Source organism: Aquarana catesbeiana, linkage group LG05 (genome assembly GCF_042186555.1).
Source record: "Aquarana catesbeiana isolate 2022-GZ linkage group LG05, ASM4218655v1, whole genome shotgun sequence".
In the NCBI taxonomy this organism is placed as follows: Eukaryota; Metazoa; Chordata; class Amphibia; order Anura; family Ranidae; genus Aquarana; species Aquarana catesbeiana.
Genome location: NC_133328.1, coordinates 449,156,488 through 449,228,576, shown reverse-complemented (window position 1 = coordinate 449,228,576; position 72,089 = coordinate 449,156,488). Strand labels below are relative to the sequence as shown.

The following is a 72,089-nucleotide window of genomic DNA, read 5'->3' as shown; positions in this document are numbered from 1 at the left end:
TATGGGGAAATGGGATTATAAGTGCGTAAAGATAATAAGGAGTGGCAGCCCCTTGTGGCAATAAAACAGCATGCAGGCAAAATGTATACATCATAAAAACATAAATTTACAAAAAATAGAAAAAAGATTAAAAAAGATTAAAAAAATAAAAATAAAAAATAAAATAAAAATAAAAATAAAGAAGGAAATATAAAAAAAAAAAAAATTTTGGAAGAAAATGCAGAAAAAATATGTGTATAAAAAAGGGGGAAGGAAAGGGGAGAGGTGAAGGGGAGAAAGAGGGGTGGAAGCGAAGGGAAGAAAAAGGGGAGGGAAACAATAACATTGACCTCCCTATGATGAAAATCCCAAGGACGTGACCGCACACCAACATGCAACAGATAAATATCTACGCATATCATACCATTGCATGCATGGTAAGAACAGAGCACATACAGAGTAATTGTTTTCTCTCTGCACTTATGGTAAATCTACATCCTTCTTCCTAAAGGTAAAAAAAAAACATGTACAAAGTTTGCTAATATAGTAAGGGAGCAATGCACTTAAAATTTGCTGGGAAATGTTCAGATGTCATGATTTTCATATCTTTACTATGGTGATAATTCATTCTTGCTGCTGTCACCTTTTCAGCTAGAAGATGTTTGCACAAAACACATCATTTACTTTGCAGTGTGGGAAAGTAACAACAATCAGCATCTGTGACTCACCATCTTGTACTGTAGAATGTGCTTGCTCATAGAACAGATAGATCTGTTGATTGCATGAGAAGTAGACTGATCACTGCACCCTCTCCCATAACTAGTGCTGCTTTGCTTGTGTGTTCTCCCTTCACACAAACTGCCGAGATACAGGGGGCGGAGCTAATGTAATTCACTGATGGTTCCCTCTGCCAATCGGAGTGTGTGGATCCTTCCTCACACCCCCTCCACCGGAACAAGAGTCAGCCTCTATGTTTTGCTACACTACACTGTGTGGAACTCAGCTCCTGCCCTGCGATTTACATAACAATACCTCCAGCCGCATGCGATTTACACAACACTACCTCCAGCTGCCCACGATTTACATAACAATACTGCCTGCAATTTACATATTAATTGTGTACACACATAGAGCAAACAGCATTCATGACTCACTGGGCTGGGCCTATCTCAAGGTAGAGGCCTGTAGCTACAGCTCCAATAGCCCCTATGTTAATCAGGCCCTGGTTCCTGTACATGTATGAATGGGGAGCAATAAACTACCCGTGTGTCAAAAGACAGCTAATGTCTGGTGGACCTGACGTCCACCAGGACCCGCCGATTATTCCCCCCCATGCTAAATGCCGAGTATATATAAATATATATATATATACTAGACTGACTGTATATGTATATATATATATATATATATATATATATATATATATATATATATATATATATATATATATATATATATATATATATATATATATATATATATATATATATATATATATAATCTATCAAATACACTGCAACTAACTAACCTGCCTGCCCAATCTAGCTCAATCTATCTCCATCCACAGTCACACACTATACATGGCCGCTATGTAAGCAGCCTTATATAGTGTGGGGTGTGGACCTAGTCCCTCTGAGCCATGATTGGCCAAAGGCAATAATTGGCCAATTATGGTTCTCTCAGAAGAGCAAGCTGTAATTGGCCAAAGCATGCAGGTCAGGTGCATGCTTTTGGTCAATCATCATACAGCAATGTACTACCATCTCGCAGTGCATTATGGGGCGTTCTGCGGCGCTAAAATTTCCAGCGAACACCCCATATGTTAGGTTAATTTTAGAACAAATGAACACCCGATGTTCAAGTCGAACTTAAGTTCGACTCGAACTGCTGGCTCATCCCTAGGACAGTGGCAGTGTTCAGTAATTGCTGGTTGACCTTCAGCTACTATTACTCTTGCTCCTGTGTGTACTGCATTCCTCTGACCTCCCATTACTGACCCGGTTTGCCTCTGGACCAATGTGTTACCCGACTCCTGGTTTGAGCCTGGCTTGCTTAAAGGACTCTGCCTCTCCTGATTAACTGTGCATTGCACTGGCTTGTTCCTCTGATTACTCTTTAGCCTGCTCCACCTGATGTATGATTTGGCTCTGTTCCTGACCACACTCCCGTCTACCCCCTGGCTAGTCTCTCCATGTATGACCTTGGCTTCCATCCTGACTACACTTCCTCAGTTTGGTTCTGCCACTCTGACCTCTCTCCTGCCATGAGCACCATCTCACTTGTGGTCGCTGCCTTGGTCCTGCTACATCTCCAAGGGCAACAGTGGTCCTGATCGTTACCCAGTAGACACCTCTGCAAGCAACCTCCAGCAGATCTACCTAAATGCCACCCATGCTACTTTAAGCCTTGCACTCCCTGTTCTCACCACCAGGGGTGCTCTGTGCTCAGCTGCAAGGGAAGCCCTCTCATCATATTGGCCTTCAAACCTTAGGGAATTGGCTAGACTCCAGCATCTGTTCATACTGATCCTTTTTTGTAGAGCACTTATAGCTTATGCTGACAGTCCTACACTATTGTGCTGACAGATTAGTTGATATTGTCCATATTAGTCTTTTATTAATAGTGAATATGCTGAGAATTCTTTGGTTGAAAAGTTGGTTTGTGGGACAACAATGTGAAAAACAGGGTGAATGTCTCTTGGGTTAAAAGTACTCATTTGCCACAGCTAAAGAAGCTTAAGATCCCCTATTTCAGGCCAAATAGTATTCCTTTCATTACTCCCAGGCTTTAAACTTTGTGACAAGTCTCAAGCCAAGCTAGCAGTGTGCAGATTCCATAGCCTTGCTGTCTGCTGTCAATCACAAGGAGGAGCATACCAAATGGGGAACTAGTCCCTTAGCTTCCCTATCTGGCTGTGCTCACTGTCAGCTTCACTGCTTGGTAGCAGCCTGTTAGTTGTGAAGCTGACAGCATCCTTGACAACTAGTAATAGCTGGGGAGGGGGTAGCAGAGGCAAACATTCCTTGCTGCTACACAATATACAGAGACAGGCACTCTACCTGCTATTCTTAAAGTGATTGTAAAGTCTTGTTTTTTTTTTCTCTAAAAATAACAAACATGTTATACTTACCTGCTCAGTGCAGTGGATTTGCACAGAGCAGCTTGGATCCTCCTCTTCTCGGGTCCCTTTTCTGTGCTTCTGGCCCCTCCCTCCTGTCAAGTTCCTCCACATCAAGCAGCTTGCTATGGGTGCACCTGAGCTGAGCACCCTGGCCTGGCCCCCGCCTCCTCTCTCTCTCCTGATTGGCTGACTGACTTTAACAGCAGCGGGAGCCAACAGTGACGCTGCTGTGTCATAGCCAACCAGGAGTAGCGTCTTCGACGGCCGAGGCACTTGTGGACATCGCTGGAGAGAGAGGGGGCTCAGGTAAGTATTAGGGGGTGCTGGAGGGTGGTTGCTGCAAGCAGAAGGTTTTTTATCTCAACGCATAGAATGCATTAAGATTAAAAACCTTCTGTCTTTATCACGATTTTCATTGTTCATGAATTGAAGGTAATGCAATATGAATTTAGTGCAGCCATAGTGCCAATTTGTAAACGTTTGTAAAAGTTGCACTATTGTAAATTGGCACCATTAAGAATTACCTGAATCTGCTGCATATTTTGTTATAGCTGTCAATACTGGCAGGAAAGATTTTTTTAATCTGGCCGGGCCATTTTAAAGGGCATACTTCCAGAGAAGTATTATACGTGCTTTATTGAAATCCCCTTGTCCTTTATTTTTCTGTCCAACTCCATAAGAAGGAGATTTCTCTTCACTCTCGATGTCGGTCATGCTGTGCAGGTTTACAATGGTCCTGTAAAGAACTAGCTTCTTACTTCACCATTTATTACTTGCTCAGACAGATAATTGTTCAAGTTTATGGTCTTAAAGTGGAAGTAAACTCCTTTGGCTGATTTCTACCTACAGTATAGGTAAGCTTATAATAAGGCTTACCTATGGGTACAGTAAATATCTCCTAAATGTGCACCGTTTAGGAGATATTTACTTGTGAATTCGCTGATGAAGTCACCGCCACATGCGCTCTGAAGGAACAGCATACGCGTGTCGATCCTTCTGTGCTGTGAACAGTGTGGGAGTGACATCATCAAACCCGAAGATAGACTGGGTGAAGATGGAGGCCCTGTTAGTGGTGACAGCATGCTGCTGGAGGGCTTTGTTTTAAAGTGGAAGTAAACCATTTGGATTAAAATGCATATCTCCTAAAAATGCACAGTTTAGGAGAAATTCACACTGCATGCAGCCGGTGATGCCACCGGCACATGCCCACTGAAGGGACAGTATACTCATGCCATCCCTTCAGAGCTCTGTGCTGTGGTCTGTGGTACCCAGTGACGTCATTGTGGCGCGGCCAATCAGTCGGCCGTCGGGCGTGAACCCGGAAGGAAGACCAGGTGAAGATTGAAACACCTGTATGTGGTGACAACGCGGCCCTGGAGGGCTTCGTTCTAAGGTAAGTATATTGTGCAATGCATACTAGCACATTATGCCTTTACCTTGCAGGGTTGAAAAATAATGTGGGTTTAGGACTGCTTTAAGGTACATTTCACATAATGTGCTAGTATGTGTCGTCGTATACTAGCACATTATAACATTGCCTTGCAGGAGGATTTTTTTTTAAACCAAGTTTACTACCACTTTAAGGATCAAGTTGCACCTGTTAAAGCTCGTTTTACTAGATCTGTATGTGCCTTTTGGGCTTTAAAGCATCAGGCAACCGTTTTCCAGATTTCTTAGGCTGCCACATGGTCTTCTGTTTGCATGGTTTGTTAATTTTGCCAGGTGGATGTTCAGGCCTCATCTGATGCCAGCTTTGGGTGTAAGGTCCTTGTTATTGGGCACGTTAGTGTTGTGTAGGTTTTCCTGCACCAACATTGTGATGGGAGGGCCCATGGAACTCAGAATCCCTTGGAAAGTAGGGGATGCCCTTGTTTCATATCTGATATCTGTATCCAGACTACAAGGAAGTGGTATACTGACGGAAGCACTCAAGTGGAGTGAGGGACGTTCCGTGACAAACATGAACTGCTTTTGGGTGTCTGAATGGCCTATGCACCCTGTGCCCCTTAATAAATGAGAGAGAAAACAGACATTTTGTACTTACCACCAACCCTTAGGTCCCACCCTCTGTATTTTGTGATCTTACTCCTTTTATTACCTCTCTACATACTGTACATACAGGCATGCTGGGAGTCCAAGGGCTATTTCAGACTGGTCACTGTTTTTTTTTTTTTTCTTTTTTCTTTTTTGCCATTGTCCAAATTTTCCTGTAGGTGACATTATACCCAGAATTGTCTATGAATCTTGTGTCTTTTAATGAACCCCATAGAAATTGATTTTATGTTTTATTTTGATTGTTAGCAGTGGTATATGTAAAACGTATCGTGCTTTACACATTTAGGCACATACATATCAGGAGCATACATATTTTAAGGTAGAAACTGTCTTTGGCTACCTTATGATTTAAAATGTAAATCAAGCTTATTGAAATGTAAATCAAGTCTATTTTTCATGTTTGTTTCTTTTTCATGAAGCAACATTAATGGATATGCTGGTAGAAGGCATGTACTATTTTTTCGTGTTGCTGCATTTCACTACTGAATCCTTTCAGTGTTATTGGTTTGTCGGTTTTAATGTAACTGGGAATTGGAAATGACACAAGAGAACCACATGTACTCTAATCTGCTTTGCAGATCTATGATCAAGATTAGGGGTTTTAGGAAATGTCATTCTAACAAGCTAGTGGGCATCCCTGGAGCGACCATACTGTATGGATCAAAGCCCCAGTGAATTTCCTGAATAGGTTAAATGTGTTATGTCAGTTTGGACCCAAGCATAATATGTCTGATATTTTTTTCATTTGCTATAATGCCTTAAAATTCCACTTCTTCAGCAACTGTACTTAGTAGATTGTGAAATACAAACCGTCTTATGATGAAGACAGCTATAAACCTGAGTTAGTAATTGAGTGTGTATGTGTGCGCATGTAAGTGTATGTATTAGTGCATGTTGGTGCCCTCTAAAACACTTTCTTTTAAGAAATGTCTTTATATATGTGTGTTTTCTACTGACATTTTCTGATTTTCTGTACTGCACATTTAGATCAGATTAGTACAAAAGATCAAAGTCATGTATAACAAATTCCTGTTCCAACACTGCAGTACAGAAAATAATGGTTGACAGACCTCTTAGGATAACTAAATATACAGTATATGTATGTAAAGATATTAATGTTATTTTTTTTCACGAGTTCTATAATGGTTTAATTTATGCCAGAAGCGTAACTAGAACCTTCAGAGCTCCGGAGCAAGAAATCATGAAGGGCCCCCCTTACCCACAAGTCCTAAGGCCCTTTCCATTAGTCCAGAGGCCCTTCCCTCTGAACCCAGGGCCCTTTCCACTGATCCCGTGGCCCTTTACTCTTGTCCCTTTTTTTTTTTTTTACGCTCATGCTATTCATTTTTTTTTTTTTTTTTTAATATTGTTCTTTATTAAAGATTTGTACAATACAATATGAGCAGCAAAAACATTATCCAATAATGCCATTCACTCGGCACATTTTTTTTTTATGATCCAGCAGTGGGATCTTTTCCTGCCATCTTGCGACCCCCCCCCCACAGTGGCAGAATGCCAGTATGACTTTTTCAACCCTGGTAGTTCCAGAGCTCACCTCCACCAATCGCTCACAGGGCTCACCTCCATCAATTGCACACACAGGCTCACCTCCACTGAAACCATTGCAGGAATGAACCCATCAGAGGAATACGGACCTTCCAGTGTCTTAGCCCGATGCCCAGCAAGGAGCTTTGTTCTCTGTGACCCCAAACATAAAATAGAAAATGCAGCCAAGTGATGACAAAGGATGGGATGTGGTGCAAGAATTAGGGGGAGGGGGTCTAAACTGGGGTGCCAGTCAGAGAAGGGGTATGGGCAAGGATGGCAGGAGGGATGAGATGAGAAAGATGGATAGGAATGGGTGCAGCAGATCAAGGGGCAATAATATGGGCAGACCTGGAAGCACTAATGCAGCTGGTATCAGTAAGGGGCCCCAAAATGCCAGCATAGGGATCTGAGTTGGCTAACCATGGAGAGCACAGAGCTTGTGTCTGAGAGAGAAGGAGTAGGGAGAGATGCTGGCTGATGTCTGTGGGCGCTGTGTCTGCACTGGGGGTAGATCAGGTATAGCAAGGGGGCTCTGCATGGAGGGTGCTCTGCAAATGCTGAATGTACTGCAGACCCTGTGCTCAGCAATCCTACTGAGCAATCACTGGGGGACCCCCCATTGATCCAGGGACTGTTTACTCCCAAAGCAGGTGCCTTTCCTGCTGTCTTGGGCCCCCCATGGTGGCAGAACGACATAGACCTTTGCGACCCTGGTAGTTCCACCACTGTTTTATAGAAAAAAGTGCAACTGTATGTGTGTAATAACTTCTGAATTCCAATATAGATCCAAATATAGAGCTTTTGTCAAATATCAGATGTCTAAACAGACCCTTGAAGTCTCACTTTTGAGACAGCGAAAGGGACTGAGGTCACATATTTTTAATACCTTTCTCTGCGGCCTCAACTACACTCTATACAAAGGCTCCTGTTCATTCACAAACTGAAGCATAGTAAACATTGTTTACTATGCTTAATTTTTAAATAAACACAGTGAGTGATTGGAACCAATGCGATTCCCTGCCTGGATTTTTCTGACGGTAGCACTGTGGGGGGGGGGGGGGCACAAAGTCGATCCTGGACAGCAGGGGGGAGATGATCATGAATAGAAGGGTGATCACAGCTGGGGGAAGCAGTTACTGGAACCAATCCCCCTGTGTGTCTGTCCTTACAGCATCTAAAAGCTGCCAGGTGTGAGAAGAGGAGAAGCTGGCTTTCAGCTGCTGCAGGAAGAGCTGTACAGGGGGATCGATTTCTGTAATTGCCACCCCCCAACACCAATCACGCCCTCCTGTCCACTATTCGATTCCCCCTACTGCTCTGCTGCCCAGGTCCTTCTGCTGAAATAAGGCCTGGGCCTAACCACCAACCACCCACATAAGGGGTAATTTCACAAAGGACAAGCAAGCAACATAATGGAGCATTTCTCCATTGACCGCCAATCTAAGGGGACACTTAACCTCCCTGACAGTTTTCCCGAGTGTGGCTCAGGGTTAAATTTCAGCACCATTAGCGGTAACCCCGAGCCACGCTCGGGATTGCATTACAGGAGAGGTATACTTACCTTGTCCCCAGGACCCTGCAATGTCCCCCTGCGGGCTGTGTCCTCCTCCCGAAGCCTCTCTGTGCCGTGGTCCGTTCCCTGCAAGCGTCGCAACGCACAGGGGCGGAGCCTGGTGGCAAATTCAAAAAATGTAAAAACCATAACACATAGAGTACTGTAATCTTACAGATTACAGTACTGTATGAAATTATTTCACATTCCCTTTGTCCCCAATGCTTTGTCCAATGCATTGCATGCCGTTTTATATTATATATACTGTTCTTTCTGCCTGGAAACTTGAGATTGTCCATAGCAACCAAAAAGTGTCCCTTTACGTCAAAAGTGGCTTTAGACCAGCTAGAAAACAGCAATAGTAAATTAGAACACTTGCAGAATTGAGCGATAGTGAATCGTGGGGAAATGTATTTTATTATTATTATATTATTATTTTTTTAATTATTTATATTTATTTATCATATTATAATTTATGATTTTGTGTTTCAAACTTCATCATACCCAGGATATCTACTAGACTCTTGGTGGACAGATTTAAGTGCGTTACTGCTAAGAATTACAGGCCTGCAATATAAAACGCCAAATTTCTATGCAAAATAATTGTACCTCTTTGAGATGCAAAAATCTGAAATAATCATACTGCCAGGCAGGTTAGTCACTTGCCAACAATGTAAAGGGACACTTCAACATGGACTACCACAATATGCAGTTTCAGAAGATCTGTAGAAGACCAGACAGCAAGAGCTAACAGCTCAGGGAGAGCCTTCTGTCATCTGATGATGATATACATCCATGTTATTCTGTAGCATGTATAATATACACTTCACACTGCTTCACTCTATACACTGTGCAGTACTGCGTTGTACTTTTATGCTCCACCACACTCCATATTCACAAACACAAATACCATAGGCTGCTTACTTGCATTATGGAACAAATTGAATGTTGGGATATTTCTCAAAGCTCAAATTCCCTTCTGCCGTGAAAGTTTGAACCTGATTGGTGATACGTCAATGACAGAGAGAGCACAACACACAATTCTTCTACAAACCTGTAGTTGAATATATGAAGGGGCTGTTTGCAATGTGGCTAGAGTCAAATACAAAGAAATTTGATAACAGAATAAGAATGCTCTATAGAATTAACAATTCAGAAATTGTAAAGTGATGTATTTTTTCAATAAAATAACAAACATGTCATACTTATGTGCTTTGTGTAATCATTTTACATAAAGCATCCCCCTTTGGGGACCTCTCCCTTTGGGATTGCTTTTACAAATGTGAATCCCACCATTCCCCCCCCACCTCATCCCCCTCCCTTTTTTTTTAATTAATTTATTTTATTTATTGGTTGTGTGGTCTGTATGTATGTATTTTATTTGTTTATTTTTTTTTCTTTTTGTAATGATAAATGCTAATAAAAATTGATAATACATTGACACAGACAGCGTTGCTTGGCCCCGATACCTGGTCACAGAACTAGATTGACAGCAGTGGGAGCCAATGGCTCCCACTGCTATACATCTGCCCTGTGAGGAGAGAAAGAGTGGAGAGAGCTGCTGGTCTCATGGACAGTGCTGGATCAAAATATTTCTCAGGGGGGCGTGGCTAACCACCGAGGAAGATGGACGCCTAGCACGACAGCTCCTCAGTGAGGACAAACGATTGCCCGCCACACAACGCTAATCAGGTCCGAAATCTCTCCAGGAATTCCCAGCATACCGGTCGACCATGTCCCGCAAGAGATTGGGAGATCACACGCCGAAAAAAGCTGACAAAACTGATGTTCCCGCCGGAGATAGAGGTCAGTGGGGCACAAGATGCGGCGGCCCAGCCGGAACGAGGGGGGCTTACACAGATCTCCCTGACGAGACTCAGGGAGAGTTAGACAGCACAGCGGCTCCCCTGTCTCCTGCCCAGGATACTGACACTGACCCCCTCACCAACAGCCCAGCCAAAGTGAGGATGCGGATGGATGCTCCGCGCCAGCAATCACCTCAGCAGCAGCCCCAGAAATTAATTGAGGCCCAGGCTTTTCACCCACTGTAATCCGGCCAGGCCCTACACAGCTCCATGGCATTATTCCCCACCACAGGGCAGCCGGTAATGGACACGACACTTAAGGACATGTTAATGTCCTTACAGACTTCTTTAATAACAGACCTCTTTTCCCTATTCCATAAAATAACTACAGATATGACAAACATGGATCACAGGGTTACTACCATTGAGAGGGGTATGGCAGATTGTACAACCACTGTGAACGATCTGATTGACACCTACACAGAAGTTAAAGAGGAGCAGGATTGGGTCAGGGCCAAGCTGGCCGATTTGGAAGACCGCTCTAGATGCAACAATGTCAAGCTAAGGGGGGTCCCTGAAAATATCCCACCTGCAGACCTTTCAAAATACGCCAGAGACCTCATGCATTTTATCCTGCCTGATGTGTCGCCTAGAGACCTCATTATCGATAGGATCCACAGGATCTCCAAACCTCCTCACCTCGCAGCTTCCGTACCACGAGATGTGTTAATGCGGGTTAATTTTTTCCATGTAAAGGAAAAACTGATGACAGAAGCCCAGTCAAAAATGCCACTGCCACGTCCATATGAGAAGTTACAGCTGTATCCTGATTTGTCCAAATACACACTCCAACTTAGGAGGAACCTAAACCCAATCACGAAAGGCCTCCATAATCATAAAATTATGTATAAGTGGCGTTATCCCGCGACCCTGCTCATTTCCAAAAATGGAGCCACTCACACCATCACAGATCTGAAGAAGGGTATGCGACTCCTACATAAATAGGGCATCATCCTAGAACCCCCCAACGAAGGGAGCCCACCCTTGCCGCAAAGAAAGGATCCACACTGTCGTTGGTACCAAGACCCCAATGGCTACCAGCACAAATTTCATACCTGAATATACTGGGGCCATTATATCAACTAATCTTCTTCCTCACTGCTCATTGCTTAGTGTCCACTAATACTCTTCCTCTGTTACTAACTTTCGTTTTTCCCCCATTGCAGCATAGCTGATTCAGCTGCATTCTGCCGCTCCTTATTATACCAGAAGTATAACATAACTAGCTGGAAAACACCAGCTCTGCAACTTAGCACACTTTGACTTGACTTATTGTTTTGTTTTTTTTTGCTTCTAGAATATCAAGCCGGCAAGCCTATGACACCTTCGTATCCATAGATACCTCTTCAACGGACAACCTTCACCAACTATATCTACAGTCGACCTTCTACTAACTGTAAGTGTTATCCATCCCACCTAACACAAAACAGGTCAACAACCTAAGAGCATGCAACTTACCATAGTATCGATCAACGCCAGAGGACTAAACCACCCGGCAAAAAGGCATTCCCTTTGGCAAACGGCTGACAAGCTGAAAAGCGATGTCGTCTGTGTTCAGGAGACACGTCTATTACCCAAATCGACAGCTTTTTGTCACAACAACAAATACTCCCATATCTTCTATGCTACCTCTGAGTCCAAGACAAAAGGGGTTCTCATCGCCATAAAAAACACAGTGGACTTCCACCTGACCCAAACTATATCTGACCCCCAAGGCAGATACATTATCTTACTCGGCACTATAAATAAGGTCACATATACCATTCTGAATATCTACGCACCGAACGTCAACCAAATTCGATTTATTAGACACACCTTGCGAAAGGCCCAAGCAGTCAAACAAGGACATTTGCTGATATGTGGAGATTTTAATATAGTTGCGGATGTGCATATGGATACCACTTCGGCAAACAAAAGACAAGAGTCCCCACTGAAGAGCTTCCTTCATTCACAGGATCTTTATGATGTGTGGAGATGTCATCATGGTTCTGAAAAGGATTACACCTACTTCTCCCCACACCATAAATCGTACTCAAGATTAGACATGTTTATTACTGATAAGTGGTTGTTACAAAAAATTAATGCTTCGGCGATCCACACCATGACATGGTCAGACCACACCCTGATCACAATCTCCATCGATGACACAGGTCACCAGAGGAATGTATTCCTATGGTGAGCAAATAATTATGTACTACAACACCCAACCTACTCACAGGAAATTGAAAATCAACTGACAGAATACTTTGACATTAACAGTGTCTCGGTGGGTGACCCTGTCGTGGTGTGGAATGCACATAAGGCGGTAATCTGCAGTGTACTATTGAAATTAAGTTCTATCTGTAAACGGAAAAAAACTCAGCGCATTGATGAACTGACATTACAAATTACTAACCTTGAGTCAGCCCACAAATCCAAACCGAATCCCACCCTATTGGCCCAACTACTCACCCTTAGACAGGAACTCAGGACACTACTTCTCAATTCGTTTGAACATATGCAACGAAAAATTAAAGCAATATCCTACTCCACATCTAATAAGGCAGGCAAACGACTAGCACAATGTCTAAAGGGCAATAGAATTAAAACTAAGATATCCCACTTGATTCACCCACACACTAAACAGAAACTGACTAACCCACAAGATATAGCCAACGCGTTTAGTGACTATTACGGCGACCTCTATAACCTTAGAAACAACGTCACTACGACCCAACCCTCCAGCAAAAATATTGATGAATTATTGCACCAAATAAAACTCCCTCAGTTGACAGAAGCCCAACTACACTCCCTAAACGCCCCCTTCACTGACCAGGAAATTCTCGCAATAATCTCCGCGTTACCGTCGGGGAAAGCACCGGGACCTGACGGCCTAACAGGGGAATACTTTAAACAATTCTCTAAAACACTGATACCATACCTCACCCAATTTTGTAACAATGCAGCCTCATCTTCCATGTTTGTTAAAGAATCATTAAGTGCACTTATAATTACACTCCCAAAACCAGGAAAAGAACCGACTTCACTTCAGAACTTTCGTCCCATATCCCTTCTAAACTTAGATGTAAAAATTTATGCTAAATCTATTGCTAGACGTTTATTAGAGATCATGCCTTTCCTCGTTCATGTAGATCAGTCAGGTTTCACCAAGGTGCGACAAGCACCTGATGCCACTAGGTGTATGATCAATTTAATACACCATGCAGAGACTACTGGAACGCCTTCTCTGCTGCTTTCTTTGGACGCAGAGAAGGCGTTCGATAGAGTCTATTGGGTATATCTACAGAGAGTACTTCTTAAATTTGGGTTCAGAGACAACATTTATAGGGCAATTATGGCTCTTTACTCAAATCCTTCTGCACAAGTTTACTCGGCTGACATGTTGTCCCAACCATTTAATATAACAAATGGTACACGCCAAGGATGCCCCCTGTCACCTCTTATTTTTAATCTGATGATGGAACCTTTAGCAGAACATGTACACTCAAATCCACTGATCATGGGATTAAAGATAGGTAGAACCTCACATAAAATAAGCCTATTCGCAGGATGACGTCATCCTAATCCTAACTAACCCAACTTCTTCCCTAGCGGAAGCCCACAAATTACTTCACTGGTTTGGAGAAGTCTCTTATTATAAATTAAATACTACTAAATCCTATATCTTAGACTTGAAAATAGACGCCACTACAAAAAACGTATTACAAGTCCAATTCCCCTTCGCTTGGTCAGATAAAAGTATCTCATATCTTGGTATTCAACTCATTAGATCGGTTAAAGACCTCTTCTCGGCTAACTATAAACCACTCCTTACTAAATTGCAAACTGAAACTCAACCCATGATTAAACAAGAAATTTCCTGGTCAGGCAGACTAGCGGCTTTCAAAATGATCCACCTGCCACAAATTCTCTATCTATTTCGAGCTATCCCCATTCCCCTGCCCAAGTACTTCTTTAAATCCCTTCACACATTGTTTAACAAATGCACATGGAAAGGCTCTAAACCTCGGTGTGCTCAATCGAAACTCTTAAAACATAAGCTAGCGGGAGGCTCTGGTACCATTGAATTTGAAGACTACCACACTGCGTTGGTGTTGGAACAGCTTACTGAGTGGTTACAACCACAACCATGTAAATTGTGGAGTACAATAGAAAGTCAGTCACTGACCCGCCCAAATTTGAAATACTGGGTGATGAGTACACCCTTCCTTCCTAAACTGACTTCCACACTATCCCCCACCATGCTAGCATCGGGACATGCCTGGAAAAAATTAATCATAGAAAGTACTACCTACCCCAATCTTCCACAGATACCAATCCCACTTGAATCCCTACATCAAATCTCCCCCGACTTACCTCTACAACAATGGACGAAAAAGGGCATCCAATACATCCAAGACTTACTCCTGGACAATAAAATGAAATCTTTCCCTGTCCTACAAACAGAATTTAAACTAACACCAACAGACTTCTTTTCCTATATCCGAATGAAGCACTGCATAGCGACAATCAAACCCTCTCTCTTCACGGTCCATCTGAAAATATGGAAACACTTGACAGCCACATTCCCTAAACCGAAAGGGATATCGTTAATCTACAATATCCTTCATCAAAAACTCCTCTTCACTAAAACATCTTCCCACATTCACTGGGAAAGGGATGTGGGGCACACATATACCGAAACTCAATGGCAAACAGCTTTACAGTCCATTTACAGGGCCACAAAATGCTCAGCAGTCTGGGAACTCACCCAAAAACTATCCCTCAGATGGTATCTAACCCCGTCTAGATTGGCAACATTTAGCTCAAAAACTCCTGACACATGGTGGAGATGTATGAAAGCTAAAGGAGACCTATTTCACATAATGTGGGAATGTACACACATTAGAAAATACTGGGAAGACATTTTCCGCGTACTATCGGACTTATCAACCCAAGACATAACCTCGAAGCCAGACTTAGCAATCCTAAACCTTAACATAGATACACAACCCCACCAAGTTAGACACGTGATAACACACATTTTACTAGCTGCCAGACTGTCCATTACCAGATTATGGAAAACAGATAAAGCACCCTCCATTGAGCAAACTCTGGAACTAATACACCTGCACTATAGTTATGAAACGACAATGGCATCTAGCGGTGACCATGTAGCAAAATGCAGGAAACTGTGGGTACCGTGGGTACAGTGGTCAGGAGCAGTGAAATTCCTATGACTAGTTTGTATGATGATTTTTACAGTCATGAGTTAACAGTCGGTTGAGTCTTGGTGTGCTTAGGTGAAATAGAGGTAGGCCATACCCATACACCACATCAAGGAAATCCCCCCCCGGGCAACAAAAGAGATCCCATAGGGGTTGCCAGGAGGGATAATCACCAAAGTCGCTTAAAGGCCTACTTCTGTCGCACCAGTTCTGTTATGTAGTTTTGTATCTTTGTTATTATGTCTATTACTACATACTTATGTTTCTAAATGTATGATTATATGCATTGAAATTTAAGCGTTGTACATTGTGCACAATGTATGTTTCTTTAACTGAAATATGTCAATAAAAACTATTGAAGAAAAAAAAAAAATATTTCTCAGGTAAGTATAAAGGGGGTGGAGGGATCCTGTGACATGGAAGGTTTTTTTACCTTAACGCGTAGGATACATTAAGGTAAAAAAAACTTTAGGCTTTAAAACCACTTTAAGCTTGCAGCAAAGAAACTCCACTACCGAGCTGCATCAGCTCGACACAGATATAATCTAAAGGCACTGACCCTTTGTCAAATGCATTGAAAGCAAAAAAAAAAAAAATGTAAATCCGTATATAGAAACATTTAGTACTCTCTTCTATGTTCATCTGACAGGCTTAAGATAACCAAGAACATAGATTTCTTTAGTTCAGCCAGCAGGCTAAATGCATAGATGGATGAATCTTTCCTGACGGCTATTATATCCTGGAAGCTGGCAACTGGCACCCGCAGCTGTCAGAATACCGAACTCTGTGTCTGTATCTCATTGAATACAGGCACTGTTTGCCTGACAATTTTCCATCTGGCTCCTTTAACAAAAGTCAACTGAACAATTGCCCCTAGTAAGTTGTAACACAGGATGGTGCAGACAGGGGCAACCACAGCTCAAATTTTGTCTGATACAGCAAAAGGCTCCTTTCACACGGGCTTGTCCATTTGATGGACTCTGCTTGCTCATCGGGTGATCGATCCGCTGATCCCCACTGAGCAGGTGGATGACAGTTCCGTCTCCGCTCACTGTGCTGAGACGGACCTATCAGAGCCCTGCTCTCCTCTATGGGGAGATTGGATGTAAATAGGCCGCCTGTCCGTTTTCATCCGATTGCATCAGATCCAATCCGCCATCACGTCTGAATTTAGCAGGGAGGATTGGATTGGATTGGATCAGATAGCAGAGGGTGTCAAAAGTCAACTGAACAATTGCCCCTAGTAAGTTGTAACACAGGATGGTGCAGACAGGGGCAACCACAGCTCAAATTTTGTCTGATACAGCAAAAGGCTCCTTTCACACGGACTTGATCGATCTGAAAGCTCATGTGAAAGGGGCCTAAATTAGTTGAAATTCCAGACATGTATGGTATCTTAGTGATCTTTTCCAAATTTTAACAAACAGAGAAACAGAACTTCATTTTATAAAAAAAAAAAAAAAAAAAAAACAGTAGGGAAATTTACTAAAAGTAGTGCACACAAAATCTGGTGCAGATGTGCATAGTAAGCAATCAGCTTCCAGGTTTTATTGTCAAAGGTTAATTGAACAAGCTGAAGTTAGAAGCTGATTGGTTACTATGCACAGCTGCACTAGTTTTATTGAATCTCAAATTGCCTGTTTGACATCACTTTAGCTATTTAAAGTGTATCTATCTATAGGGAAATTTCTTCATTGCTTCATTGTAAAAACAGTTAGCCAGCACAATGCGTTGCTGGGAGGTTGTTAGCATTGATATACTGTGATCTTTGGAATGAATAATCAGACTCATAGCTGCCTTTGAGTTGAATTTAAGCTTGCAATTAACATTTGTGGTGGAGCAGCTTAATGTTGCAAAGAATCAGAAATTTATGGACCATTTTGGTAAAGTCTAGACTGAAATTATATCATTTTTTAAAAATATATCATTTGACAACAATTATAGCATTATGCACCTATCTGGAGAACTTAGGTACATTAATAGTTCATAATATCAATATACTTGAAAGTCAATTTTTTTTAAATGCAATTCAAATCAAAGAGATATTTTAAAACTTCATTATGATATAGTCCAGGGTGGCTCAAGTGCAACCTTCACTCTTTCCTAGGGCAGCAGAATGCAAGGCTCTGAGTTGTTTTTAAGACAAAAGGAATGCACTGCAGAAACAGTTTATTACTGTTCTGACTAAACAGATACTAGTGAAGTCTGAATGGCTGCTATAGATAACTAGATTTTGTTCTGTCTTCGTTAATAAAAAACAAAAACAAATGATTGTGTTAGTTTTTAAAAGAATGAAAAAAGTCTAGTAAGTCTGTCAGGTCTGTTACCCCAGTGAGAAGATTTTCCTTTTCTATCTCTGTAGTAGGGATGAGCCCACGGTTCACATGGGGGGGGGGTGTTTCTGGGGCCCCCTTGTTAAAGGGGCTTCAGGATTCCGATAAGTCCCCCCTCCTGCAGACTCCCACAACCACCGAACAAGGGTTGTGGCAATGAGGCCTTTGTCCCCATCAGCATGGGGACAAGGTGCTTTGGGGGACCCCAAAGCACCCACCCCATATTGAGGGCATGTGGACTGGTATGGCTCAGAAGGGGTGGCACTTACCCCCCTATCCTGGCCTGCCAGGTTGCATGCTCAGATAAGCTTTTGGTATGGATTTTAGGGGGGCCCCATGCCATTTTTTAAAATTTTGTCGCGGGGTTCCCCTAAAATCTATACCAGACCTGATGGGTCAGTTTTTTCAATGGTTTTTTATCTATATTACCGGGAGCTGACAATACACTACAGCCACAAGCAATTTTAAAGCAGATTTACACCCAAAAATGGAACTTCCGCTGTCTGGATTCCAAAATACAGGAAGAGGGTGGTGATATGGGTAGGTGACAATGTCAGAAAGGCAGCAACATCCCTGAAATGGAGACATAAACAGGGGAGTTTTTTTTTTAGGGATTTTTAAGGGTGCCAGCAGATAGTAAATACAAGTAGTAGACTATAAAAAAAATGTTAAAAATTTTTATTAATACATACACCACATAGTTAAAAAATTGATTGTGCTTTTAGTACAAGAGTGCATGAAAACATCTGGTCTTCGAAAATGTTGGAGTCTAGTCACTCAAGATTAGGGATGGGCTTTATTTTTGGGTCGAACATGAGTTTGACTCGAACATTGGCTGTTCGCCCGTTTACCGAACAATTTGGGGTGTTTGCGGCAAATTCGAACGCCGTGGGACACCCTTTAAAAGTCTATGGGAGAAATCAAAAATGCTAATTTTAAAGGCTTATATGCATGGTATTGTTATAAAAAGTGTTTGGGGACCTGGGTCCTGCCCCAGGGGACATGTATCAATGTAAAAAGAAGTTTTAAAAATGTCCGTTTTTTCGGGAGCAGTGATTTTAATAATGCTTACAGTGAAACAATAAAAGTGTAATATTCATTTAAATTTCGTACCTGGAGGGTGTCTATAGTATGCCTGTAAAGAGGCGCATGTTTCCCGTGTTTAGAACAGTCTGACAGCAAAATGACATTTCTAAAGGAAAAAAAGTCATGTAAAACTACTATCGCTAGCGCCGGCTATAATGAATTGTCAGTCCGGCAATACATATAAAAGTTCATTGATAAAAAACGGCATGGAATTTCCCCACAGGGGAACCCCAAACCAAGATTTAAAAAAAATGGTGTGGGGGTCACCCTCAAAATCCATACCAGACCCTTCAGATCTGGTATGGATTTTAAGGGGAAGCCCGTGCCAAAATGTACAAAAAAATGGCGTGGGGTCCCCCCAAAAATCCATACCAGACCCTTATCTGAGAACGCAACCTGGTAGGCTGCAGGAAAAGAGGGGGGATGAGAGAGTGGCCCCCCTCCTGAACTGTACCAGTCCACATGCCCTCAACATTGGGAGGGTGCTTTGGGGTAGCCCCCAAAGAACCTTGTCCCCATGCTGATGGGGAGAAGGGCCTTATCCCCACAACCCTTGCCCGGTGGTTGTGGGGGTCTGTGGGTGGGGGACTTATTGGAATCTGGAAGCCCCTTTAACAAGGGGACCTCCAGATCCTGCCCCCGTGCGAATTGGTTCATTGATAAAAACGGCATGGAATTTCCCCATGGGGAACCCCGAACCAAAATTTTAAAAAAAAGTGTGGGGGTCCCCCTAAATTCCATACCAGGCCCTTCAGGTCTGGTATGGATTTTAAGGGGAACCCGTGCCAAATTTTTTTTAAAAAATGGCGTGGGGTCCCCCCAAAAATCCATACCAGACCCTTATCTGAGCACGCAATCTGGCAGGCCACAGGAAAAGAGGGGGGGAATAAAGAGTGCCCCCCCTCCTGAACCGTACCAGTCCACATGCCCTCAACATTGGGAGGGTGCTTTGGGTAGCCCCCCAAAGCACCATGTCCACGTGCTGATGGGGAGAAGGGCCTCATCCCCACAACCCTTGCCTGGTGGTTGTGAGGGTCTGCGTGAGGGTCTACGTAACCGGGTGACTCCGCCCCCCTCTGACAACACGGGGAAAGCCACAGGGAAGTCCCTGTGAAGTCCCCGTGTGTCAGTGGAGGGCGGGGTCAGCGGGTGGCCCCGCCCTCCGTTATATAAGAAGTGTCAGGAGAACCGAAGGGTCACACGGCTGAAGACTCCCACTGAGGTGGATCGTGCCGCTGGAGCGGAAAAGAAGCCGGAGAAAGATGCGGGACGAGAAGAGCAGAGGAAGAAGAAGATGGAGAAGAAGATGGAGGAAGAAGAAGAACACCGAAGGAAGACCAGAAGAAGATGGAAGAAGAAGAAATTAATAAAGGACTTGTCAAAAACCGTCTCTTGTGTTTTTTAACCTTTTTGACACTTTTTTTGTGAAATGGTAGTGGTACATTTGTACCCCAGTACCAATTCACACAGGGGGGGCGGGATCTGGGGGTCCCCTTGTTAAAGGGGGCTTCCAGATTCCGATAAGCCCCCCCGCCCGCAGACCCCCACAACCACCGGGCAAGGGTTGTGGGGATGAGGCCCTTCTCCCCATCAACATGGGGACAAGATGCTTTGGGGGCTACCCCAAAGCACCCTCCCAATGTGGAGGGCATGTGGACTGGTACGGTTCAGGAGGGGGGGTGCTCTCTCGTCCCCTCTCTTTTCCTGCGGCCTACCAGGTTGCGTGCTCGGATAAGGGTCTGGTATGGATTTTTGGGGGGACCCCACGCCATTTTTTGTAAATTTTGGCACGGGCTTCCCCTTAAAATCCATACCAGACCTGAAGGGTCTGGTATGGATTTTGAGGGGGACCCCCACACCATTTTTTTTTAAATTTTGGCGCGGGGTTCCCCTGTGGGGAAATTCCATGCCATTTTTATCAATGAACTTTTATGTGTATTACCGGACCGACAATTCATTATAGCCGGCGCTAGCGATAGTAGTTTTACATGACTTTTTTTCCTTTAGAAATGTAATTTTGCTGTAAGACTGTTCTAAACACGGGAAACATGCGCCCCTTTACAGGCATACTATAGACACCCTCCAGGTACGAAATTTAAATGAATATTACACTTTTATTGTTTCACTGTAAGCATTATTAAAATCACTGCTCCCGAAAAAACGTCCGTTTTTAAAACTTCTTTTTGCATTGATACATGTTCCCTGGGGCAGGACCCAGGTCCCCAAACACTTTTTATGACAATAACTTGCATATAAGCATTTAAAATGAGCATTTTTGATTATTCATGTTCGTGTCCCATAGACTTTTATGGCGTTCGCGTGTTCAAACAAATGTTTTGCCTGTTCACATGTTCTGGATGCAAACTGAACTGGGGGGTGTTTGGCTCATCCCTCAAGATGACAATAGAGTGGTTATCCCGACATGTTTCACCACCCAGGGCTTCTTCAGGGGATATATTTACAGACAAAAGATGTAGCACTGCATAAAACAAAACATAATTAAGAACAAATACAACAACTTATTACAAAAGATAATAAGTTACAATATCAAAAACCATACTTCGTTTCATTGTCGCTCACCCACATATGGTCTCTTCTGCCTATAGCTGGATGCCAGAAAACAAGATGGCAGTCACTCGGTAGCACATGTGCAGGCCAATCAACGCCCGGGCAGACCCGGCTGAGATCTGTGTGTATATCAGTGTAATACATTAATCAATTTAAGAAAAATATTGACTGAAAATATAGCCAATAAAGTGTGTCACAATAACTCAACACACAGCCATTAATGTCTAAACTGCTGGCAACAAAAATAAGTACACACCTAAGTGAAAATGTCTATATTGGGCTCAATTAGCCATTTTCCCTCCCTGGTGTCATGTGACTCATTAGTGTTACAAGGTCTCAGGTGTGAATGGAGAGAAGGTGTGTTAAATTTGGTGTTATCACTCTGACTCTCTCATGTCAAAGAACTCTCTGATGATCTGAAAAAAATAATTGTTGCTCTACATAAAGATGGCCTAAGCTATAAGAAGATTGCCAAGACCCTGAAACTGAGCTGCAGCACGGTGACCAAGACCTTACAGCAGTTTGGCAGGACAGAACAGGCCTTGTCATGGTCGACCAAAGAAGTTGAGTGCATGTGCTCAGAGTCATATCCAGAGGTTGTCTTTGGGAATTAGACGTATGAGTGCTGCCAGCGTTGCTGCAGAGGTTGAAGGGGTGGGGGGGTCAGCCTGTCAATGCTCACACTGCATCAAATTGGTCTGCATGGCTATCGTCCCAGAAGATGATGCACAAGAAAGCCAGCAAACAGTTTGCTCAAGACAAGCAGACTAAGGACATGGATTACTGGAACCATGTCCTGTGGTCTGATGAGACCAAGATAAACGTATTTGGTTCAGATGGTGTCAAGCGTGTGTCGTGGCAACCAGGTGAGGAGTACAGAGACAAGTGTCTCTTGCCTACAGTCAAGCATGGTGGTGGGAATGTCATGGTCTGGGGCTGCATGAGTGCTGCCGGCACTGGGGAGCTACAGTTCATTGAGGGAACCATGCATGCCAATATGTACTGTGACATACTGAAGCAGAGCATGATCCCCTCCCTTTGGAGACTGGGCCGCAGGACAATATTCCAACATGATAAAGACTCCAAACACACCTCCAAGACGACCACTGCCTTGCTAAAGAAGCTGAGGGCAAAGGTGATGGGCTGGCCAAGCATGTCTCCAAACCTAAACCCTATTGAGCATCTGTGGAGCATCCTCAAACAAAAGGTGGAGGAGCGCAAGGTTTCTAACATACACCAGCTCCATGTCGTCATGGAGGAATGGAAAAGGACTCCAGTGGCAACCTGTTGTTCTGGTGAACTCCATGCCCAAGAGGTTTAAGGCAGTGCTGGAAAATAATGGTGGCCACACAAAATATTGACACTTTGGGCCCAATTTGGACATTTTCTCCTCGGGGAGTACTTACTTTTGTTGCCAGCAGTTTAGAGCTTAATGGCTGTGTGTTGAGTTATTTTGAGGTAACAGCAAATTTACACTGTTATACAAGCTGTACACTCACTACTTTACATTGTAGCAAAGTGTAATTTCTTCGGTGTTGTCACATGAAAAGATATAATAAAATATTTATAAAAATGTGATGTGTGTACTCACTTTTGAGAGATACTGTATATACACTGAGCAAAATTATATACAGTTTTGTGTTTGCCCCTATTCATCATGAGCTGAACTTAAAGATCTACGACTTTTTCTATATAGATAAAAGGCCTATTTCTCTCAAATATTAATTACAAATATGGCTAAATCTGTGTTAGTAAGCATTTCTCCTTTGTCATGATAATCCATCTACCTCACAGGTGTGACATATCAAAATGCTGATTAGACAGCATGATTATTGCACAGGTGTGCCCTGGGCTGGCCACAATAAATGGCCACTTTTATGCAGTTTTACTGTGTTGGGGGGGCAGGGGGGTCCAAAAAACGGTCAGTATCTAGTGTGACCACCATTTGCCTCACACAGTGCAGCACATCTCCTTCGCATAGAGTTGATCAGGTTGTTGATTGTGGCCTGTGAAATGTTGGTCCATTCCTCTTCAATGGCTGTGCGAAGTTGCTTGATATTGGCAGGAACTGGAACATGCTGTCATATACGCCGATCCAGAGCATCCCAAACATGCTCAATGGAGGACATGTTCAGTGAGTATGCTGGCCATGCAAGAACTGGGATATTTTCAGCTTCCAGGAATTGTGTACAGATCCTTGCAACATAGGGCCGTGCATTATCATGCTGCAACATGAGGTGATGGTCGTGGATGAATGGCACAACAATGGGCCTCAAGATCTCATCACCGTATGTGGCAGAGCAAGGCTCTGTCCCTATGAAAATGGGGTTAACGTGGACACAGAGTCTGCATATCGGCTGAGTGCAGAGCTACAGAGTGAAATTTGAAACAGAGAAAACTGCTCTGGCAGTTTTCTCCAGGTTTTGCTAGTTCCTTAAGGGGCTCTGTAGTTTGGAGATCCTTCAGAGTCTTGGGTGGGATGGGATCTCCAACTCTGTGTCCAGGTCTTGTGGACAGCCAGCAGGGTGTGTGCCCAGGTGCACACAGCCCATATAACAAGGGGCTGGTAGGAGCAGAAGGAGAGTGGAGGAAGGTGGAGTTGGAGCAGTGGCTGCTAGTAAGTGTCTCTGTGTGAGAATAGATGCTGTGTGCATTGAAGGGCTTGAAGCTGTGTGCGTCCAAGGAGCCCAAAGCTGTGTGCGGTGAAACTCTTGAAGCTGTGTGCGACCAAGGAGCCTAAGACTGTGTGCATCCAAGCAACTCCTTTGAGGGGCCTGTGGGCTAGCATTTTCATTTGGATTTTGTGTATTTAATTGAAGCTTGGACCCCTGGATGGACTTTTGTTTTGTTTTTCCCTTTAAAAACGTGGGCTACCAGGCCCTTAACTATAAATGCCTATCTGATGTGGGCTCATTGCACCAAAACGCATCTATCCACTTGAGCTGAACAATCCCCAATGTCACAGGTATCTCTGTGCATTCAAAATGCCATCAATAAAATGCACCTGGGTTTGTTTTCCATAGCATATGCCTGCCCATACCATAACTCCACCACCACCATGGGCCATTTGATCCACAACGTTCACATCAGCAAACCACTCACCCACACAACACCATACGCACTGTCTGCCATTTGCCCTGTACAGTGAAAACCAGGATTCATCCACTCCCCAAAGTGCCAGACGCCATTGAATGTGAACATTTGCCCACTCAAGTCGGTTACGACGATGAACTGCAGTCAGGTCAAGACCCCGATGAGGACGACGAGCATGCAGATGAGCTTCCCTGAGATGGTTTCTGACAGTTCATGCAGAACTTCTTTGGTCATGCAAACCGGTTGTTCCAGCAGCTCTCCGGGTGGCTGGTCTCAAATGATCTTGGAGGTGAAGATGCTGGATGTGGAGGTCCTGGGCTGGTGTGGTTACACGAGGTCTGCAGTTGTGAGGTCGAATGGATGTACTGCCAAATTCTCTGAAACACCTTCGGAGAAGTATTATGGTAGAGAAATGAACATTCAATACAGGAGCAGCAACTCTGGTAGACATTCCTGTTGACAGCATACCAATTGCACGCTCCCTCAAAACTTGCGACATCTGTGTCATTGTGCTGTATGTTAAAACTGTACATTTTAGAGTGGCCTTTTATTGTGGCCAGCCTAAGGCACATCTGTGCAATAATCATGCTGTCTAATCAGCATCTTGATATGCCACACCTGTGAGGTGGATGGATTATCTCGGCAAATGAGAGGTATTGACTAACACAGATTTAGACAGATTTATGAACAATATTTGAGAGAAATAGGCATTTTGTGTACATAGAAAAAGTCATAGATCATTAAATTCAGCTGATGATAAATAGGGACAAACACAAATGTGTTGCGTTTATAATTTTGCTCAGTGTGTATGTGTAAAATATATATATATATATATATATATATATATATATATATATATATATATATATATATATATATATATATATAGCTTATTACCCATCTCTACCACTTTCATCTTTTTTGTTGCTACTTTATTGAATTTTTGTTAATGTTATGTTTTAAGAACACAGCCTAATTATGCTGGTTTGCTTCCATTCAAGTTTTATAACTAATTGTGTTTCTTATCATTATTTTTAACCTATTTACTCTATATTGAGTTTGTGAATTAATATGCATCAGTCTATGCTCTATTCATTATGATCTGATTTTACAGCGGTCGTTGACATGGTTTTGTCCTGTGCTACCCACTCTTCCCTTCCTGGGGCCCTTTTCTACGATCCCACAATGGGCCCTATCACATGTTCTGCAGTGAGCTCCCTTCCTACTGTATTGGGGCCCCCAGGGTGGCAGAAAACAAGAGATATATGTCACCAGCATACCATGAAAATATAAGGGTCCAAAGCAGTGGGAGAACTATCAGGGTTGCAAAGGTTGTCTTGCCACCGGGCCCTGGTGTTCTGCCACTGTGGGGTTCTCCAGCCTACTCTTGCTGTCCTACCTCTTCTATTGACAGCGCTGGTCTGGCATCTCTTGGAATTTACAGGCTGGTTCTCCTGTCCTAAGGATGGGAGAAATCAGTCTGTTTTTTCATTTTTTAAGTTACTGAGAGTCCTGGTGGAGTCCTTCCTGCAACTCACTCTTCTCCCTGCCAATGAGGATGCAGGGGAAGGAGCAGATCGTGCAGCCGTGGTTGTGTGAGCGCTCACATTATGCAGTGTCAGCGAGCAGAGGGAGGGGGGAGGAATCGCCCACAGGAGCTGACTGGGGGCGCTCTCCCTCTCAATAGAGACTGTGTTACTCCAGCGGTGGTCCGAGTAAGATGTGGTGCATCCGCTACAAATGCAAACAAAGACATTGCCTTTTTGTAAAAAAGAAAAAAATTTTTTTTAATTGGGGGGCACATGGTGGGGCACAGCATAATGTTGGGGGTCAGGGGCCCCCTCTGGCCCCCCTGGGGACGCCATTGCCCTGCCCCTATAAGCCGGCTTATCCCCTTGGGGCTTTGGCTTTGAAGAGGAGCTTCTGAGCATGCTCTGAAAGGCCCCACCGCCCCACTGCCCCGTCCTGACGTTACTTCCCATACTTGCATTCCGCATGTCCCTGATCTCAGGAAGTGCTGCAGCCATCTTGCTTCCATGGACCTTCTGTTCCTACAGTTGCTGGAGCATCTAACTTATTGTTGAGCCTGATTTACTACTACATTCTAATGCCCCGTACACATGGTCGGACATTGATCGGACATTATGACAACAAAATCCATGGATTTTTTCTGACGGATGTTGGCTCAAACTTGTTTTGCATACACACGGTCGCACAAAGTTGTTGGAATTTCCATACACCAAGAACGCGGTCACGTACACCACGTACGCGACTATAAAGGGGCAGTTCAGTACTAAGTACGGCACCCTTTGGGCTCCTTATGCTAATCTCGTGTTAGTAAAAGTTTGGTGAGAGACGATTCACGCTTTTTCAGACTCATGGTTTTCAGATCATATTTCTGCTGTTCAGTTTGTGCTTGTAGGTTTGTATCTGGTCTTCAGTGTGTGCAGCGAGTTACCATTGACTTTTTATTGTGTTCTTGTTCATTCGTTACTAATTTTCAGGTTGTTCTTCACAGGCCTTGCTGTTCTTCAGTGCGTTCTGTTACTTCGTTCTGAGCAGCCGACCGTTTTCTAGCCATGTTGCGTATACATACTCATCGTAGAGTTCGTGCTGTGCGAGGGGCTTGATGTTGGGGTCCTTACTTTGACACAAGCCCAGTCCATGAACATGGTGGGGAGGAGCTCATGGACCAAGAATTGGTTGCTCCAGCGTGACCAGTTCTGTCACATGCCTTTGCTCTGTGAGATCCGTGAGAATAATCCTGATGATTTCAGGAACTTTCTTCGGATGACGGACCCCGTATGTCACCATTTGTTAGCTTTGCTGACCCCCTATATCAGCAGGCAGGATACCTGCATGAGGCAAGCCATCACTTCGAAGCAGAGGCTAGTCTCCACCCTGCAGTACTTGGCGACAGGGAGAAGCCTGCAGGACCTCAAGTTCTCGACAGGCATCTCCCCCCAGGCTCTGGGGATCATTATCCCAGAGACCTGTTCTGCCATCATCCAGGTCCTGCAGAAGGAGTATTTGAAGGTAAGATTTTTATTCTTTAACATCACATTTTATTGTATTTCTTTCCTCATTGCCTAATTGCCATGATTGTAATATGCTGTGAATGTCCCCTTTGTCCTCATGCATGCTGGAATTTTATGTAGTTTTTTTTTTCCACAAAATTTTATTGAAGTGAATAAAACATACATTTGTACATTCTCACAGATGATGACAAAAGATTGATTAGAAAATAATTGGTAGAACATTGAATCATATGAGATATTTCAGAACTGAAATTGGTATAAGTACAACAAATAACAAAGTATGATAAAAATATGCAATACACACGAATTACATAGAGCTGTGTTCACAACAGAGATATGTAAAAGGAGAATCTTTGCAAGACACATGAGGTATGGGTATAGAAGGGGGTAAAATAAAGAATAAAGTGGGGGGGGGGGCTTCTCAGAGTATTCTTACATTCATCTGGGAGTGGTGTTAGTTATTATTCTATTTGGGCAGGTAAAATTTCTTTGTGATGCGGGTTTGTGGGTCCCGTTTCCCTATATGGATTTCATTAGGGTCCTGATTTGTGTTTATCGGGGAGGATAGTATTTGGATTTTTGGTTGTAGAAAAGTGAGTTTGTCATCCATTATCTATGGAGTAAGCATCTGTGGATTTGAAACGTTGCCAACTGTACCATGTCGCTGTGAATTTGGATAATGTTTCATGAGAGATGTTAATAAGTTCTTCAATATGTTCAATATTGTTCAGTCTACGGTACCATTCCTCTCTCGTCGGAGCAGCTGGAGAACGGCAATGGCAAGGGATACATTGTCTCGCTGTGTTTATCATAAACATGTTGAGTGATTTGAGGTATTGTCTTTTGGGGATCTTGGTGTGGTGAAGTAGGTAGGTTGCAGGGGAGAAGTCGTTGATATGAGATGTGACTAAGGTAATGGTGTCATGAACTGCCCTCCAAAAAGTCGGGATGATAGGGCACGACCACCAAATATGGAGCAAGGTACCTTCTTCAATATCACATCGCCAACACCTATTTGTGTTATAGCATGAGAATTTGTGGAGCAGCGATGGGGATCTATACAATTTTGAAAGGATCCTATATCCGCATTCTTGGATGGCTATATCAAGGGAGCCCTTGTGGATTTATGTACAGATAGTTTCCCCAATTTTTTTTTTTTATCCTTCATACATATTTGCCTTCACTTACCTCCCCAGCATGCTTTCCTGGCCCTATATCCACCTTGTCTACTCAATTAACAATGTAAAAATTTTAAACAATTTTGTCAGCTCCATAGTAGTGCTTTACCCTACCCCCTAAAAAGTTGAAAATTGTGATGTGTGCTTGAAATTCAGGCAGAGTGCCAGAGGTTTTCTTTATGGGGTCCCAAAATCATTTGGAACCCTCCCTCCCCCAACTGCTATTTCAGCTGATACCAATCCTCTATCTGCTGACTTTGCCAAACCCATACACACTATACCCACCTCTTTTGTGGTCAGATTTATGGATGAATTCCCCAAAGCATGTAGTGCAAGGGCCTGCCTGAATACTTTCAAATGGTACTGTTTAAAGTTTTTGTATGCTATTATTATCTTGATAGGTAATAGCAGAATGTAAAAGTGTGCTAAAATGTGTACAGTGTGTATTTATCTCTTTGTATTATGGCTTACCTGTCCAGTGGGCTGCCAATAGTGTAAAGTAAGGAGGGGCTGGCCAAAGTAATACACATTATTTAGGCATTCATCTCTCAATAAGGTGGAGAGGGTTACCTGTCCAAAACATCCCCCCCATAATTTTTTTTAAATGGACAATGGGGGGGGAGAAATCTGATATGTGGACCTTATACCTTTGTCTTTAAATACTCCCTAAAATAAATGTTATACTGATATTGGCCAAGAATGTTTGTGTCTAATCTGCTTTCCATGCTTATGTGCAAAATTATTAATTTTTTTTCTTGTTTGACTCCACAGTTTCCTTCCAACCCACAGGAATGGCAGACTGTGGCCTCCCACTTTGCCCAGCAGTGGGACTTTCCTAACTGTGGAAGGGCAATTGATGGGAAACACGTCCACATCGTCCCACCACCCAACTCGGGGTCATACTGTTACAACTACAAGGGGTTCAATAGTATTGTGATGTTGGCGATGGTGTCGGCTACTTACGAGTTCCTGTATGTGGACATGGGGAAGAATGGCTGGATGTCAGATGGTGGAGTCATCGCCCACACAGAGTTCTACAGGCGTCTCCAGAATGGCAGCTTGGACTTGCCACCTCCAGAAGACAATTTGGAAGGACTCCCATTCGTCTTCGTTGCGGATGAAGCGTTTGCGCTGGGGGAAGGAAGCGTGTAAGGAAGACCAGAGAGTGATGGCCTGGGTTCAGTCTGGTCTGACAAAAGATGCAGGCTCTTGTATGACCACAGCCTGGGAACATACATGTCATCTGCTGCTGTTCATGATCTCTTGGACTTCTGGACCAGATTATACTCCCTTATATATGGACTCCTCAGGCCACCAATTTTGCAGTAAAATAATTGATGTGTGCCCTGGGGGCCAAAGGCTTTGCCAACTTCTGCTGTTTATCCAGCGTTGCCTTCCTCTTTTTTTTGGTTATGAACCCTTAATAAAGGAATTTTTTTTTCAATTATACTTGCCAATGTGTGTTTTCCTTCAAAAAGGACAGTTTGTGAGGAGGCAGGTACACCAACACCAAGCAATCTCCTTGAGATTAAATAATACAAGATAATAATGGTGTTGTGGTAACTTGACACACAAAACACACCCAAAAATATGCTGCAAGTAAAAAAAAAAGAAAGAAAACACAAGATCAGGCTTTAAAAAAACTCCAAAAAAAATAATTTAATCTAAAAACATCCCAAAAAGATTATTTTTTCGGGAGATTTGACAAATAAAAATATTATATTGAAGAAATAACAAAGAAAGAAGTTTGTGAGAACTGTGTGTGAATATGAGCAGCAAAACTACTTCATTCTTCTAGCATTATAAAGAAGAAGAGAGTGCGCTGCGTTAAACAATTTAAAACACTGCAGCATGACGAAAGGGCTATATCCATTCCGAACGCTAATTTTACCAGACCGAGCAGTTCCGCCTCGGAATTTATTCTGAGCATGCGTGGCACTTTGTGCGTCAGAATTGTCCACACACAGTCGGAATTGACGCAATCAGATTTTGTTGTCGGAAAATTTTATAGCCTGCTCTCAAACTTTGTGTGTCGGAAAATCCGATGGAAAAAGTCCAATGGAGCCCACACACAGTCAGAATTTCAGACAACAAGCTCCGATCGCACATTTTCCGTTGGAAAATCCGACCGTGTGTACAAGGCATAAGTGTTTTCAACCATTGTGTTACATTCGCTGGACTACTGCACTTAGAAGCGCCTTTCTTTGTACATCTTACTTTTATTAACAGCTATAGGAAGAGATATATGGGAATTTGGTACTTTGGTGCAAAAAAAAAAAAAAACAGGTGGTGATTTAGAGGAATAAATTTCATCAGGATCATTTGCGGTGCTCTGTTGCAAATAAAGGGCAGCTTTTGCGGTGTCACCGAAAACTTCAGGCATGCTGCTGACCCCATAAAAAACAGAAGGGCCTGTTCACACTGCCCACATGCTAAACACTCTGTTTTAGCATTTGGGCAGCTCTCAGGCTGCAGTCAGCCACAGCAAGGGATTTCAGCGCATCATAGTTTTCTTTTTATTTATTTGACGTGCACAAAGTGACACTTCATTTTTGTCTCCCGACTGCAGCGTGGTGTGTTGTGCTGCTGTGCGGTGACATGCTGGCCCTACCTGTGTGCTGCAGTAAAATGCTGAACACTAATCCTGAAAGGCTTAAAGCAGACTACCTTCATTTTTATAAAATTAAACAGAAAAAAAAAGGGACTTGAATGCTAAGTTGTTTTTTTTTACATATAAAAGAAAATCAATCAAAAATCCCCAAACAAACACTATTGGGTCTTATAAAATCACAATGGATGTAGGTGGCTTTACGCACCACTTAGCCCCACAAATTGCAATTTGCTGCAAAGAATCAGTGAGAATATACAGAAGCAATGAAGATAGCACTTTATAGATCACACTATATAGCTCTGTAGTAGCACACTGCACTTTAAACCACTCTGTTCCTACAATATTGTCAGTTGTCCCTCTTTCTCACTAAACTCCAACACACTGACAAAGGGCTGCTGCTGTTGGCTGACAACGAAGACCAGAGGTCAAGTGCATATCTTTGCCAATGATGGTTTTTTGCAAAGCACTATAGGATGTTTGACTAGGCAATTCCTGACGATCTTCCTTAAAGTTCAGATGTGATCGGAACACAGAGAATTTGATCCAAGCCTGAGTTCTGTCTGAACCCTGAGCTCATCCTTAACCACCAGATAATTCTCCTTCTAAAAAGAAACTGGTGTGCTGGATTGTGCTACAACTACACGATCAAGGGTCGCAAGATGGATGCTGGAAAATAAGTACAGACAACTGCTTTACAGAGGTACTTGTTGGATAGAGTACACTAACTGGAAGGACAACTTTTCAGCGTGAAGTGTTTTGAAGGAACAGCACTCTTGCTGTTCCTTTAAAGCTTTAAAAAGACATTTCCAAACTTAGATTTGCAAGCTCACTGATGGACACGTTTGAAGTTAATTTCAAAATACTTATTAATGCTGCAATTGTAATGTTGTGATCCTTATGCCGCGTACACACGACCGGACTTTACGGCATACTTGGTTCGGCGGACCGGAGTACGTCGGACAATTTGATTGTATGTGGGCTCCAGCGGACATTTTTTCCACAAAAGTTTGAAGGACCTAGAAATGAAACACATTTCAAATCTTTTCGACGGACTCGAGTCGGGTCGAAAAGTCCGCTCGTCTGTATGCTAGTCCGACGGACAAAAACCGACGCTAGGGCAGCTATTGGCTGCCTTAGCTACTGGCTATGAACTTCCTTGTTTTAGTCCGGTCGTACGTCATCACGTACGAATCCGTTGGACTTTGGTTGATCATGTGTAGGCAAGTCCGTTCATTCGGAAAGTCCGTCGTAAAGTCTGTCAAAGTCCGCAGGACAAAGTCTGCCGTAAAGTCCGCTCGTGTGTACGCGGCATTAGACCTCATGCACACAGGATGTTTTTGACCCCGCTCTTAGGGGCGTCTTTTTTCTTTCTCTGAATGCCTCTGCATGTTAGCCTATATGTCCTTGCACACGTAGGAATTTGGAGAAGTTTAGAGGCAGAATAAAACTCTATCAGCGTACCCAGCTTTTGGCAGACAAAATGCTTGACACATGTAAATGCATCTAAACTTGTGTTAACGCTGTGTTTAGCCCTTGAATGTTAATTAATTTCAATGGCCAAAATAAGTTATTATTCTGGACTTGAATGAACACCTAAGCACTTGATGCCTCTAAATGTGCCTAAATGCATTATGCACGTTTACAAGCATTTGTTTTGCCATAAACACTGCTGCCAAAAGTAAAGGCATTTAGGAGAGTTAGCAAAACATCCTGCGTGCATGGGGCCTTAATAGTAACAGTTTTACAAGTTTTTCTTTGCCTTTTGTTAACTGTTCAGCAAGCTGCCACCACTGAATAAAGTTGTATATGATTTACATTTCTTGTTTTCACTGTGCCCCTTTGTGTATACTGCAATAGTATGTGTAGAGGCTCTGTTACCCTTAAAAGTTATATGCAAATTGATAGCATTGTTTCATCATTATATCTGCTCTGTAACCTAGCTGTGCAGAAGAAACTTACAGTAGCCAGGGATCAGCAAGGTGTCCGTACATAGACACTGGTGTCCATGAGTCGTCCCTGCAGAGACCGCGGCAGCTGCCGACTTTCTTTGTAGAGTCAGACCCTGAGTCTGTCACTGTCAAAACCCTCCCTCACTCCTCAATGTGATGGCAGGCTCGGCCCGGTTCCCTCTTTTCCTCTGTAGTGTGTAGATCCATCCAGCGTGGCACGGGCGCCGCCCACTCTCTTAAGTGGAGTGATTAAGTCTTCTGTATACTGCGGAAATGATCTGTTGGAGGGAGTGTCAGTGGCTCAGAAAAGCCAAGAAGGAAGCAAGGAAGGTGCTGGCTGGAGCTGGAATGGATTCTTTTATTCTGTGCTGGCGCGGCTCCAGCATAATGTTGGCTAAAAAATATATTATATATTCTTTGCAGGGGGAGAGCCTGGAGTGTGCTGCAGGAAAACCTGAGGAATATACAGGTGAAAAGGTAAGACTAAGAAGACTAAAGGGGAATGTATTCTATGGGGACCTGCCCTGGCCTGCTCTAAAGGGGGATTTATGGGGACCTAGCCTGCTCTAAAGGGGATCTATGAGGGACCTGGCCTGCTCTAAAGGGGGATCTATGAGGGACCCTGGCCTGCTCTAAAGGGGGATCTATGAGGGACCCTGGCCTGCTCTAAAGGGAGATCTATGGGGGACCATATTTGTACTTGTAGAAATAGGCCAGCAAGTAGAGTGTTTTTTGATGGTTTTAATTTAAATGAACCTTGATGTCCAATACTAAGGTCTGCACTTTGGAAAACATCAGCCACAGCCTTGGTCCATGGCTATCCCTGACTGTAGCTCTTTAGTTACTCTATAACTAAGTGATTTTGCTTGTAAGTGTGTAACCATGAAGCAAACTGCATGAAATTAGTTATCCACTAGTATGTATTTTAGACATCATTTTAGCAGACTACCTTTTTTCTTTCTTTTTTTTTTCTTAGCAATACTGTAAGTCTCTACTGTACCTTTCTTCAGCAATTGTAAAACACTAAAGTTCAATGTTATAACAATACTGCCAAGGGACAGTTCATTAACTTGGAGTTTTTTAATCTCTAACTTCTACTTTTTATAGAAAAAAAAAATAGAATTGAAATACATATATACCAGCTTTCTTCTGCCACTTACACACTGAAAATATATTTAACTCTTAAATCTGTCAGCTTGTCATTTGTACAAGATAGTTATTGTTCCTTTTTCAGGTTGTATAACTGATAAAACATGTTTATTAAGCTACTCTGTGTATACTCTGATCCTCTGATCTACCTACTTATAACAGTTAACTCATGCTTCTTCTAGCAAAAGCATAGAGGAATATCAACATCTTAGGTCTTCCCGTAGGGTGTGGACCTTTCCCCAATGAATAACACTGACAAAGCCACAAAGCACAATCATGAAAATAAAAATGTAAAACTTTCTAATGATTTATTCTGAAATACTGTACAAAGCAGCTTCTCAGAATTCAAATATTGTATTCAATTTCCTAGGACAATACGGAAGGAAGTATAAATCAATATGCTGTACATTTAAGCAATATATTATACAACTTTCTTTCCTTCCACCATGGGTGGAAGGAAAGAAAATTGATTGATTCCCCCATCAAGACAGTCAGTGTTGATAGCAGAATCACTCCTACAGTGCTATTGTGTTGTTCCAGCAGGCAGCCTTCCCTGCCAGCAGAATACAATGATCCCTGCTAGCGGCTATAGTCACCGGCAGTCATCGCATGCAAAAAAATCGGACAGGCTGGTTGTGCTGATGTCAGTTGATGGATCAATTTCAGTCCAACGAGCCTGTCCATTGATGGTTTGAATCTCGGAAGGTCCCTGCTGAACTGGCCAAGATTCACTCCATCTATGGCTGGCTTTGGTGACTTTCTAAGGCATCCATGCTTCACATTTCAACACAGTTTTGGTAACTCTATTACTGTACAAACATATACATAATTTACTCTGTTCCTAAACTTAATGGAATGACAATGTTTGGGAAAGCTACTAATGAAAAGATTGTCAGTCATTCTTAGACAGACATGCCTAGACCTGCACAGCCCCGCTCAGCACCACCCCAATTTTTCCTCTCCTTCAAAGATCTCCTCCTGTCTTCATTGCCTTGTTTTGGATAGCAGTTTCTTTGAGTGCAGCTTTGATGCAACTTTACACTCTCTGGATCAAAGTCGCATCAAAAGTCACATCAAAGCATTGCAGATACCTTTTCAAAGTCAATGATTTTCAAAGTAGAATAGATGGGAATGGGTGCCATTGAAATCAATGGGGTGTGACTTATCATGCAACTTTATGTGTCCAAAGTGGCATGACAAGTCTCACTTGTGGAAACAGAGCCTTAGTGCGGTTGCCTGTATTGTGATCATTGTAGACTGTGAGCTGAGATCCCAGAGCACTTCCAGCTACACTGACAGTCACCTCCCCCCATGTCCAGCTCCCCTCTCCTGTGGTAGTCTTCACTCAAAGCCCAGCACAGCTATACTGTATATGTGCACCTCCCTCCGTGTGGATGGGGCTTTCTATTTCTTCATTTTGTCATGAATTAGGATGTACAAGGCATCCTTACTGATAGGAGAACACTGGGCGGGAACCTATAATCAGCTCTTCCCAGCCTGTATATGCCCACTGGCTACACAGGAACAGTGTCCCTCCCAGGAAGTGATGTCACTAGCTTTCAGTAACCACACCCACTGGCTGCTTTTAAGCTCAGAAGGAAGTGGAATTGAAGTCCCGTGACAGCACTGGATACTGCAAAATGAAGGTAGAAAAACATTTTGAGATATAAGCCTGAACTCAGCTCACATTAATGATTGCAGGGGAGAATTTAAGTGTTAGGGTGGACTTCCACTTTAACATAATTTTTATTAGATCCTTGCAATGGCATCCCTAGGGGGGGGGCAGAGGGGGCCCTGACCCCCCCAACATTATGCTGTGCCCCACCATGTGCCCCCCCCCCAATAAAAAAAAAAAATTTTTTTTTTTTTTTTTTTACAAAAAATCAATGTCTAAGAGGGAGAGAGTCCCCAGTCAGCTCCTGCGGGTGATTCCTCCCCCCTCCCTTTGCTCGCTGACACTGCATAATGCGAGCACTCACACAACCACGGCCGCCCAATCTGCTCCTTCCCCTGCATCCTCATTGGCAGGGAGAAGAAAGAGTTGCAGGAAGGACTCCACCAGGACTCTCAGTTACTTAAAAAACAGACTGATTTCTCCCATCCTTAGGACAGGAGAACCAGCCTGTAAATTCCAAGAGATGCCAGACCAGCGCTGTCAATAGCAGGGGCAGGACAGCAAGAGGAGGCTGGGGAACCCCACAGTGGCAGAACACCAGGGCCCGGTGGCAAGACAACCTTTGCAACCCTGATAGTTCTCCCACTGCTTTGGACCCTTATATGTTCTTGGTATGCTGGTGACATATATCTCTTGTTTTCTGCCACCCTGGGGGGCCCCAATACAGTAGGAAGGGAGCTCACTGCAGAACATGTGAAAGGGCCCGTTGTGAGATCGTAGTAAAGGGCCCCAGTATATATATATATATATATATATATATATATATATATATATATATATATATATATATATATGCATTTTATAGTTGCCCCCCTACTTTTGTCCCTGTCCCCCCATGTGCCCCCCCTAAATATGAAAGCTGGAGACACCACTGGATCCTTGCTGCCCTCCCACTCCAGTGCTCTGTGCTGACATATCAGAGTAATAGCCATTCCCCTCATCAAAAGGGTCCTTAAACTGAAATGTTTAAAAAAAAGATGAGACAAGGTCTGTCAGAGTCTTTTATTTGTCTAATTTGTCTAATGCTGGTGGCTATAGGACTACATAGGTATATTTATAAATCCCACACAACTTATGTAACAAGGGAGTGAAGGTAAGACTATTACAAGTAATAGTTATCTGCATGAATGCCAACAAAGTCATGCCAACATATTTTGTTTACATATAACTATGATTGCATAATCTGCTCCCAGCAGTTAAATTATAGACCAAAGATTTGTTGCAAAATGTTTGTATGTTCTCTATTTAGTTCTCTGTACTAAGCCTCAGCCTAAGCCCCACCCAGAGACCAGTAACCAGATCAGTTATCAGATCCATGTCACAGCAGTGTTCAAGGCTTTTGTTGTGGGATTTGGGATTCCTAGTTGCACAGAAACTTATATAAACGTAAAGGTACTTGCACTTATTACCACTAGGTGATTGCTGTTTAGGTGTTTTACTAGGCTGTTGCCTTAACTTTACCTGACACAATTATTCCATTATTTTTCACAGGTGATTTGATCAGTTTCGCTGCCTTAGTAATTACCACAGCTGTTTCATCTGAGTGAAATCCTGAAAACATGACCTGTTGGGGTGCCTTGAAGACTGGAGTTGAGAAACACTGCACTATATATTTAAAATTTATTTTTAGGAGCTTCTGACACCCATTTAGAGGAAGTGGAGGAAGATCTTTTCAGAGAGGAGACAAAGGCACAGAGGAAAGTTACACTGGAGTCCCACAGAAGGCTTTTTTTGAAAAAATAGGAGGGTAAGGGTGTATATATAAGAACGCATATTGTGGTTTATTGAAGTCTTTTTTACAATTTTTTGATGTAAGCACATTATAAGAATATAGTTGGTACATATGTGAAGTTGGACATACTAAACTTTATTAATACCTATTAAACACCTGTCTTCAGTGGCCAATAGGGATGAGCTTCGTGAACATGGGTTTGACTCGAACATCGTCTGTTCGTCCGTTCGCTGAATTGAGAACGATATGGACTGTTCGCGCCAAATTCATGTGGCGCGTCATGGCCCATAATTCACTGCGGCATCGCAGTGCATTGCTGGCTGATGATTGCCCAATCATGCACTATGACCCGCATGCTTGGCCAATCACAGCGCCGTCTGTAGAGAGAACTGTAATTGGCCAAAGCCAGGGTGGCTTTGGCCAATTATGGCTCAGGGGGTTTAGTACACGCCCCACACTATATAAGGCCGCCTGCATGGTGGCCCTGTGTAGTGTGTTCCAGCATTGAGAGATAGAGACAGTGTCATTTGATTTACGTTAGATAGATTAGGCAGGACAGTCAGTCAGTTAGCTGCACTTACAGTGTATTGTGTGTGTGTGTGTGTGTGTGTGTGTGTGTGTGTGTGTGTATATATATATATATATATATATATATATATATATATATATATATATATATATATATATATATATATATATATGTGCAGGGTGCTGCTGTCTCTGAGCGTTATTCCAAAAGTTATTTGGTGTGGGCCTTTTTTGAGACGAGTGCATCAGATCACACCGCTGCTATTTGCAACATATGTCTCAAGCGTATCTCGCGTGACCAAAACATCTCCCACTTGGGCACCACATGCTTGACCAGACATATGTTGACCTGCCATGCAGTTCGTTGCCAAGCGTACCTAAAAGACCCACACCAAAGAACAAAGAGGACCTCTCCTTGCTCCTCATCAGCTGAGATCTCCAACCCCACTATACCTTCAGTCCTCTCTGAGACCTGCACTGAGAGGAATGAAGGTGTAGAATTAGGTGTGTCACAGCCAAGGACTTGTGGGCAATCTGCTTTCGGTACACCGACGTCAGATTGTACCAGGCAAATTTCCCTGCCCCAGCTGCTGCACCGCCAAAAGAAGTTCGCTCCCAGCCATCCACATGCCCAGCAGTTGAATGCTAGCTTGGCAAAATTGATAGCACTTCAACTGCTACCTTTTCAGTTAGTAGACTCTGCCCCCTTCAGTGAGTTTTTGGAATGTGCGGTTCCTCAGTGGCAGGGAGCATATTACCATTGACTCGTGGTCCAGCAGGCATGGACAGGGATGTTACCTAAGTTTCACGGCGCATTGGGTGACTCTTCTGGCAGCTGGGAAGGATGCAGGACAAGGTGCAGTAGTGTTGGAGGTTGTTCCACCACCACGACTCCAAAATGCCACTACTAATGATTCTGACACACCTCTCTCCTCCACCCCCTCCTCTTCTTCTTCCTCCATGGCCTCTAACTGTGCTTTGTCCTCGGAACCAGCGGTGCTCCGTAGGCGTTCAAGGGGCTACGCAAGTATGCAAGCCAAAAGATGCCATGCGGTGCTTGAGCTGGTGTGCCATGGGGACAGGAGCCACACTGGGGCAGAGGTTCTGTCAGCTCTGCAGGGGCAGCTTCAGAGGTGGTTGACGCCACGCCAACTTAAGGCAGGAATGGTGGTTTGGCAACAACCTCCTCTCCGCCCTCTGACAGGGACAAATGACCCATGTGCCCTGTTTGGCTCACGTCCTTAACTTGGTGGTGCAGCGGTTCTTGGGCAGTTACCCGGGCTTACAGGATGTCCTGAGGCAGGCCAGGAAAGTCTGTGTGCATTTCCGCTGGTCATATAATGCCAGTGCTCGGCTGACAGACCTCCAAAAGGAATTTAACCTGCCCAAGAACCGCCTAATCTGTGACATGCCCACCAGGTGGAACTCAACGTTGGCCATGCTGCAGTGGCTGCACATGCAGCAGAGGGCCAACAATGAGTACCTGTGCAACTATGGCACCAGGACACGGTCAGGGGAGCTTGTTTTTTTTTCCCCATGCCAGTGGGCCATGATCGGGGATGCATGCACTGTCCTGTCACCATTCAAGGAGGCCACGAGGATGGTGAGCAGTTCCAGTGCATGCATCAGTGACACTGTCCCCCTTGTCCACCTGTTGGAGCACACGCTGCGTGGAATAATGGACAGGGCACTTGAGGCAGAACAGAGGCAGGAAGAGGAGGACTTCCTTAGCTCTCAAGGCCCCTTTATCCAGACAGTGTTCCTGCATGCCCGCCGATCACACAGGAAGAGGGCGAGGAGGAGGAGGAGGATTGTGTCAGTATGGAGGTGGAGCCTGGCACTCAGCATCAGCAGCAGTCTTTAAGGGATCATTTACAGTCCCAAGAAACACATGGACTTGTACGTGGCTGGGAGGAGGTGGCTGCAGATCATTTTGTCCTTAGTGACCCAAAGGACTCCAGGCCGAATGCCTCAGCAAACCTACGCTGCATGGCCTCCCTGATCCTGCAAAGCCTGCGGAAGGATCCTTGTATTCGTGGTATCAAAGGAGAAGGAACAATACTGGCTGGCAACCCTCCTTGATCCACATTACAAGGGTAAGGTTGCGGACCTTATCTTGCCGTCACAGAGGGAGCAGAGGATGAAACATCTTCGGAAGGCCTTGCAGAAAGGTCTGTGCAATGCATTCCCAGAGACTGGGAGGTTACAAACTCCTGTTTCTGGACAACATGTTGCTGAGGCTTCGGTCAGTCAAAGAAGGAGCGGTGGAGAAGGTGGCTGTCTGACTGATACGTTCAGACAATTTTATAGTCTGCAGCCCCAAGGTATGATCGGTTCCAGCAACCATCGCCAGCATCTGTTTTACATGGTGCAGGAATACCTAGGGGTAAGATCTGACTTGGACACCTTTCCCACCGAAAATCCTCTGGGTTACTGGGTCTTGAGGATGGATCACTGGCCAGAGCTTGCACAGTATGCAATTGAGATACTGGCCTGTCCTGCATCCAGTGTTCTTTCGGAACGCACATTCAGTGCTGCTGGAGGCTTTATAACCCGATTACAGGTAGCGTCTGTCCACCGACTTAGTCGATCGACTGACCTTCATAAAAATGAATCAGTCTTGGATCACCACCAGCTACCAAGCACCTGATGCTGATGTAACCGAATACATTTTTTTGGAATGTCAGATCCCTCCAAAGACTGCCTATGCTGATGCTGAGTGACTATCCTGTTATACTGAGTAATTATCCTCTTCCTCCTCAATGATCATGATGATAGCTTGTAAGAACATTTTTGGTTCTGGGCGCTGCCAGTCCCACCACCAGTGCCTAAGGCCCAATTTTTCAGCCCCTGTTTAACAGGGGCATGTAATTACAATTTTTGATGCAATTCTTTGCAGTAGGGCTAGTTCCTGCCCTCCAACTAGAGTATCTGTGAGGGGTTGCAGTGTTGTGGCACCAGCACCAGTGCTTAAGGCCCAATTTTTCAGCCCCTGTTCAACAGGGACATGTAATTAGAATTCTTGATCTAATATTTCACAGCAGGGCCCGTTTCTGCGCCCACCAAGAGTATCTGTGAGGACTTACAGTGTTGTGGCACCAGCACCACCACCAAAGGCCCAATTTTTCTGCCCCTGTTCAACAGGGGCATGTAATTACAATTCTTGATCTAATATTTCACAGCAGGGCCCTGTGAGGGCATACAGTGTTGTGGCCACAACAACACCTTAGGCCCAAATTTCTGCTGAGTATATAGGGCAGGCCCCTACTTTCAAACATCCAACTTTCAAATGACTCCTACTTGCAAACAAAAGGAGACAACAGGAAGTGAGATGAAATCTACCCTTAGGCTCGATTCACACCTATGCATGTTGCTTTTGAGCGTTTTTGGAGGTTTTTTTTCATGCTTGCCACGTTTTTGAGCTGCGTTTTTGCCGTGATTTGCGTTTTGCATTTTTTTTTTTTTTTTTTTTACAGTTTTTTTTTTACAGTCTAAAAAAAAAAAATTAAAAAAAACGGCAAAAACGCTGCAAAAACGCTGCAAAAACGGTGCACTTGCGTTTTTGATGCTTGTCCATTGAAATCCATTACATGCAAAACGCTGCTTTTTGCATGAAAAAAAGTCCCCGACCCTTTCCAAAAATACAGAGAAACAAAAAGGCATTGATGTGAACATGTTCCATAGGAACCCATGTTAAAAAATTCCCGTGCATTTCTGCAAAATGCATCAAAAAACGCGCTAGTGTGAATGAAGCCTTAGGAAGGGAAATACTCTCCTGTAAGAGTTAATATGGGAAAAACTTTTCTCCTTTCCACTGATGCTTTATCACCAATCTTAGTTTCACTAAAAACCCCAAATTTTCAAAAAAACATTTGTCATTGGGACAAAAAGTGAGGTGAAATCTTCTGAAGAGGAGCACAGACAGCAAAACAAATGTCACAGGGGTGATAACCCTTCCCTAGGTTTTCCAAAAAGCTTAAAATAGATGTTTTGGCTGGAGCTAAACACTTTAAAAATGTACCAGTTCAAAATTACAAACAGATTCTACTTAACAACAAACCTACAGTCCCTGTCTTGTTTGAACCGCCTGTATACTGCTGTTCAGAGTATATAGGGCCTGGGGGCCCCACACCTTTCCTTTTTTAATTTGGGTGCGGGGTTCCCCTTAATATCTATACAAGACCCAAAGGACCTGGTAATGGACTGGGGAGTACCAATGCCGTTTGTCTCACTGATTTTCATCCATATTGCCAGGACCCGACATTACATTAAAGCCGCAAGCAGCTTTAAATGACTTTTTTTCCTTTAAAAATGACATTTTGTGCAGGGACTGTTCTAAGCACGGAAAAAACAGGCCACTTTACAGGCATACTATAGACACCCCCCAGGTACGATATTTAAAGGAATATTTCACTTTTTTTTACTTTAAGCATCATTAAAATCACTGCTCCCGAAAAAACGTCCGTTTTTAAAAGTTTTTTTTGCATTGATATATGTCCCCTGGGGAAGGACACGGGTCCCCAAACCCTTTTTAGGACAATACCATGCAAATTAGCCTTTAAAATGAGCACTTTTTATATTGAACGTTCGAGTCCCATAAACGTCAATGGGGTTCTAACGTTCGTGCAAATTTTCGGTCCGTTTGCAGGTTCTGGTGCGAACCGAACCGGGGGGTGTTCGGCTCATCCCTAGTGGCCAAAAAAATATTAACTCAATGGCCAAGAATATCAGCTGATGTGTGTAAGACCTGATGTGTTTGCATAAAACTTCGCCCTTAAAGAAGTTGTAAACCTTCAAAAAAAAAAGAAAAAAAGACCTGCAAGACAAAACCAACCTGCAAGACGAAAAAAACAAAACAAAAAAAAACAACCTGCAAGACAAAAAAAACAACCTGCAAAGTGTGCATCGCATACTAGCTCATTATGAAATACTTACCTTAGAACTATGCCCTGAAACTGCACCGACACACCGCTGACAGGGCCCACATCTTTCCCGGAGTTATTTTTGGGTTTGTAGGCTCTGGCACGGTGATTGGCCAGAGCCGCGAAGACATCCCCCCCACGCATGTGCGCCAAAGCCGCCTGACGTGGCATGGGTCCTGAAGAAATGGCACGACCGGGCCGTTCCTTCAGTGCGCATGCACCAATGACGTTGGCGGCAGCATATATATAGTAAATATCTCCTAAACGGTGCAAGTTTAGGTGATATTTACAGTACCTACAGGTAAGTCGTATTCTAGGCTTACCTGTAGGTACAATTAAAGAGGAAGACTTAACATTTTAACATTATCTTTAATCACAGCGCTTAAACCATCAACCAAATAATACTAAATTATTGTTTGTAGCAAGAGATATACAAATAAACCGCCCCTGAATCTCTCTTACTCCACTGCGCCAAAGAAAAGTGCAAAGCTGTATAAAAGATGTGTAAATGAATACAAAATGTGTGTACATACACAGAGTACAGTGAAAAAAGCTGCCACTTAAATAAATATATAAATTGATCAGAATCCCAAAACTATACCTCTCACATGTGTACAGATAGAGACAGCGGCGCTAATATAAATTGTGTAAAATAATGGGTCAGAGCAGCATAATGCCTATGACCCTCTACTTATACATAAAAATAATAATAATAATAGTGTCATGAAAAAAAAATATTTTTATCATGAAAAACATTTCTTTAACACCCAGTGAAAAGTGTCACTATAGATGATAAATTACAAGAAATTAATGATCAAGCTCAACAGTTGTTTTTCAATCTTCTTGTGTGAAAAATCTTCTACTCTTCCACCACACCACCATGATAGTGACACCACTCCCTCTGAAGAGCGCACTCACCAGATTGTATAGCCTCCCACTCTCGTGTTCAGCAAAACAGCAATTGAACCACACCTGGGTTGCATGTGATGAACCATGAATCCAATCAAGCCAGCTCCATATGTGAAAAAATTAATAAAGTGCTCCACATAGTGTGATACCATTTTGACGGATTTATTAAAATCATTCCAAACACACTTCAATGGTTACACTCACTTTTAAACTGAAACATAAAATCCTTTAAAAAAATCCACAGCGAGCACAACAAGCAACAGGATCAGTGATCCAACGGTGCACCGCGGTCACAGCGGACCTGAAGTGTGAACTGGTGTATCTCTCACCCAACCTTCTAAGGCCCAGCCATCCGATCGGTGTAGTCCTCCTCAGACAGCGGCGTCTAATGTCAGTGCGATAGAATGCCGTCTAACCATGCCCAAGACATGTTTCATCGAAAAGACTTCTTCATCATAAAAATAATTTTTTTCATGACACTATTATTATTATTTTTATGTATAAGTAGAGGGTCATAGGCATTATGCTGCTCTGACCCATTATTTTACACAATTTATATTAGCGCCGCTGTCTATCTGTACACATGTGAGAGGTATAGTTTTGGGATTCTGATCAATACTAAATTATTGAATTATAATGTCCTATATAGTGCATAATCCATATAGTGCAGCTTTTAACCGGTTCCTGACCGGCGCACGCCGATGTACATCGGCAGAATGGCACGGCAGGGCAAATGGGCGTACCTGTACGTCCATTTGAATTCCCTGCCGTGCCATTGCGTGTGCGCCAGCTAGGAACACCGTGAGTCGGGTCGCGGGTCCCGCGGACTCGATCGCCACGGGGATACCCGCGATCGCCTCATGGAGAGGACGAACGGGGAAATGCTGATGTAAACAGCATCTCCCCGTTCTGCCTAGTGACAAGTGTCACTCTATCTCTGCTCCCTGTCATTGGGAGCAGAGATCAGTGACGTCACACACCAGCCCACCCCCCTGACAGTTAGTAATCACTCTCCTAGGACACACTTAACCCCCCCGCCCCCTAGTGGTTAACCCCTTCACTGCCAGTGTCATTTACACAGTAATCAATGCATTTTTAATCGCACTGACCGCTGTATAAATGACAATGGTCCCAAAAATGTGTCAAAAATGTCCGACATGTCTGCCATAACTTCCCAGTCACAATAAAAATTGCTGATCGCCGCCATTTCTAGTAAAAAAAAAAAATGTTTAATAAAAATGCTATAAAACTATCCCCTATTTAGTAAACGCTATAACTTTTGCGCAAACCAATCAATCAACGCTTATTGCGATTTTTTTTTTTTTTTTTTTACCAAAAATATGTAGAAGAATACAATCGGCCTTAACTGAGGAAAAAAAATGTTTTTTTTATATATTTTTGGGGGATATTTATTATAGCAAAATGTAAAAAAAAAAATGCGTTTTTTTCAAAATTGTCGCTCTTATATTGTTTATAGCGCAAAAAATAAAAATCGCAGAGGCAATCAAATACCACCAAAAGAAAGCTCTATTTGTGGGAAAAAAGGACGTCAATTTTGTTTGGGAGCCACGTCGCACGCCTGCGCAATTGTCAGTTAAAGCGACGCAGTGCCGAATCGCAAAAAACGCTCTGGTCAGGAAGGGGGTAAAATCTTCCGGGGCTGAAGTGGTTATAGAGAAAGTCTGTTAATGAATAACATCCTTCAAGTGCTGCTTGCAACTATCATTTATCTTGTGCAATACTGTCCAAAAAAAAGTGCTTCATACAAACTGTGCAAACCAAATTCTATTGATTATAACATGCTCTTCAAAAAGTGCTCTCGTGTTCAGCAATAAGCCATCACCACATATGAGAACTCACCAGACAGGATTGACCCCCTGCTAGAATGGATCAGTCAGCGCTTTCCCCCAAGGGGTTAATCATCCAAGGTAACACCGCTCCTTCCTCTCACCACGTCTGGGATTTCATAAAATCAGAGGAAATAAAGGGCTCCAATAGTGTAAAAAATGTTTTTTTATTTAGGCGACTGACATATACAACTTTAAAAATTCATAAGCTATCATGCATTGCTCACATTTAACTGTGCATTCCGCCCTGCACCCAGGTTATGTAGCGTTTTTATCATATAACACTGTCTTCACTATAACAAGTGCAAGCCCTGTTTGTAGCTCGGGCCTCTTATCACATCCAGGTGTCTCCAGTGAACCAGTTTTTCTTCCTATAAGCCTGTCTCAATGTACGTATCGTCATACTGATGTCCTGATGAGTCATTCACCTTGAAAACACATACCTAGTGTGTTAGTGTTTTTCAGAGCAAATAGTCCTCCTATATGCATTTCCACCTGTCTGTGACCTGCTGTCCCTGTTCTCCAGTGTCTTCATGACTCCTGTGCCTCAGCATTGCTCCAGTGTCTCTGTGCTTCAGTGTGTCAGTTTAGCCCTGAGCCTCTAGTGCACTTTGTTCTTCCCTGTGCCTCCAGCATGTCCCTGTATTCCAGAGTGACTCCTGAGTTACCATACAGCTTCAGGTACTCACCTGCTATCTTCAGGTACTCACCTGCTATCACATGGACTATTCAGGCACCCCAGCAAGCCCCTGTGCCTCCTGCACTCCTTCACTCCTATGTTACAACACAAGTCTAGGTACACACCTGTTACCCAAATTGTTCTTCCCTCAGTGGACACAAACTCATGTCCTTGACAATAAACCGTTCTATAGAAAGAATAATTTTTTTGACTACTTACATATGCAACCATTATTTGATAGTGGGGAAAAATAACCCCCACGATCATAAAAAAAGGAAAATATTAAAATGTATCCACAGTTGTGTTTTTCAAAGTTATCACAACAACATCTTTAGCATATCTTAAGCTTTCTTTATTTCAACTTGATCTTTTAAATATTTTATTTAATACAGCAATCTTAACACCTATAAGAAAGCAAGCAGAAAAGAGATGCAAAAAATAAAGTATAAAGTTTTGTAGATGTTGGAAAGTAGTTTAAATTGGGTTGTTTCCTTGACAACCAGCTTTCCATTGCATTACTTTTACCGATTTGAACATCTTTATCTTTATCATTTTAATAACAATCTAACTGTAATGTACATTTTACTAAAAATAATTCTGTTGAAATTAAGATAAAACAGTGTACTGTTTTGGCATACATTGTATAGATAGCACGTTTCAATATAAGATTGTTATGCATGGGACTGAATGCTGGATGCCAGTGTGCTCGGAGACTGAGTACACCCATGCAGGCTATAGCTGAGTATCCTAGAAAGCACAGAATACCGGACTCGCAGGAATGGCAGGAGTTTAGGGCAGCACTGGAGTGCTAGTCTTACAGACAGGCAGGACATGGAATACTAGTTGAAAGCATTTACTGCACTAGGGTCCAAGTTCAGAGGGAGACAGGGGAATCGTAGCAGTGGTGGGATGTTGAGCTTACAGGAACACAGAGTAATAAAAATGTATGAGATACGTGGAAGTGCACAGTACTCCCAGTGAATTGAGGTACACAGGAATACAAATGATGTATTGTATGTAGCACTACCCCTGTAGGGGTTGCAGGTGATAAGGTTCTCCACTGCTGGACAGCCAGGCACACAACATCTTCAGCTTTCATCCGAACACTGTGAACAGTCCTTGAGCTTTGTTTTGTGTTTTTATTAGGGGGTAATAACTTTGATGTGGATAGGAATTATGGGATGCCCAACTTGATACCAACAAAACCAGGGAGAACTTCCTCCTTATATACAGCTCCAATTGATCCTTCTCCTTTGCTCTGTACAACTCCAATTGAGTCCCAGTTTCCACTAGTGCAACTTGTTGTGCGACTTGACTCATGTTAAGTCACATGACAAGTCAAAATCCATGTATTTCAATTGTCCCCATTCTAATTGCTGCGACTCCAAAAAAGGTTTTTGCACTACTTTTTGCTGACTTCAGTGCCACTTGATCTCCATAGACAGTAATGTAAGTTGCAACAAAGTCACATGTACATGCATATCACCGTGACTTTGTTGTGACTTGTTGCGACTTTCACTGAAGTACAGTACTTTTTTTTTTTTTTTCCGACTGTTCCGCCCAAAGCACATGATCTTAAAACAGGAGGTTATAACAGGGGTCATAGTACCTGTGTAGTGTGAGTATCTGAGTGTTGTCTGAGTAGTGTGTGTGGATCGTTAGTACTTGTGTATTGTGTACCTGTGTATTGTCTTGTCGTGTACCTGTGTATTGTCTTGAGTATTAGTGCCAGGAAGCTAGTTGTTAGGTAATTTGGACAGGGTAAAATACCCAAATCCTCACCAAATTTAATAGGTACGATGCCCGGCGGGTGTGGAGAGGCGACTCTTTGTACATCTTGCCGCATGTATGCGTTCCTTGATCATCCGATCGAGGGCGAATACTGCTGTGCAAAATGTAAGCACATTGTTTCCCTGGAAGCCCAGGTTCTGAATCTGGGGAAGCAACTGTCAGCACTGAGAAGTCTCTCCATACTAAAGGTGAGCCAGGAACGTACACGGCAGGTGCCGGCAGGGGCCAGCACAGAGGCGGGTGGAGACAAAGAGGTGCAGGCACTAGCAAAGAGTAGATGGGTGACAGTCAGGAGGGGTAGAGGGGGAAGTGCCAGGGAGGCCGATCCAGGACTGGAGCATCCCAATAAGTACGCTCCATTGAGTGACATTGGTGTAACCAGTCAGGGACCAGCACTGCTGGAGATGAGGGACTCTCCTAGCAGCCAGGGGAAGAACTCCTCCAGTGAGAGTGGGGGGGCAGCAAAGGGAAAGGAAAGACAGATTCTGGTGGTAGGGGACTCAATTCTTAGAAGGACAGAGAGGGCAATCTGTAACCAAGACCTGAAGCACCGAACAGTATGTTGTCTACCGGGCGCTCGGGTTCGGCACATCACGGATCTTGTGGACAGATTACTGGGAGGGGCTGGGGAAGACCCGGCTGTCATGGTGCACGTTGGCACCAATGACAAAGTCAGAGGCAGATGGAGTGTCCTAAAGAACGATTTTAGGGACTTAGGAGCTAAATTGAGGAAAAGGACCTCCAAGGTAGTGTTCTCAGGAATACAACCGGTACATCGAGCCACACCAGAGAGGCAGAGGGGGATTAGGGAAGTAAACAAGTGGCTGAAGAGCTGGTGTAGTAAGGAGGGATTTGGGTTCCTGGAGGACTGGGCCGACTTCTCAGTCGGTAACCGGTACTATAGAAGGGACGGACTGCACCTAAATGAGGAGGGTGCAGATCTGCTGGGAATTAAGATGGCCAAAAAGTTAGAGGGGTTTTTAAACTAGGCGATGGGGGGAGGGTCCAGAGACAGTGATAGCCAGCGCGGAAGATATTCCAGAGGGTAATATTGGGGGCATTAGTGGTAGGTTAACCAAAGCACAAAAACACAAGGTGAGTATAGTAGCAAGTCCAAGTTGCAATCTTGAAACACCCAATACGAGGACAATATGCGACCGGTCTAAACTATGTGGCATGTTCACTAATGCCAGGAGCCTGGCGGACAAGATGGGTGAACTAGAGATACTGTTGTACAAGGAGGATTTGGATTTTGTGGGAATTTCAGAGACCTGGTTCAACAGCTCTCATGATTGGCTGGCAAACATTCAAGGGTATACCCTATACCGCAAGGACAGAGAGGGTAAAAAAGGGGGAGGGGTATGCCTATATATCAAGAATAATGTACAAGTGAATGTGAGAGATGACATCACTGAGGGGGCTAGGGAGGAGGTGGAATCTTTATGGGTAGAGCTCCAAAGGGATGAAGCTAAGGGGAAAATAATACTGGGAGTATGCTATAGGCCCCTTAACCTGAGGGAGGAAGTGGAGACGGATCTCCTATCACAAATTGGATTAGCAGCAAGGATGGGAAGTGTTATCATAATGGGGGATTTTAATTATCCAGACATAGACTGGGCGGAGGGAACCGCACATTCATTTAAGGCTCGCCAGTTCCTTAGTGTCTTGCAGGACAATTTTATGGGTCAGATGGTAGACGCACCAACTAGAAATAAAACATTACTAGATCTACTGATTACCAACAATACAGACCTGATAACAGATGTGGAAATACGGGGCAATTTAGGTAACAGCGATCACAGGTCAATTAGTTTCAGTATAAATCACACAAATAGGAGACATGAAGGGAACACAAAGACACTGAATTTCAAAAGAGCCAACTTCCCTAAACTATAAACCTTGCTAAAAGGCATAAATTGGGATAAAATATTAGGAACAAAGAATACGGAGGAGAGATGGGTTTGCTTTAAGAGCATATTAAATAAGGGCATTAGCCAATGTATCCCATTGGGTAATAAATTTAAAAGAGCGAACAAACATCCTGGATGGCTTAACTCCAATGTAAAAATGCATATAAAAGCAAAGGAGAAGGCCTTCAAAAAATACAGGGTTGAGGGATCATCCACAGCATTCAGAATTTATAAAGAATGCAATAAGAAATGTAAGGGTGCAATTAGGTTGGCTAAGATAGAACATGAAAGACACATAGCGGAGGAGAGCAAAAAAAATCCCATGAAATTCTTTAAGTATGTAAACAGTAAAAAAGGGAGGACAGACCATATTGGCCCCATAAAGAATGAGGAAGGACATCTGGTTACAAAGGATGGGGAGATGGCAAAGGTATTGAATTTATTCTTCTCCTCAGTCTTCACGAGTGAATCGGGGGGGCTTCAGTAACCAAAACTGCAGTGTTTATCCTCATGACACAACACAGGAAGCACCTACATGGTTAACAAAGGACGGAATTAAAATTAGACTTGAGAAACTTAACATTAATAAATCACCGGGACCAGATGGCTTGTATCCGAGGGTACTTAGGGAACTCAGTCAGGTGATTGCCAGACCGTTGTTCCTAATTTTTACAGACAGTCTATTGACTGGAATGGTACCAGCTGATTGGAGAAAAGCCAATGTAGCACCAATATTTAAAAAGGGCCCAAAAAACATCCCTGGGAATTACAGACCAGTTAGCCTAACATCAATAGTATGTAAACTCTTGGAGGGGATGATAAGGGACTATATACAAGATTTTAGTAATAAGAATGATATCATTAGCAGTAATCAGCATGGATTCATGAAGAATCGTTCTTGCCAAACCAATCTATTAACCTTCTATGAGGAGGTGAGTTGCCATCTAGATAAAGGAAGGCCCGTAGACGTGGTGTATCTGGATTTTGCAAAAGCATTTGACACAGTTCCCCATAAACGTTTACTGTACAAAATAAGGTGCGTTGGCATGGACCATAGGGTGAGTACATGGATTGAAAACTGGCTACAAGGGCGTGTTCAGAGGGTGGTGATAAATGGGGAGTACTCAGAATGGTCAGGGGTGGGTAGTGGGGTTCCCCAGGGTTCTGTGCTGGGACCAATCCTATTTAATTTGTTCATAAACGACCTGGAGGATGGGATAAACAGTTCAATCTCTGTATTTGCAGACGATACTAAGCTAAGCAGGGCAATAACTTCTCCGCAGGATGTGGAAATATTGCAAAAAGACCTGAACAAATTAATGGGGTGGGCGACTACATGGCAAATGAGGTTCAATGTAGAAAAATGTAAAATAATGCATTTGGGTGGCAAAAATATGAATGCAATCTATACACTGGGGGGAGAACCTCTGGGGGAATCTAGGATGGAAAAGGACCTGGGGTCCTAGTGGATGATAGGCTCAGCAATGGCATGCAATGCCAAGCTGCTGCTAATAAAGCAAACAGAATATTGGCATGCATTAAAAGGGGGATCAACTGCAGAGATAAAACGATAATTCTCCCGCTCTACAAGACTCTGGTCCGCCCGCACCTGGAGTATGCTGTCCAGTTCTGGGCACCAGTCCTCAGGAGGGACGTACTGGAAATGGAGCGAGTACAAAGAAGGGCAACAAAGCTAATAAAGGGTCTGGAGGATCTTAGTTATGAGGAAAGGTTGCGAGCACTGAACTTATTCTCTCTGGAGAAGAGACGCTTGAGAGGGGATATGATTTCAATTTACAAATACTGTACTGGTGACACCACAATAGGGATAAAACTTTTTCGCAGAAGAGAGCTTAATAAGACTCGTGGCCACTCATTAAAATTAGAAGAAAAGAGGTTTAACCTTAAACTACGTAGAGGGTTCTTTACTGTAAGAGCGGCAAGGATGTGGAATTCCCTTCCACAGGCAGTGGTCTCAGCGGGGAGCATTGATAGCTTCAAGAAACTATTAGATAATCACCTGAATGACCGCAATATACAGGGATATGTAATGTAATACTGACACATAATCACACACATAGGTTGGACTTGATGGACTTGTGTCTTTTTTCAACCTCACCTACTATGTAACTATGTATATCTTTGCTCCTCTCACAGACATCACTTCCCATAGCTCAGTGTAGAGTAGTGTGGGAGACAGCAGGAGGCATTCCCAGGCATAGAAAGAACAAGCAAGAACTTCATGACAATGAAGAAATCATCCGGCTTGTCAGAGAACATATGGCTATATATGACATCAGAGATCCATTATACAAAGATCAAGTGAAGAAGGAGAGAGCATGGTTGGAAGTGGCTTGCATATATTATGAATCCTGGTGCTCTTTATTGGCTACAGAAGGGTCAGCAAAAATTAAGTGGTTTTATATATATATATATATATATATATATATATATATATATATATATATATATATATATATATATATACACAGTATATAAATTGCATCAGTACCACACTGCTATGTAGGTGCCATTGGCCCCCGAAAAATGCATTTTGGGTTTTGCCATTATTGCATTTGAGATTATAGATTGCATCCAGATTTCTCATGATACCCCAGAGTAACAAATGTTAATGGGGAATAAGGCGATAATGATGAAACGCAAAACAGATGTCGGGGTGCCTTCAATGGCAACTACAATGTGGAGCACTTTTGATGCAATTATCCTGCATAATTGTGAGGCATTTGCAGCAAATGGCAAGACACAAGATTTGTCTCACAAGAGACTCTCCTGCTCCTTTTTTTGGAGACAAGCTTCACGGGTTGCAGTTTGCTGCACTTGCCACCCAAGTTATCATTAGCTACTGTCTCGATTATCTGTCTTAATGAATAACCTATGGCCAGGTATCTTTAAAAAAAAAAATATTTGAACTTGGTATTGTCTTTATGTTTTGCAGTGCAATCATTACAAACACGGTGGAGAAGTCTCAAAAACTGTTACAACCGATATCTCTGTAAATTGCAAAAAGGAAGGCGTGGTTCAGAGTCTAGAAGGCTAGTCCCATATGCCCATGCAAGGAAGCTTGACATTTTAAAGCCAGTGTTGGAAATGCGACAGTAAGTTATCAGCAGTCATATTTGCAGTATTTAGATATAAAACGGTATAATAATGCTTCCTTTAACAATTTCCTATTTCTTTATTTCAGAACACAAGCAAGCTGGGAAGGCAGCACCAGGGCCGCCATCAGGGCCTTCTCCTGGGCCAGGAGAAGGCAGGACGGGTGGGTGGAGGGGAGCCGTGCTGTGCATTACACAAATGATCTCCTAGCTTCTGCTATTCTTATCTCACTGACACTGAGCTCCGACATCGAGCTCTTTACTACCACCTCTGGCTACTATGTGCATGTTCACTGTTCGTGTGATCTGTACTATGCTTCTCAGCAACATGTCAGCTTTGTGAAAACGACCTGGGACTTGGTAGGAAGACCTTATTTACAAGTAAGGGCTGTGGGGGAAAGGGACGGGGGCTGTTGGTGTACAGAGAGGGGCCAGAGCCTTGTGTGTGTACAGATTTGTGTATAGAGTGGTATATTTTGATGTTGTGCTGCCCCAGGCAAGACTAAAATCAGGCGCCCCCCCTCCATCTAAAATTGTCCCACCCCTTCCTTCTCAAATGTCTATTCGGGGCCCCTGGCGGCTGTGCAGGGGCCCTGGTGGCTGTGTGGGGTCCCTTTGCGGGGTCCCAGGGTGCTGGTGGTTGTGCGTGGTCCCTGGTGGCTGTGCGAGGTCCGTGGTGGTTGTGTGGGGTTCCTGGTGGCTGTGCGGGGTCCCGGATCCCTGGCAGCTGTACGGGGTCCCTGGTGGCTTTTCGGGGTCCCTGGTGACTGTGCGGGGTCCCCGGTGGCTGTGCAGGGTCCCGGGTCCCTGGTGGCTGTGCAAGGTCCCTGGTGGTTGTGTGGGGTCCCTGTGCGGGGTCCTTGGTGGCTGTGCAGGGTCCCAGGTCCCTGGTGAATGTGCGAGGTCCCTTGTTTGGCCTAGGCCAAAACACAGCACTGTGTGTATGTGAGGGGCTGATATATATACACAGGTGTGTGTGAGGGGGCTGACATATATACAGGTGTGTGTGTGTGGGGGGGTGACATATATATACACAGGTGTGAGGGGGCTGACATATATACAGGATTGAAGGGGGGTTGAGTACGTACAGGTGAGGTGGCCAGTGTTCAGATTCGGTAGGATGGTCCGTGGTCAGGCTGTGGGGGGCAGGCCTAAAGCTGTGTAAGGGGCCCAAAAATTTCTGATGGATGCCCTGGGCAGCACACAGTATTTGCCAGAAGAAGAGGGGTTAGAGGAGGCTGCAGAGGAGGGGGATTTACAAGAAATTGTTGACCAGGAACAGTTCTTAGAGGAAACACCAATCTCTAGGACTGATACCCAATTAACGAGGAGAAGGCTGAACTGGAGGCCTAGTGATGTCTCTTGGCCTTGCAGAAGATCTACAAGAGAAAGTGCTAGAGGTGGAAATCCCATGGGTAAAATCTTACTGGTGGTCAGTGAGATGTCCACTAAAATTGCCAAACACCAGTGTGAAGACACAGCATTTGCCAACTTTTAGGCATTTGTAAAAAGGTCCCCCCAGAGTAAAAATATGCATTTCAGATGGCTTTGATGTCAACTGCTCAATCCTGTGTGTGTGAGGAGCCAACAACCTCCTCAGCATGTATGAAAGCCCCTCCCCCACATATCCCCCTTATCACCAATACCAAGTACACCATATGCCCCGCCAATAAACCGCCCATAATGTAACGATTATAGTAATATGCTGAATCCCTTAAGACCACGTATGTTATCTATGTTATATTCCTGCCCCTATTACCTCCACCCTTGGTCCCCCGACCACTCACCAACTTATGCCGCCTACACCCACTCAGGTTCCATCTTTTCAGGAAAGGCAATACTACCCCGGAGCATCAACAGATTACCCTGGACCATCCAATAGTATAGGTTCAGGGTCCACTGAACCAAAAACCTACCAGCAGTAACATAGTAGGTAAGGTTGAAAACAGACACGAGTCCATCAAGTCCAACCTATGGCCTAGCAGTTGTAAAGTTTTTTTTTTTTTGGTGTTAAAAATAAACAAACGGCCTTCATGCAACACTCAGCGCTATGGTGCTTTGAAGTACCCCTTATTGCTGCTACAACAGCAATCTTATGCAGATAAATAAATAAATAAGAAAATTAAAAATATATATTATATAAAAAGCAGCCGCTTAAAAGATCATAGAATCAAAAGATCATAAAAGATCATAGAATGCTTAAAAGATCATATATACACATGAATAAAATCAATCCTTAGGGGGTTACTGGGTTATTGAGTTACTGAGGGCATCTCAGTAGAAGTTGGGATGACAAACATGTCAGGGCATGACCTAGCGGTGTCTGGAAGTAAGGATAGCGTGTCACGGGTGGAGAGGATTAGCCTGAGACTGTCCGAGCAGTGGATGCACGAGAGAGAAGATGGCGTCTCCTCCTGAATGGTGACAGATTGATTCATACTACTTTGCTGTTTAAATTTTGTATCTTGTAAGTGTGATCATAAGGGGGGTGGATGTTCTAACAAAAACAATGAACTAGTTGAAATGATTGTTAAAAAATTAGCCTAATTGGCACCTGTTTATTTATGTTTTATCTAGTTGCTTTGGTTGCCAAGAAAAAACAAAGCATTGTTGTTGTTCACCAAAAACAACATTTATTTTTTGTGTATTTTTGCAAATAATTATTAAAATAAAAAATACTTTGGCTGCATTTTGTGTTTTTTTTCCCTTTTTTTTGAAAGCGGGATTTCGGCCGGGAAAAAAAATATTTAAAACTCAGCAGCTACAAACACGCTGCTGACTTTAAATAAGTAGACTTACCTGTCCTGGGTGCCCGCGATGTCGGCCGCCCGAGACCTACCCGTCGATCAGCTCTCGGGTCCCAGCACTGCCATCCTAACTAAGGGAAACAGGCAGTGGAGCCTTACAGCTTCACTGCCCGTTTCCTACTGTGCATTCGCGAGTCGTGCATCGCTTTATGAATGGGACACGATGTGTTGTGGAACACACACAGTTCCCATAACACACCGCGCTACATTCCCCAGAAGACAACACAGGGAGGAGAAGACTGACTTTTTTAGGTATTTTTTTATGCATTTTTTTTTAGGGTGGACCCCCACTTTAAGTAGAGTATTTTCTTTTTAATTTGTTTTTATTGAGCAATTTAACAAATTACATTGAAACAGTCATTAGGTCATCTTGCAAGTTATACAATGGTGGTATAGATCAACAAGGGACTTTTAGCATATTTAAGCAAATAAGATGCAGTCAGTACAGTTATATACCATAAATCTTTTCCCCAGTTGGGGATTTGAACTTTTATAAAACTTAAGGGGTAAAAAAAAAAAGAAGGGAACTAAAAAATGGGTGTAAATAAACAGATGTAACATAACAGACACCATAGGGGGTTATTTACGAAAGGCAAATCCACTTTGCACTACAAGTGCAAACTACAAGTGCAAAGTGCACTTGAAATTGCACTGAAAGTGCACTTGGAAGTGCAGTTTCTGTAAATCTGAGGGGTACATCTGAAATGATGGGAAGCTTTGCTGATTTTATTATCCAATCATGTGCAAGCTAAAATGCTGTTTTTTTTTTTTTTTTATTTTCCTTGCATGTCCCCCTCGGATCTACAGCGACTGCACTTACAAGTGCACTTTCAGTGCAATTTCAAGTGCACTTTGCACTTGTAGTTTGCACTTGTAGTGCAAAGTGGATTTTCCTTTAGTAAATAACCCCCATAGTGTACCAAAACAAAAGGATTCCAAGAGGCAAGATCCTATTGGGCCTTCAAATTATGTGTCCCTTATCGGGAATATACAAGACCAACATTTCCAGTTTTTATTACATTTTTTTAGTGAGTCCATGTGCTAGTATCTGTTCATATCAGGTAGATTTTTGCACTTTTTTGATAATTTCTGAAACATTAGGGGCTATATTGGTTTTCCAGAGTGATGCTATAGTCATACGGGCTGGAGTGAGGATTTGGACAATTAGGTAATGAAATTGTTTAGGAATTTTATCTAACTTGTGGTGTAGGAGAGCCATCTCCGGTGTTGGGGGAGTGAAGAAGCCTGTGACTTTCGAGGTCAGGGAAAAAATTCCATTCCAAAAATTGCAAAGGTTTCTGCAATTCCAAAACACATGAAATAAAGTGCCTATGTCTCCACAGCCTCTCCAACATTTAGGAGTAGAGTCAGGGAAAATTTTTGATAGCTTGTTAAGCATTTTAGGAAGTTGTCCTAATGGTTAACACACCTTGATGCTTTAAAAGTAATTCTTCTAGATAACTAAATTTGCTGCCTAGGCCTTTTTGTCTTTTTCCCAGGCCAACATAGGGGCCATTTCGATGCAGCTATCATCGGGTTGTAGATGGGCATAAAATCTTGAGATGCCTCCCTTTTTAAATGGTCTATGTCATGGTTATGCAGTAATATTTCTCTGTCTGCTTACCTCTCCTCATGTGTTCAGACTAAGAGGGCAGCCACTCTCACCTGGCTGTTTTTTATAACCTCTCCTCTAAGCATTGTTCCACCCCAAGTCCAATCAGGGAACCCTATATTAACCTGTGCACTGTAAGCCAGCGGTGCTGATCAACCATTGTGTATTCATTGTGTGTTTGGTTTCCTGTTTCCTGCTTGCCGTGTGCTCTTCATTTGTCTCTGTTACTGACCTTGGCGTGTTCCTGACTATTCCTGTCTGCTTAAGACCCTGACTTTTTGGCGTGTCCCTGACTATCCCTGTTTGCCTGTGACCCTGAACCTTTGGCATGTACTCTATTTTTCGTGTCTGCTAGTTGACCTGACCTCTGCCTTATCCCTTTACTATCCTTGTTGTTCCAGCCTGCTGCTTCCTTCTCCTGTAGTCTACCATGAGCTGTGAGACCCTAGGGGCCGCGACCTGGAGCCAGACTGCAGCGCAGTCCATCCTCACCACTAGAGGCTCTGGTGAACACCTGCTGGCTCTTGGACTCCGTGCCCTGGGGAATCTATGCTCTAGCTCCCACTGGGATCTGTGTTAGTGATCCAGTAGACCTGCTTCCTGAACCTCCCTGGGTACTATCCGCAGCAGTCAGTCCTAGGGTCCACTATCTTAGCGGTGCACTTCCGACTCCTACGGAGTGCATCTGTCACCTGGTCTCAGGTGACCTGACAGTTTGATCAGCCATGGACCCGGCTGACGTGCTGCTTCCTGCAGATGATCCATTACAGGGCTTAGTCCGCAGACTTGAGACCCAGGAATCGCATAAGTCCCAGGTGATGCGATTCCTTCAGGATTTGGCCTCCCGTTTTGAACAGGTTCAGGCCTCATTAGCATCCCCCGGTTCAACAACCTCAGCCACTATCTGCTGCTGCACCTATCACACCAGTCACAGTCACACATTCATTACAACTGCCAGCTCCGGGCCGCTTCTCTGGGAACTCCAAAGCCTGCAGGGGGTTCCTTAGCCAGTGCACAATTCATTTTAAACTACAGCCCCAAAACTTCCTGTCCGATCGGGTGAAGGTAGCCTATATTATATCCCTCCTGTCTGGCGAGGCGTTAGCCTGGGCTGCTCCTCTGTGGGAACTGAATGATCCAGTGGTTTCTAGCCTGTCTGATTTTTTTGAAACTTTTTCGGAATATCTTTGAGGAGCCGGGTCGTGTCTCCTCAGCGGCCAGCGCTCTTTTATGTCTCCGTCAAGAGTCCGCTTCTGTGGGACAGTATGCTCTTCAGTTCCGTATTCAGCTGAATTGAGCTGGAATAATGAGGCACTAGCTGCAACCTTTTTACATGGCCTCTCCGATAGAGTGAAGGATGAATTAGCAGGAAGATCCCTCCCTGTTGATTTGGACGGTGTCATCACCTTGTGTAACCACAAGAGAGGGCCCTGGAAAAAGATGCCAGCACTTCCCATTCTTTAGGCAGCCTGAGCTCCCTATCCCTTCTCTTCGATCCGAGGAGCACCCCCTGCCTGCTGAGGAAACTATGCAGCTGGGCCAGACCAAGTTATCTCCCGAAGAATGCGCTAGGCACAGAACTCCGGGCCTGTGCTTCTACTGTGGGGTCAAAGGTCATTTTCGTGACACTTGTTCTCTTCGTCCAGAAAAACTCTTGGGGCTAACACATCTGGAGGGTCGAGCCCTTCCTCTCGTTCGGTCTCGGCACATCTGGATTCCAGAGCTGCTGCCAATTTCATGGATGGGAAACTGCATCTTCCATGAGACTTACCCTTTTTCCCCTTACAACGCCATTGGTGGTCTTGGCGAATGATGGCACTGTTCTCCCAGGGGGCCCTATCCACTTCCAGACCCTCCCTGTTAAGATGTCGGTAGGGACACTCCACCAGGAGTGGATATCCTTCCTTGTCTTACCTAAGGCTTCATCTCCTATCATATTAGGCCTTCCTTGGTTACGGCTCCATTCTCCACACGTTGACTGGACTGCTGAACAGATCCTGGCTTGGGGTTCCTCCTGTTCCTCTTCCTGCCTACTCAAGGTTACCCCAAAAGAGAAACTTCCTGTTGCCACCATCCCAGTATCTTATGCTCTTCCCGCTGTATATGGCGATTTCTGGGATGTGTCCTTCAATAGCCAGACAGATGCACTCTCTAGATCATGTGGCACTCTGGATGAAGACCCCACCTATGAACCTGAGCCGATCATTCACTCCAGTTTGCATAACCGTTTACCTTTGCCTGTCCCTAAACTCCCTTAGACGCACAGCCAGGCTAACTTGTCCGCAAGTTCCACAGTCGCTACGCCCTGTGATGCGATTGAGATAGTCGCTACACCTGGCGATACTATTCAGTCGGCCTATGCACCAGTTATGCCAGTCCAACCTATGCCCAGTGAGCTTCCTGCTTTTTCTTATTCAGGACCTTCTGTAACCTGGTCTCACCCTACTACTATTTTATGTCCATTCAAACCTGTCTAAGAAGCTCAATCTATCCTTTGGATAGACTGCCCTATTCAGCCAGGTGGGGTTTTCAACCTTTTTTTCAGGACTCTCTGCATTCTGCTTGTGTTTCAACTATAGAGCTTGAATCCTGTGACACATCACCTTCTAACTAGTCTCAGGGATCCACTGACCTCTGTCCAGTCTGATGATCCTTTGCTGGATGTCCAGCTCATCTTTAAGGGTCTGGGGGACCCTGCCCAGACTCCTGATGGTCTTCTCATGCCCTTACCCATTTCTAAGAAGCCTTTAGTCCTCAATAAGCCCCCTCATCCTCTCCCTACCTCGGTTTTGGTCTCTGAGGATAATCTAAAGTACCAGGTTAGTCAAGTTCTGGATTCCCGGCACCGTAGAGGCATTCTTCAGTACCTTGTACATTGGAAAAGGTTTGGTCCTGAGGAGAAGTCTTGGATCACTGCATCTGAGATCTTTGTGCCTCTTCTGTTGAGTAGGTTTCATCTGGAGCTTCCCATTTAAGCCTGGGCCCAGGCGGGGGGAGGGGGAGGCCTCGTAAGAGGGGGGGGGTACTTTTATGGTTATGCAGTAATCTTTCTCTGTCTGCTTACCTCTCCTCATGTGTTTAGACTAAGAGGCCAGCCACTCTCACCTGGCTGTTTTTATAACCTCTCCTCTAAGCATGGCTCCACCCAGGCCCTATCAGGGAACCCTATATTAACCTGTGCACTGCAATCCAGTGGTGCTGATCAACCATTGTGTATTCATTGTGTGTTTGGCTTCTTGTTTCCTGCTTGCCATGTGCTCTTTGTTTGTCTCTGTTACCGACCTTGGTGTGTTCCCGACTATTCCTTTCTGCTCGTGACCCTGACCTTTTGGCGTGTCCCTGACTATCCCTGTTTGCCTGTGACCCTGAACCTTTGGCGTGTACTCTGTTTTTCCTGTCTGCTAGTCGTCCTGACCTCTGCCTTATCCCTTTACTATCCTTGTTGTTCCAGCCTGCTGCTTCCTTCTCCTGTAGTCTACCGTGAGCGTGAGCTGTGAGACCCTAGGGACCGTGACCTGGAGCCAGACTGCAGCGCAGTCCATCCGCACCACTAGAGGCTCTGGTGAACACCTGCTGGCTCTTGGACTCCGCACCCTGGGGAATCTATGCTCTAGCTCCCACTGGGATCTGTGTTAGTGATCCAGTAGACCTGCTTCCTGAACCTCCCTGGGTACTATCCGCAGCAGTCAGTCCTAAGGTCCACTATCTTAGCGGTGCACTTCCGACTCCTATGGAGTGCATCTGTCACCTGGTTTCAGGTGACCTGACAGTCTATCTTGGAACGCCTGCCAAATTTCCCCATTTACCTCTATGGACCGTACATCTCGTTTAGTGAGCAAATGCCTTACCTGTAGGGTTTCATAGTGGTTATAGTTCGGGTTCTCTACGTTAATGTTTTTAATATATTGCACTCCATGAGCTATCCAGGGTTGTATTTTAATGGAAGGAATTATGTACTCTAATACGGAAACAGGGGCAATGATATGGACGTTTGTAAATTTTTTATAATGTTTTTGATGGATCGAGTTCCAGGCATTCACAGATGATTTAATTCAAAATTTGCAATTTGTAAAAGATCTTGAGAGACTGTTTGTATGAGTACCATTAGTAATTTGAAAAGCCTTGGACAATGCATTGGATATAAAGATACTTGCAGAAGGGTTAGAATATAATGCAGAGATAGCAGATAAAGCAAATCCTTGAAGTCCGAATTTGCGCAGGGTAGCCTGTAAGTACCCCCAATGTACCCGATCAAATGCCTTTTCGGCATTGAGAGTTAGGAATGCTGATGATGTTCTTCGCAATTCGGCTATTCGTATAGGATTAAGCATATAACGGGTGCCATCGGGAGCCTGCCTACCCCGAACAAATCCCACTTGGTCTGATTTGACTAATGTTGAGGTGATGATTGCAAGTCTATTGGCTAATACCTACGTGTATATTTTAAGATCTGAATTTAACAGTAATATGGGGCGAAAATTTTGAGGGCAATCTGGAGCCTTCTCTGGTTTTGGCAGAGTCACTATCGTGGCTTGTAACATTTCTGATGGAAAAGAAACTGTAGAGGCTGATAGGTTGAACAATACCTTCAGATCTGGTGTTAATATATCCTGAAAAGTTTTATAATATTCAGCTGTAAACCCATCTGCACCTGGTGATTTGTTATTTGGTAATGATTTTATAACAGCTAGAATCTCATCATGTCTAAAAGGGGAAGTTAAAACATCTAGTTCCTCTTTAGAGACCGTTGGAAGAGAGACAGAATTTAGGAAATCGGAGATTAATGATTTAGATGGTTGAGGGGTTGTTGGATCATTAGCTAAGTTATACATGTCATTATAGTATTTACGGAAAGCATTAGCAATATGCTCAGGAAGGAATAATTTAGTTTGGGTTTCAGGGTCAATAATGGATGCTAATTTGGATTTAATTTGTCTTTTGTCTTAGGTAACTGGCTAGAAATTTACCTGCTCTTTTGCCTTGGGAGTAGTGTAAGGCTTTAAATCTCCTCAGGGCTTTCTCATAGTTTGCTTCCAAAATAGATTTAAATTGGTTTCTATAGTGTATCAGCTCTTGTAGTTTGTCCTCTGCCAAGGTATATTTATGTTGAGATTCAAGCTGTTTAATTTGAAGCAACAAGTCAGACATAGCTTGTAATCTGCACTTTTTTCCTTGGCTGCCATTTGAATCCATAGGCCTCTTGTGAGCACACCAGACCAAGGAAAAGGACACATCTGGGGTGATGTTTTTGATAAAAAAATATTTATTTATTTTTTTTAATTCCTCTTTAAATGGCAGCCTGGAAAAGAGGTTTACATTATTATGCCACATGTAAGTGGGCCTTGAAGCATTTAGTTCTGTAAGCGATATTGAAATTGGAGCATGGTCCGACCAGAGAATAGTGCTACAGTCACTCTGGACAACAATTGCAAGTCAGACACATAAAGGTCAATTCGTGTGTAAACCCTATGTGGGGCCGAATAATAGGTCCTTCTCTGTTGGATTAAGGCATCGCCATATGTTGTACAGATCTTCGCTTTGTAGTAAAGGTTACAGTTTGGAGCGGGTTTGTGTCCTTGCGGTGGAATCCAGCTTATGATCAACAATAGTGTTAAAGTCTCCACATATGAGAAGAGAACCTTTACGGATCTGGCGGATTTTCTTAAGAACTTTGCGCAGGAATGATATTTGGTGCGTATTAGGGGCATATCAATTTGTTATGGTATAAGTGACTAAGTTACTAGGGATGGGTTTGGGCCGAACTTTAGCTGTTCGGACATTCGACGAACAGCCGAACAAACAGGTAGTTTGACCGTTTGTTCGGCCCCCAGAACCTACCACAATGCACTGCGGTGCTGAACAATGCATTGGAAGCCCTTATTGGCTGAAGCAGTGAAAGCTTCAGCCAATCAGGGCACAGAGCACTGTCAGAGTCATGATTATACACTGTCATCATGACTTTATCCAATCATGGCTCATTCCTGCCCCACAGTATAAAAATATTCTTTCAATGGCAGCCATTTTCAATGTGATTTTGTTGTCGAGAGTGATAGAACAGGGCTCTGTTCAGTGATATCGGTTAGTTAGTGTGCTATACTGTGCTATTTTGCTTCAATTGTCAGTGTAGAATATTAGTTTAGTGTCAGTCTAAGGATAGTGTGAGTGTAGTGAAGAGGATCATCATTCAGCTTTTGCATAGTGTGCAGCTAGAGTAGGGATAGCTCCGATAGTTTCACTGTAGTGTAGTGAGACCGCATCATTCATACATACATTAGTGTGGAGTAGGGACAGCTCATATAGTTTCAGTGTAGTGTAGTGAGACCGTGTCAGTAATCTTGACATTAGTGTATAGCTAGAGTAGGGACAATTCAGATAGTGTCAGTGTAGTTGAACACGTCTATTTGATGCGTTACTGCCAGTTTAAAGCCAAGGCTGTCAGCTTCCACATCCCGTCGGCAGCGTCTGCATCACATGGTGGACAATTACCTTGGGGCCAAAACAGAGATGGAGAGCTTTCCAGCTGAAGATCCACTGACTTACTAGGTCATGAGAATAAACCACTGGCCAGAACTTGCCCAGTATGCAAGTGAGTTGTTGGGTTGCTCTGCATCCAGAACGGGCATTCAGTGCTGCAGGAGTTTCGTTACTGATCATAGAACGTGTCTGTCCACAGACTCCATGGACCATTTGTCTTTTGTATCCTGGGGGACAGGTAGCAGGTACAAAAGCTCCCTGGGATAAGCAGGCTTTCAGGCACAGATACCAGAACAAATTAAGTAGTGACAAACAGTGAAGTGTTTAATGGTGATATTTGTCTATAGAGGTGCTGTACAATGTTCAGAAAAAACAAACAGAACAAAATAGCCCAAACAAAAACCTACAGTACCTGACCACGGGATTGTGTTTCCAGCGCAATCCCATCGCGCTGGTTCTCGGCAACAATACTGTGCATGCCGCGCTGGCTTGCTGATCGGGAAAGGAAAACTTTTTTTTCCTTTCGCGATGAGCTACAGGCAGTGCTGACAGGTATCTGGTATGAATCATGAGGGGGAACGTCACGCCAAATTTTAAATGAAAAAAAGGTGTGGGTTCCCCCTCAGGGGCATACCAGGCCCTTAGGTCTGGTATGGATTGTAAGGGGGACCCCCTACGCCGAAAAATTGGTGTGGGGGTCCCCTCCCAAAATCCATACCAGACCCTTAGCCGAGTACGCAGCCCGGCCGGTCAGGAAAGGGGATGGGGACGAGCGAGCCCCCCCTCCTGAACCATACCAGGCCGCATGCCCTCAACATGGGGGGGTGCTTTAGGGGAGGGGGCTCCCTGCGGGCCCCCCCACCCCAAAGCACCTTGTCCCCATGTTGATGAGGACAAGGGCCTCTTCCCGACAACCCTGGGCATTGGTTGTCGGGGTCTGCGGGCGGGGGGCTTATCAGAATCCAGGAGCCCCCTTTAATAAGGGGGCCCCCAGATCCCGGCCCCCCACCCTATGTGAATGAGTATGGGGTATATGGTACCACTACCCATTCACCTAGGAAAAAAAGTGTCAATAAAAAAAACACACTACACAGGTTTTAAAAGTAATTTATTAGGCAGCTCCGGGGGTCTTCTTCCGACTTTGTGATCTTCTTCCGACTTTGTGATCTTCTTCCGACTTTGTGATCTTCTTCCGACTTCGGGATCTTCTTCCGACTTCGGAGGTCTTATTCCAACTTCTCCACTCTCTCCGGCCTCTTCTCCTGGTCTTCGGCTTCTTCTCCCGGTGTTCGGCCTCTTCTCCTGGGCCCCTTTGCTATCTTCTTTCAGCTCTTTTGCTAGCGGGGGCCCGGTCTTCTGCGCTGTCTTGTCCCCTCTTCATTTCCGATGTTGACACAACGCTCTCTCCTGCTGGAATGCTGTGTGCGAGCTGCGTAGCTATTTATATAGGCGGTGACCCCGCCCCCTTGTGATGTCCCGGCATGTGCAGGGACTCTGGCATCATAAGGGGGCATGACCCCAGAGTCCCTGCGCATGCTGGGACTGTGACGTCACAAGGGGGCGGGTTCACCGCCTAAATAAATGGCTCACACACAGCATTTCAGCAAGAGCGAGAGCGTCATGTCAACATCGGAAGAAGAGAAGAGGGGACAAGACAGCGCAGAAGACCGGGCCCCCGCTAGCAAAAGAGCTGGAAGAAGATAGTGGAGGGGCCCGTGAGAAGAGGCCAGAGAGAGCGGAGAAGTCGGAAGAAGACCCCCAGAGCTGCCTAATAAATTACTTTTAAAACCTGTGTAGTGTATTTTTTTATTGACACTTTTTTCCTAGGTGAATGGGTAGGGGTACCATGTACCCCTACTCATTCACATAGGAGGGGGGGCGGGATCTAGGGGCCCCCTTATTAAAGGGGGCTCCCGGATTCCGATAAGCCCCCTGCCCGCAGACCCCGACAACCAACAGCCAGGGATGTCGGGAAGAGGCCCTTGTCCTCATCAACCTGGGGACAAGGTGCTTTGGAGTGGGGGGGCCCGCAGGGCCCCCCTCCCCAAAGCACCCACCCCCCATGTTGGGGGCATGTGGCCTGGTACGGTTCAGGAGGGGGGGGCGCTCGCTCATCCCCATCCCCTTTCCTGACCGGCCGAGCTCCATGCTCGGATAAGGGTCTGGTATGGATTTTGGGGGGGACTCCTATGCCGATTTTTTGGCGTAGGGGGTTCCCCTTACAATCCATACCAGACCTAAGGGCCTGGAATGCCCCTGAGGGGGAACCCACATTGTTTTTTTCATTTAAAATTTGGCGCGGCGTTACCCTTCATGATTCATACCAGACACCTGTCAGCTCTGCTTGTCGCTCATTGCGAAAGGAAAAAAAGTTTTCCTTTCTCGATCAGCGAGCCAGCTCGGTGCTGGGTCCCACGACGGGGCTCGCAGGTGTCAAATCTTGCTAATAAATGCGGTGAGATTGACACAATATCACGGTCACTTACTGTAGCCATGTCTCGGCTCTAACTACACACTATGCAGGCCCTAACTACCAGGCTGAGCAAGCCTACCGCTTGTCAGTTTCCACATAAACTGCTTAACAGGTTTTTACCAACCTTTTTGCTCTCACAGACCAGTGTTGTCTGTGTTTCCCTGGCAAAGAGCAAAGGCTGTCTGCTCAGGTGAGCTTAAAATTAGCCTGGGGAAGAGGACCAAGACCCACACTGGACCATGGATCAGAGATTCCTGAATGTGTATGAGAGGAGCCTGGGAGACATATAAACCCTGAACAGGACTTTTCCTGGCTCTCTCTGGGATGCTCTGCTACATATCCCCCCCCCCCCCTTGTTTCAACCCCAGGGTTGGAACACCTGTGGCCCAACAGGAGTAAACATGGGACAGGGCATCTACATTCCCCATCTCAACACCTGGCCTGTGTTTTACAGTGAAGGAGTAATTCTGTAGAGCCAAAAACTACCGGTTCACCTGTCTATTAGTCTTATTCTTTTGGGCCATCCATTTCAGGGGAACATGGTCAGTTATTAACTCAAACTGGCGCCCTAACAAATAGTACCTGAGCGCGTTCACGGCCCACTTTATGGCTAAATATTCCTTTTCAATGACTGCATACTTTTTCTCATGGTCATTGAGCTTTCTGCTTAGGTACACCACAGGGTGTTCTTCCCCATTGTGTACCTGTGATAGTACTGTCTCAATACCAACATCAGATGCATCGTCTGAACCAAAAAATCCTTGGAGAAATCGGGGGAGTACAGTACTGGCTGTGCACAAAGAGCCTTCTTCAGGACTTGGAAAGATTCCTCTGCTACTGAGGACCATTTCACCATTACAGAATCTTTCCTTTTCATAAGGTCTGTCAGTGGGGCAGCTATTGTTGCAAAATTTGGGATAAACCTTCTATAATACCCCTCAATGCCAAGAAAGGCCCTGACCTGCTTCTTGTTTGCAGGACGTGGCCACTTCTGGATGGCTTCTATTTACCCACTTGAAGTTTTATGACACCATGGCCAATAGTGTAGCCTAAATACTTGGCTTCCTCTAGATCAATGGCACATTTTTTTGGATTTGCCATAAAACCTTCTTTGCAGAGGGAATCAAGGACAGTGAGACTCCCAGTCAGTGCTATGTACCACTATGTCATCTAGATAGGCTGCTGCATATCATCGGTGGGGTCTTAGGGTCCTGTCCATGGCCCTCTGAAATGTTGCAGGGGCATTTTGCAACCCAAAAGGCATGTTTTTATATTGAAAGGAACCCTCTGGTGTCACAAATGCAGTCTTCTCTTTGGCGCTACCAGTCAGGAGTATTTGACCAATAACCTTTTGTCAAGTCCAAAGTGGTCAGATAGCGAGCCTTGCCAAGTTGGTCTATCAATGACATCTAGCTCCAACATTCTTTTAACTTCATCGCTGATGTCCTTTCTCCTCGCTTCAGGAATTTGGTATGGTTTGAGCTTGACACGGACCCCAGGTTCAGTAACAATGTCAGTATGCACCCGCCAGCAGACAAATTCATCTCCCCAGAAGAACCCTGAGGCGCAGAAGAATGTGCATTTCTATTGCTCATAAGAATCGGGCTATGGCGCATAGAAGTGCGCATGCACAAACTGGAACGCAAACAGAAGCCGTTGCGCACCTTCATGTGCGCCGGTGCTTGCGCACACCCGTGACTGATGCTGGCTCCAAGTGAGCCTATTTAAACCCAGCCAGTACCTAGCCCCAGTGCTGCCTTGTCTTCAGCTTCTGTGTATCCTGTTTCCTGTAAACCTGCATCTTGATCCCTGTTATCCATCCGGCTTGTCTTGACCATCCCTTGAACTCCACCTGTACCGACCTGTACCGACCTCGGCTTGTCCTGTGACTAATCTCCTATCTTCTCCTTGGCACTGCATACTGATCCGGCTTGACCTGGCTTGTCTCCTGACCACGATCCTGCCTGAACCCTGTATCTGATTCTGCCAGCCGTGTATGACCCTGCCTGCCTGACCTTGCTACTTGTTGCTGTCATCTGCACCAGCTGCCTGTCAGTCTTCTTGCTGAAGCCTTCCTGTGACTTCACCAGCCCTACTTGGACAAGCCACCTGCTGCCAGCAAAGACTTCTTGGAGCTTGTGCAACTCTGCACTCCGGCACCTGCTGTTTACACTATCAGGGGCCCTGAGTCGGAATGGTAAGGGCAGCCTTGCTCATCCATTCAGGCTCTTCTACCAGGTACGTGATAAACAATATCATGCTGAACTGCTGAAGACGTGCCAGGTAACTCTGAAAATTTCTCTCTATTCCTTATCAGGAACTCTCTAGCTTCCTGTTTTTTGGGAATATGACAGGGTGTCTGGAATCGTGACCTCAGGGATCAGAGGGGTCTCAATACCCTTAGGCGTTACAGGGAGGGACCTCGCAGTTAATGCCAGTCTATCCTTCCAGGGCTTTAACAGGTTTATGTGGTAAATCTGTTCAGGCTTCCTTTTTCCTGGTTGATATACCTTGTAATTGACCTCCACAACTCTTTCAATTACTTCAAAGGGACCCTGCCACTTAGCCAGGAACTTGCTCTTAACAGTGGGAACTAACACCAGGACCTTGTCACCAGGTGAGAAAACACGGAGTTGGCCCCCCTGTTGTATATCCTCTATTGGGCTGCTTGGGCCTGCAGTAAGCGATCTTTTACCATCGGCATGATTGCTGCAATCCTGTTCTGCATTTGAGCGATATGCTCAATGACACTTTTATGGGGTGTTTGCTCCCCCTCCCAAGTTTCTTTGGCTAGGTCTAAGAGTCCCCGAGGGTGTCTCCCATAAAGCGACTCAAATGGAGCGTACCCCGTAGAGGATTGGGGAACCTCCCTGATGCCAAACATCAAGTATGGTATCAGGAAGTCCCAGTTTTTCCCATCCTTGTCAACAACTTTTTTTAACATGCTCTTTAATGCCATCCATTTGAGGGTGGTACACCGAGGTTCGGTAACTGCGTCACCTTAACCGTCACCTTAAATAACTTGCACAGCTCCCTAGTTATTTGTGACATAAATAGGGTTCCCTGGTCTGTAAAGACCTCTTTAGGCATGCCAACACGACTGAACACCATAAACAGCTCTTTGGCAATGTTTTTAGCAGAGGCGGTGCATAAGGGAACTGTCTCTGGGTAACGGGTAGCATAATCCATGGTTACAAGGATATGCTGATGACCCCGGGCAGACTTGGGGAGTGGACCCATAAGGTCTATGGCAATCCTCTCAAAGGGCACTTCAATAAACGGCAAGGGCACTAAAGGACTTATGAAGTGGGGTAGTGGGGCTGACTTCTGACACACAGGACAGGATTGACAATAATTCTCAATCTCTTTCTGTATCCTGGGCCAGTAAAACCTGCGCAACACCCTTTCAGTAGTTTTCTCAAGCCCTAAATGGCCTCCTAGCAAGTGCCCATGGGCAAGTTCCAACACCACCTGTTTGTATGGCTTAGGGACCACCAAATGTTCAACCACTTCATCATTCTTTTTACATACATGATACAGTAAATCCTCATTGCTGCTGAAATAAGGAAAACAGGGCCTGTCCCCTGGTTCGACAGGTGCATCATTAATCACCATTACATTTTCCCAGGCCCTGGCAAGGGTTGGGTCTTTTCTCTGCTCGTTACCAAAATTTTCCTTACGTACATTAAGGTCAGCAAACTCCAATGTAGGCTCAGATTCAGCAGACAGCTTTCCAGCACCACTGGTTGTGGGGACTTCCTCAGTCTCCTTCAGCTCTCCTGCCATAACTGAGAAAGGAAATCCCGGGAAGCCCTGAGAGGAGTCCCCTGAACCCACATTGTCAGTAGTGGCCAGGAGTTCTGGCTCCGCTACTGAGTCAGCTACTGTGACCGGGTCGGGACGATCCCACAGTTCCCAAAACTTAGGGAAGTCCCTACCAATGATGGCCTCATGCACCAAGTGGGGCACAAGTCCAATCGGATGGGTCACTGTACCTAAGCCAGTTTTAAACTGAAAAGTGGCTATAGGATACTCACGGGTATCCCTATGTACACAGATCACAGCAACTTTTTTAGCATGAAAATTCACAGTTTCAACCATCTCAGCTGTAACCAAAGTCACTAGACTTCCAGAGTACAGCAAGGCCATAATAGGCTTATTATTAACAGTCATTTGGCACATGTGTTTTCCCATATTTGGCGCTGCAGTGCATGAAACAGCAGCAAACATAGACTGACTTTTAATAGATAGATCACACTGCATTGGTTCATCTGTCAATGGTCAGTTTGCTGCAACATGTCCCAGTTCTTGGCAACAAAAACACGTGATGTTTCCCCAGTTTGGTTTGCTGACAGGCAGTGGCTTCCCTTGTTTGGAATGCCAAACTTCAGTCCTGGCACCAAAAATCCTCCCCCCTATTTCCTTGCCATGCTTACCACCCACTTCCCCTGGAACAGTCTTACCGATTGCTTGGGGAGACCGTGGCTTTTGGTGGAAAGTCGGTGTGTCTGTAGAGGTGGTGACCATGCTCTCTGCAGCAAAGTACCTTTCAACGAGTTCCACCAGGTTGTCCGCCTAGTTGGGGTCTCCTTGACTCACCCACTTCTGCAGGGGAATTGGTAGTGACCTCAGGAAACGGTCTATGACCACACTCTCCACTATTTGTGGCCCAGACAGGGACTCCAGCTGTAGCCATTTCCTCACCAGGTGAATTAGGTCGAACATCTGTGATCTTGGGGGCCTCTCGTCTTGGAAGAACCAGCTGTGGACCCGCTGTGCTCGAACTGCCAAGGTGACACCAAGTCGCGCCAGGATTTCCCATTTGACCTTTTCATAGTCTCCCGCTTCTGCTGACTCCAAATCATAGTAGGCCTTCTGCCATTCTCCAGATAGCAAGGGGGTGACCAGTCCTGCCCACTGGGTTTTAGGCCAACCTTCCCTCTTAGCGGTCCTTTCAAACGTTAGCAGAAAGGCCTCTGGATCATCATCTGCAGTCATCATAGAAAGAAACCGACCCACATGGATGGCTGAGGGCTTGTTTCCAACATCATCAATTTTAGCAGGTGACCACTGTGCTAGCGTCTCCACAACCTCAGTCAAGGTTTTCCTATACGCTTTTGCATTAGTGGCTAGCTGTTCAAACTCTGTGATTGCTCCTGTACAGCACCAATCTGTTGGAACAGCACCTTGGTTTGCTCCTGTGTGATAGCGTTGGCTTGCTGTTGTACAGCGTTTGCTTGCTGCTGTGCAGCGTTGGATAACACCAGTTGTTTTAGGATTTC

General features: G+C 44.3%; 1 long non-coding RNA gene across 1 annotated transcript; it reads left to right on the top strand.

Moving 5' to 3' along the window:
* The first annotated feature begins 37,279 nt into the window (after positions 1–37,279).
* On the top strand, positions 37,280–56,130 carry LOC141145922 (uncharacterized). The gene is made up of 4 exons (XR_012244702.1): positions 37,280–37,399; positions 37,499–37,754; positions 53,282–53,441; positions 53,531–56,130. It is a non-coding gene; the product is annotated as an uncharacterized lncRNA (long non-coding RNA).
* The last annotated feature ends 15,959 nt before the right edge of the window (positions 56,131–72,089 follow it).